The sequence below is a fragment of the Abramis brama genome (genome assembly GCF_963993115.1).
Source record: "Abramis brama genome assembly, chromosome: 4".
Lineage (NCBI taxonomy): Eukaryota > Metazoa > Chordata > Actinopteri > Cypriniformes > Leuciscidae > Abramis > Abramis brama.
The window spans coordinates 29661419-29733507 of record NC_139966.1 but is presented as its reverse complement, the minus strand read 5'-3'; the positions used below and the strand labels follow the sequence as shown (position 1 = coordinate 29733507).

General features: G+C 39.5%; 2 protein-coding genes across 7 annotated transcripts in view; both read right to left on the bottom strand.

Moving 5' to 3' along the window:
• LOC311080557 (uncharacterized protein) overlaps nt 1–1116 on the bottom strand; it is a 17711-nt gene extending 16595 nt beyond the window's left edge. Inside the window, exons 1-2 of the mRNA XM_084110550.1 lie at nt 1043–1116; nt 24–243 (exon numbers count right to left, since the gene is read on the bottom strand). Of these exons, the coding sequence (XP_083966676.1) occupies nt 24–195 (172 nt within the window). The 5' untranslated portion in view covers nt 196–243; nt 1043–1116. The remainder of the gene's footprint in view (nt 1–23; nt 244–1042) is intronic.
• Nucleotides 1117–37121: 36005 nt separating this feature from the next.
• On the bottom strand, nt 37122–71277 carry LOC311080558 (uncharacterized protein). 6 transcript variants are annotated; one of them, XR_014605637.1, is made up of 6 exons: nt 71231–71277; nt 70513–70663; nt 38023–38098; nt 37803–37853; nt 37396–37457; nt 37122–37263 (listed from the first exon to the last, which is right to left on the bottom strand). XR_014605637.1 is itself a non-coding variant. In XM_084110551.1 (3 exons), the coding sequence occupies exons 2-3, from the start codon at nt 70595–70597 to the stop codon at nt 58206–58208; spliced, it is 1080 nt and encodes a 359-aa protein (XP_083966677.1). In that variant the 5' UTR covers nt 70598–70663; nt 71231–71277; the 3' UTR covers nt 57941–58205. The 6 variants fall into 6 exon arrangements, 2 of the variants coding, with proteins under 2 accessions (XP_083966677.1, XP_083966678.1); XR_014605638.1 differs by lacking the exon at nt 38023–38098; XR_014605639.1 differs by lacking the exons at nt 37396–37457; nt 37803–37853; nt 38023–38098.
• Nucleotides 71278–72089: the final 812 nt, after the last annotated feature.

Genomic DNA, 72089 nt, shown 5'->3' with positions numbered 1-72089 from the left:
TCAGCTTTGAGAATGAAACCAACCTGTTTGTTCCTCAGTTTCTTCTTGTTTCACTCTGAATGTTTCCTCAATCTTCATGTCTTCACTCTCCTCTTTAATAATCGCCATCTTTGTTTGTTCCTCAGTAACTTCTTGTTTCACACTGCTCGCTTCTTCAATCTTCATTTCTTCAGTCTCCTCTTTAATAAACGCCATCTTTATAGTGAGTCACGTGAATCTCAGTCGCTTCACCAGGGGTTTTTCCTGTGTGTTTAGACAATATTGTCATGATTAAGATGAGAATAATTAACAGAAAGAAAAATAAATCCAAACTAAATCTGTCTCTCAATCAGCTCCCTAGTTCAAACAACTACCATAGCTCTCTAATTACTACAAATAAAACAACAAAAAACATGGTTATTGTAGTTAAACCATGGTAATCACAAATTAACCATGGTTTTGCTACACTGTTATAGTTTAAACATTGTATTTGTAGTAAAACTGTGGTTATGCAAATGGTAATCAATCCAAAAATCAATCAATCCAAAAAAAACATGGTTTTAACACTTTTCCAGACTAAAAAGAACATAAATTATACTGTTAATTTTATTAGTTTGAAGCTGGTATTTAATGATTTGTATATTATATTTAATGTATTCCATTTTCAAGAAACATTTACAGTTGGTTTGTTTTCTCGTTGCATTTAAAAATTGCATTTTGACCAGCATGTCTCGTCAACGAGTGGCGATTCGAGCGCTTCAAATTACTGAATCATTTGATTCAATTGACTCGGAGTATCAAAAACCTCATCATAACTTTCTTTAGTGACCAAATTCGTTTTCACGATAAACTGATTCACGACATACAACGCAAAATGAGATGCACCTTTTCTGTTACTCATGTGTGCTTTACTCACAGAAAATAACGTTCAATAAAGTTAGATAAAGCAATACAATTGTACATTTAATGCAGACTAATTCCTTTAAGATCGCCTCTAATAATTACAAAATCGACTGAATTATTTTTATCTATTCAAACACATTAAATCCCTAAAAACACAAACCTTTCTTCAGCGGAATCACAACTGACAGGGGCTCGCGGCGCCGGCTTGTGACGTCACATCGTCAGACTAAAATAAAAGTCCCGTTCACACGCTGCTATCTAAAGTCACAAAAGTACATAGAAATTTAAATGCAAAACACACACATAGTAAAAACAATAAGAAACAAATAAGGTATTCATATTTGAATCCTTGGAGAAATGCATGTTGTCTAATAATGCGCTAAAAGAGTTTGTAGCACATCTTGTGTTTGGGTGCAGAAACATACCAGGGATTGGTAACTTATTTTTCTGTAACAAGACATTTTTAAATTTATGTTTGGATGTAATTTTCTAATGTAATAGTAAATCAATAATTATTATACAATAAACAATGTTTGTCAATAAAATCAAACCTTTATTTGGGCCACAGACAAACACAGAAACAATATATAGGTAAATTGTTGTAATATGTTTTAGTAATTGTGCAAAATTAATAGTGACTGTGTGTTTTTCCTCTCTGAATAATTTTCCATGGCTTTGTAAATTAGTCGTATAAGCAGTTGATGACCAGGATGAGGAGCGGCAGAGAGAAAGAGAGACAAAAGCTGTGTCCCAATGTGAAGGCTGCATCCTTCGAAGGACTGAAGATTTCAAGGATGCAGCCTATGCGTCCTCCGAAGGACGCACCATTTAACGGCGCCAAGCAACGGTGCGAGAGTATGCTGCCATCCTGACAATTCATTTGATATGCTATGGAGCCAGAATTGGCTATTGTCATTTTTATGTTTTATATTTTACTGGAGGACATGGTATTAAGGATGTTTCAGGTCATACTTTCGGCTTAGCCGAAGATTCAAATGTTCATTTATATCTTACCTTGATGCGATTTTGTAGGCTAGTGTATTCTTTTTATTATGCACATAAATGGACCATGGTAAATATATTTACACAGGTTTTTAACCCCATTTGAATATAAAACCCAGTTGAATATAAAAAGTCCAGTGCGAATGTTACTCCCGCTCTTCATCGGCAGCTGTCAGTCACTGTTGCTAGGCGACAAGAACAATCCTCTGTAGGCTAGACCGGTCCGAGCGCTTCAGATGCGCCCTTTGAAATGGGACGGAGATGTAGTTAACAACAATTTGTTAATATTGTGACAATAGGCCTACATTTTGTTAATTTAATTTTCAAAATAACCAGTGGTGGTATGTAAGGAACTATATACTTTAATACTCAAAGTAATTTTCCCACACGGGACAGCAACACTACAAAATTGTTATTTTACAATATGATGCATTGTTTTACATTAAACAACACAAAAGTATGTAGTTTAAATGTATCAACCTTGAAAATATTCAGAAGTAAAATGCAACATGCAGTAATAGAAATGCAAAACATCATAAAAACCCTGACAAGGTTTTTTTTTCCTGCAGAATTCCTTTACTTTTACTCTTGATACCTTAAGCACATTAGAGTATGCAAGATAATGAAAAAAAAATAATACAAAAATTGCTTAACTAAGGTTTAAAATATATGACTAGTAGTTTTTCGCCAATGCGGTATTAGTGGTTATTAAAAGTACTTTAGTGTAATAAAGTATCTCAATATTTATTCCATAAGTCAGCACTGCAAACCTGTTGGTAGACAACTTAGTGGATAGTGAAAATATGCAGTCAAACACTCTGGAGAGCATCCCAGATCATGTCCCACCAGCAGGAGGCCTTACCAGGATCTCTATTGTGGAGCCCATCCCGGTCCAGCAGCACACCAGGGTCTCCCGCTCAGCTGAATAAAAGTCTACATTATTTTTTCTTATTTTATGTACTGTAAATTTAAATGTTTATGTTGATTTTGATATGTTTAACGTATGTTGTAAATAGTTGGGGGAAAAAAAGGTATAGAAGAATTTGTTTCATGTAGAAATTATGATTATCATTACAAAAATAAACAATGTCCAGAGCAATGAATTCTCTTTTATTTACACATTTAAAGTTGCATAAAAATAAATAAATGTACAGATTTTTTTTCCTTTTAAAAAATATAGGTGAAAAAAAGTTAAACAAGAATATATATATATATTTCTCAATAATTATTTCAAGAAGAGAAAACAGCCTGTCCATCCTCTCCCTACTCTCCAGTGCTCTCCTCGCCTCTGCAGTCCCATGTCTTCTCTAATCAAGTCCAAAAACTCGTCCTCTCTGTCTCGCCTTCTTCGTGGTGCTGGTGCTGGTGCTGGTACTGGTGCTGGTCCTGCCTCCTCCTCTTCTTGGTCACACACTGCTGAACTCGGCCCTGGTCTGTCCTTGGGGATTGAGGCCATGAGGACAGCAGGGTTGGTGCAATGCCTCTGTCCCAACACCTCATCCATGAGGACAAACAAGGGCCAAGTTTCAGCAGTGGGTTTCCCACTCACACCCTCTCCTGTCCCAGGACATGTGCAATCCTAAGGCAGAGCAAATTAACCATGGCTTGTTAACAACAACAGCACAATACATTTCAGCAAAGATGTGTGTATTCATTTTCTTATATATATATATATATATATATATATATATATATATATATATATAAAATATATATATATAAAATATATAAAAATGGGTCTGGGGAATGTAACTCCCATATATATATTATTTTGTGCCTGTATGGGAGTTACGTTCCCCAGACCCATTTTTCCCTGAATTGTTCTAAAAAAGCAGAAAAGGGTACTTAACACGGGGTGCAATCTTAAGTGCATTGTTAACACTGCAAAATATGACACATCAAGACATGCAAAATATACTTAATATTTCTGTATACTCAAATTTGGTTAAAAACACATAGCTTGCATGACAGCACTACAAAAACACATAAAAGTGAAACCCCATTGCATTATCTACTGCTTTTCTTATTGTTTTAGGCTTTATAGGGTGAGCGATATTTCTTATAATACACAAGTGAGATAGACTAGTGCAAATATTACAAACAGGTCGTTAAACTAATAACGTTATTACCACAAGTTTTGCCTAAAACTACCTGACAAATGAAGCCATGCAATGATGACGAAGGAGTTAAGATGAAGTTTATAATAAACTTTAACTCTGGTTTCGCTAGCTATTTGAGTAAATGAAAACATAATACTTACATTTAAATGTGAATTTGCTGTCCACCACCGATCTCTAGTCTCGGCCGCCTTTAAAAATAAATAAATAAATGTTGTCATCAACGGCGCGCAATGACTTATGGGGTAGAATAGGGTAGGATAGGCCGCTAAGTGTTCATTTATGTATCCTTCCTTTCACGGGGAAACGAAGGGCGCATTTGGCGTCGCTTTTGAGTCAGGGTAGCCTTCGTCGCGTCGCGATGACGCAACCGTCCTTCGAATACGGCCTTCGGAGGATGCAGAATTGAATTGGGACAGCCTTCATCGAGCCGCGTGACGCAATCGGCCTTCAAATGCGACCTTCCAAGGATGCAGCCTTTGAATTGGGACGTCCTTCGTCGCGCCGCTGTGACACAATCGGCCTTCAAATACGACCTTCGGAGGATGCAGCTGTGGGATTCCAAATTTATTAAAATGTTTAATTTAGGTTTACATTGAATTTAGCATGTTAAGGTTAGGTATAAATTATTATTAGCAGAGTTTTCTAGCAAAAGACTCAGTCCTGTTTTACTGAAACTCTTAATGGCTCTCGGATTTTGTGTTTTAACAAGAGAGTCCTGCCAGTCCTGTACTCGGGTCTCAGCATTTGAATAGATATGCTGAGTGAATTAGGGTGGGCAGCACTCTCAGTCTAGAACCGGTTCCTAAACCTGTCTTTTTGGTTCCGGCCCCTAAATGTATATAAACTGTAAGAGAACATTTCACTTATTCAGACTTGGTGACTGCAGCTACCGACAGCTCGTGTTTTCAATAAACAATCCTGCTGAAGAAACAACCAAGTCTCCTGGTCTTCGATTCTGAGTTTACAACAATTTGGTGCCGTGAACCCGGATGGAGAAAAAGGAAACTCAAAGAACTTCAAGCTCAAAGACCTGAATTCAGATTGAAACAGCAAGCTCAACAAAAGATCTGCTTTCCAGACTGCATCTTTTGGAATCCAGAGCGAAACTTCCAGCTAAACAAAGATTACCAGACTGAATCTTTCCAGCTTCCTCCAGATTGAAACTTCAAGCTCAAAGATCTCAAAGCCTGACTGAGTTCCAGACTGAATATTCCTTTAAAACCAAGGGTTGGTGAGTTTCACTCCATTCAAAGAACCGCTACAGACCAGTATATGTGTTTATCCTCTGTGCCGTTCAGAGAAGAGTTAACAGACAGCTGCAGGGTTTTGTTAAATAAGTTATCCTCTAAAAAAGTTTTTTTTTAGAGATGAAAGATATCCTCTGCCAGTCAGGGAAGATTAACATTACAGGTTAATATTGGAGAAGGTCTCAGGGAATTGAGGGAATTGGTCTCAGGGAATTGAGGGAACTGAAAGTTTTCCTCTCAACTCTTCTGTTGTCCAAATACACACTGTTGCCAAAGCGCTAGGACCCAAAGATATCGAGAGACTATCCCAGAGTTTACCCTCAGCACGCACAGAATTTTCTGAATTTAGAAGAGCATTGATCAGTAAAATGCGTCTTTACGACATGTCGTTGCCAGAAGTTACACAGCTGATGTCACAAATTCTAACTGAATCTGAATTCAACAATTTTGAGTCTGCTGTTACTTCCGAACTGCTACATGCCAGTAAAGGCGATTTGAGAGAAGGTGTTTTGAAAATCCTAAAGAATCTCTTAGGACCCAAAATAGATTGGTCGAAAGTTACTAGATGTGTACAAAAGAAAGGAGAGACTATAAGTGAATACACTGAAAGATTTTGTCAGTCAGCTGCAACGTACAGTGGAATAGTGGAGGATTCTGAAAGTGTACTAGATGATAGAGGAGCTCTAATCCGTATTTGGGCAGATGGTCTTATAGCTGAGTACAGATCAGCCTTGCCATTCCTACAGGTTACGTGGGCTAACGGAACTCTCAGAAGTAACCTAGACAGGTTAGCTACATGGGAAAGAGATGCTGATGTTAAAGGGGTGGTTTACTGCTTTTTTTCTTTGCATGATTGTGTTTATGGGGTGCAATATAACATGTCTTCGTTTTTTTTTTTTTTTTTTAAGTCTTATTTTTCATAAATTTCACCTTTATTGTAAGCCGCTTTCTCCTCTGTCATTTGAACGACCGGTTGACTTCCTGATTCTATGAAAACACTCCCTCGGAAACAGGCAATGGGCTCAGATTGGTTAGTTGGGCCGATGTGTTGTAATTGGCTAAACTGCGTAGTGCATGTTGTCCGGAAACTTCACGCCCATTACCTTTACGGGCGAAAGTTGCATGTGCTCCGGTCAAATGTAAATATCAGACCCAGAAAGCGGCAATGAAGAGAGTCAAGCAACCTCCGCAAACACGGCTCTTACAAAACGTTTCTGAATGGTACATTTTTTATTATTATTATTATATTCTAATCTACTATTATTATATATGTATTTCGATATGCTGTTACTTGAAAATGCTACTGCTGCTTGTTAGCTTTTGAGATACGGTTTTCTCCTGATTAAACATTTAATATAACTGAATAAATGACTGAGTAATACCGTTTTTTAAAGTTATTGTTTTAACTTCAGCAGCTGAAGTTTGCTGTTGCGATTAGGCTACATATATATTTTTTTTAACTTTATACACGTTTGTCTTATACACACAAAATAGCATCGAACTAACTGGCTATAAACAAACAGCGTTGGCACTGGTTTACGTTCTTGATCAAATCGATCGTCATAAAATATACATGGAAAATACATTTACAAAATTAGTGCATAATTACAAATTCAGGTTCAAAATGTTTGTACGCGTTTGTACGTGTAAGTGGCTACTAAAGCCAGCGCTGGCATTTGTTTACGTCCTTGATAAAACTAAAACATTACGTCTGAAATTATACATGCAAATACATTTCAAATTATTAAGTCTTACTTACAGGTTGTGGCCCAACAACTGCTGCCTCTGGTTTTAAAGTTGGAACTGCTTCATGTTTTAGTAACAGTTTCTTGTTGAATCCGGCATTGAATTCGTGGAGATTCTGGAAGCTGTCTTCCGTAAAATGCGCAGCACAGAGAGCTATTACGATTGAAATTTTCAGGAACATAATCAAACATAAATTTTAGCCATTGTTGACGAGCTACAGCGTCCGTATGAAGCCCGAACACAGAAGACCTGGCAGCTGGGTGAAAATAACACACTTTCAACAGCATGGCTACAGCTCTCCACTATAACTCCTCCTCTTCGACAAAGCCGCAGAAATATGGCCGTGCCTGCTTTTTTGCATGGGTTAGTTACGTATAAAACCCGGGAAGTACCTCGTTGTAGTCCCATTCGAGTCGTTTTTGTAGGCATTAAACTTCCTGATTTTTAAAAGTCGATATCTCTGCTTACATTGAACTTTCAGCACAGCAACTTTGCAGATAATGTTCATGCACCAACAGCAACATTACACACTATTTAAAATGAAAAAAGTGAAATCACAATCAACCACCCCTTTAAAACCCAAGTGAGAATAGCAGCAGCTACGTTTAACCCAACGAAACAAGACAATAGATGGACTAAAAAAGAAAGTACATGCCACTACTGTGGAAAATTAGGGCATTGGGAGAAAGAGTGTAGGAAGAAGTTGCACGATAATAAAAGAAATAGAATGCATAATTCTGCTCCTTCTCAGCCTGCCTACAACCCGGACGTAGTTCCGCCAATGTCCACTGAAACTTTAGGACAGCTCGCTCAGGCTCTTCTAAGAGCACAAAAAGAACAGGAAAAAAAATAATTGTTGGGGCTGTGAGTAGCTACCTTTCCCCTGTAATCCATCATAATGACAAAAGAATTTTTGTGAAAGGTAGCATAAAAGAGAAAGAGATTGATTTTTTGCTTGATACAGGTGCAGAGATTACAATAATTCCTACAAAATTGGCTAAAGGTTTAGACATCCCGTACAAGAAAACCAAACTTTCTTTAACTGGCGTAATAGGTGAAGATTCTGTTTTGTATGAAACCCCACCCATAGAGGTACAATCTGGCCCGAAAACTCTGACTACAAAATTGCTATGTGCTCCATTGAATACAGGTGCAATTTTAGGCATGGATCTTCTGAGACAAGTACATCTAACTTTAGACATGTCCTCAGAATCTGCTAGCATTAAAATTTCCTCAGCACACGTTTCTACCAATAATGCAATCCCTCCAGAGTATGCTTTCTTACTGAATCATCCAATTTGGGCTAATGACAAGGATGATTGTGGTTTATTGACAGGTGTAGAACCAGTCAAATTGACAGGAAAACCCACATTTCTGGGTCAAACAATTGGTGCAGGAAATAGATCTATTACACAGGATCGAACGGCTTCAGTCAAAGCCATACCTCCGCCTACTACCATTACAACACTACGCTCATTTTTAGGAACAGCAGGTTACTGTAGACCGTGGATTGAAGAATATGCCTCGATTGCTCAGCCTCTCTATGACTTGTTGAAAGGCCATGGTAAAGATTCAGATATTGTTTGTATGGAAGAACTTCACCTCAAAGCATTCAATGATTTGAAGAGAGCACTATGTCAAGCCCCAGCATTAGGAATTGCCCAATCTGATAGACCCTTTGTGCTTTATGTCCATGAACACTTGGGCTTTATGACTGCATGTCTAATGCAAGATCATGGGGGCAGTTTACGTCCAATTCATTACTATTCTGGTAAACTTGACATAGTAGCTCAAGGTATGGGACCATGCCTCAGAGCAGTACAGGCAGTTCATCTAGCGCTTCAGGCTTCATCAGTAATGGTGTTAGGTCAGACGGTAAATGTAAAATGCCCTCATGCAGTATCCACACTAATGAATCAAGCAAAAGTCACTTCTGTCACTTCCTCTCGTTGGGGAAATTGGTTAACTACTCTCACAGCCCCGAACATTGTTTTACAGCGTGCACCGGTCACGAACCCCTCATCATGTATGATGTCTGCAATGACTGAAGTTGTGTTAGAGGATGAAGGTGAAATGACTCATGATTGTGTTACGCTTACATACGCAGCGACAAGTGAAATAGCAGAAACTCCCATAGAAAATTCAGAATTTGAGTTGTTTGTTGATGGTTCAGCTCAAGTAATTGAAGGGAACAGACGAGCAGGTTATGCAGTAACGTCCACCACTGAGGTGGTAGCTTCAGGTCGTCTTCCAGATCATTTTTCAGCTCAGGCTGCAGAACTGGTAGCTTTAACTAGAGCATGCACACTAGCTTCAGGATCAGTTGCAAATATCTACACAGATTCCAGATATGCTTTTGGGGTTATTCATGATTTTGGTGTCATTTGGCAAAGCAGACAGTTTCTAATGGATCCCCCATTAAGCATGCTGAATTAGTGAAAGATCTTATGTTTGCCATGAAACTTCCAAAGGAATTAGCGGTGATCAAAGTGAAAGCACATCTCACAACTAACACTACAGAAGCTAAAGGTAATGCTCTTGCAGATGTAGCAGCTAAACAGGCTTGTTTCTATGTAACTGTACAAGTGTGTTCAGGTTGTACAGCACAGAAGACAATTCTGCCTCCTGAATCTATCATTGATTTGTACAAAGATGTTCCTCTATATGAAGCATGGACATGGTTAGACAAAGGAGCCACCGTTGATTCATCTGGCTTCTGGACCAAAGGGGGGAAGTATGTTGCTCCCGAATCACTGCTGCCATATTTGGCTCAACAAATACACAATTTGGGTCACAGTGGTCCAGCAACGATGAATCACAGGTTCTCAAATCAATGGTGGAATCCAAAATTCAGAAATGTAGCCACAGAAACAGCCAAAAGGTGTTACATGTCAGAAAAATAATGATGTACCAGCAGCCATTACACCAGCAGCACATACCCCAGCTCCACCAGGACCATTTTGTCATTTGCAAGTTGATTACATATTGTTGCCTCGTTGTAAGGGAAAAACTGACGTTTTGGTAGTAATAGACAAGTTCTCAAGATGGATAGAAACTTATCCAACAGGGCGTGCTACAGCTGCACATACTGCTAAATGTCTTGTTACTGATTTCATTCCCAGATGGGATTACCAGATTGCATTGACTCAGATCAAGGTACACACTTCACAGGACAGGTTGTCAAGGAGGTGTCTAGAATGTTGAAGGTTAAGTGGAATCTGCACTGTCCTTATAGGCCACAAGCATCAGGACAGGTTGAACGATCAAACAGAACAATCAAAATCAGGTTAAGCAAAATGCATCAGGAAGGAGTACCATGGGTTGAAGCACTGCCAGCAGTACTGTGTAGTATGAGAGCGTCACCTAACAGAACAGTAGGACTGAGTCCTCATGAGATTATTACTGGACGCCCAATGCAAATGCCAGGGGTGATTGATCTTAGAAATGCTGATGTACACATTGCCTCAGATGCCCTGATCGCTTACTGTGAAAACCTCACAAAGGCAGTACAGAGTGCCAAAGAGAGAGTTGAGTCTTGTTGGCAGACTCCACCAGAAGGTAGACACACAATCGTCCCAGGTCAGTGGGTCATGATAAAGTCATTCAAAAATAAACCATTAGAGCCTAAGTGGCAAGGACCATCAAGTTATGTTGATTACAGCAGCTGCAGTATTGTGTCAGGGAAGAAAAACCTGGACTCATATTTCACACTGTAAAGTTGTTCCTCCACCTACAGGGATAGGATAGTACACATGGACCAGTGAGGAGCCCAGGGAAGAACTGGAAGCAACAGGCTTTCGGGGGCCAACCCTGCGGTGAAGATTCCCTTATAGGCCCTTCCCAACCATAGTCCATCCTCACCTCACTGTTCCTTTTAGGTGTCTCATGAATTAAGAAATAGGGAAAGAAGGAACCACAATTAGCAGATACAGATTGAACAGAGGATACAACCCTAATGTTTGTAGTCTTTACAATGAATACTGGTCTGTTGCAGTTGTTCTTTGTTTGTTTGTTTTTAACCATATGAAATGACCTACACACCTGCATATGAAGACCCAACCTCCAGAAAACAACTAGACCAACTGCAGAGACTACAACCAACACAGAAGAAAAAAATACACAACGCAGACTCACCTACGGGAACTTCAGTCATCCCTCATCATGATCAAGATTGTCGTACTACTACTAACCATCATGGACATCGCACAAAGTGTGGACCCCAGAAACAACATCTTCTTAGAGCTGATGAATATGTCAAGAAATGCCTTGTTTGCTGGAAAGAACGTTTGCATGCCACATGCACCTTCAGTAGGAGCCGGAATCCCATGGGTTGCACACCCTATCTCTGTCTACAGCATCCTACCCAGCCAATTCAACGGCAGGTGCACCCTGGTTTATGTTCTACCAGCTATCAGAGAAAATACACACTCCACCCCAAGCTCTCCACAGCTACAAAATTCAGCTCCTTCTATCAACAAAGATGGCTGCATTCCAGGACTCACTTGTGTTCAAACGTGGTGGTCAAGAACTCTTGGAGCATTAATCCCATTGTATGGTGTACCTGAGTGCTGCACCGGGTTAATGGATCCAACAGAGAACTTGAACAAAATCCAACAAGACATTCTTGATCTTTCAACAAAATTACACCAGATGACTGAAGACATTTCTTCATGGTTCGGAAACTTGATTGGTAAACCCTGGCTGTGGATTAAAGAAATAGCAATGCTGCTGTTATTTCTCCTACTGGCGTTCTACGTATGCTTCCACAGTATCAAGTGTTTCATTCAACAAATGACTCACGCCTCTCACGAAAAAATGACTGGTCCAACCATAAAAGAATATTACCCGTAAGAACTTCACAGACCCTAATTGCATGTTTTGTTTCTGTGTCAGCATGCAATTACAGATGAACAACACAGATCATGCTATGTGCCTGTAACTATCACACGTTACAAGAATGAACTTGCTTTGTGCCTGTAACTTACACAAGTTACAAGATTGAATTTGCTATGTGCCTGTAACTTACTCAAGTTACAAGAATTAACTTTTAAGTGTCTAAATTTGTATTTTGTGAGAGTTTTTAAGACTCTCAAAGGGGCAAATGTGGGATTCCAAATTTATTAAAATGTTTAATTTAGGTTTACATTGAATTTAGCATGTTAAGGTTAGGTATAAATTATTATTAGCAGAGTTTTCTAGCAAAAGACTCCTGTTTTACTGTTTTACTTTTACGGTCAGTCCTGTTTTACTGAAACTCTTAATGGCTCTCGGATTTTGTGTTTTAACAAGAGAGTCCTGCCAGTCCTGTACTCGGGTCTCAGCATTTGAATAGATATGCTGAGTGAATTAGGGTGGGCAGCACTCTCAGTCTAGAACCGGTTCCTAAACCTGTCTTTTTGGTTCCGGCCCCTAAATGTATATAAACTGTAAGAGAACATTTCACTTATTCAGACTTGGTGACTGCAGCTACCGACAGCTCGTGTTTTCAATAAACAATCCTGCTGAAGAAACAACCAAGTCTCCTGGTCTTCGATTCTGAATTTACAACACAGCCTTCACATTGGGACACAGCTAAAGAGTAAGAACTGATGGAGTTAATCAGAGAAGAAGACACAAGGTTTCAGAGAGAGACAGGGAAGAAGAGGAGAGCAGGAAGAGGATGGACAGACTCTTCTCTCTACTAGAGAGATTGATTAAAAAATAGACAGAGCAATTCCAAGAGGGACCATCGGTGTTTGGGCTCCAAATATATATTTTTTAATATATTAAATGAAAGAAAATAAAATGCATTGTTTTATTTACAGTGTTTTTTTTATTTATCATTTGATGGGTCCAGACCACATTGCTTGCAAAGGCGCCGCACCACATCCACCTGCACATACAAGGTTTCAATACAAAAGTATCCAATATATTTGATTTGCTTTCAATAAATAAAGCAGAATATTTGATTAAAAGAACTAAAGCCACATACTACAAACATGGGGATAGAGCAGGCCGTCTTCTTGCTTCCCAGCTTAAACATCAGTCAGCTTCACGCTATATCGCACAGATTTATGATAACAATTCTAATAAGCTTGTTACTGACCCTCAAAAAATGAACTCTGTCTTTTCCTCCTTTTATTCCAGTCTTTATTCTTCTCAACCTCCTTCTGATGCTTCTTTAATGGAGTCTTTCCTACAAAATGTAAATATACCCACTATTAATACATTAACAGAGGAGACTTTAGATTTACCTCTCAGGCTAGATGAAATCACCACCTGCATTGGTCTCATGCAGTGTAAAAAGGCTCCAGGGCCGGATGGCTTCCCCTTAGACTTTTATAAAAAATTCTCAGCGCAGTTAGCCCCCTTATTGTTTGATATGTATGTGGAGTCATTTGAGCAAGGTTTTCTTCCAGCTTCATTAAATCAAGCATCTATCTCCCTTTTATTAAAAAAAAATAAAGACCCAACTTTATGTAGTAGCTATAGACCTATTAGTTTATTGAATGCTGACATAAAAATTCTAGCGAAGGTGCTGGCAAAGCGCATCGATGCATGTCTTCCTGATATTATTTCTGAGGATCAGACCGGCTTTATTAGGGGACATCAGATGTCATCTAATATCTGGCGATTGCTAAATATACTTTGTAGTCCATCTATGTCTAAGACTTCTGAAATGATAATCTCTCTTGATGCTGAAAAAGCATTTGACCGTGTGGAATGGAATTATTTATTTACTGTATTAGAAAAGTTTGGCTTTGGGCACAATATTATCTCTTGGATTCGACTCCTATATTCGGCTTCCTCTGCAAGTGTTAAAACTAATGCTGATAGTTCGTCATTCTTTCCTCTTTCCCGTGGGACACGGCAGGGTTGCCCTCTGTCCCCTCTGCTCTTCGCTTTAGCTATTGAGCCACTTTCGATCGCCTTAAAAGTATCTTCGTCTATACGCGGGATCCAAAGGGGAGGCACAGAACATCGTGTTTCTCTCTATGCTGACGACTTGTTGCTGTATGTACAGGATCCAGTTGGCTGCGCTAACAAGATTATGCACTTGCTCGACACCTTTGGCTCTTTTTCAGGTTACAAATTAAACTTTACCAAAAGTGAATGTTTCCCCATAAATGACGTGGCTAAAAAAATTCAGAAAAGCACTCTACCTTTTAATTTTTCACCTTCAGGGTTTCATTATTTAGGTGTAAACATTTCACACTCTTTCGGTTCTCTCCTTAAGAATAACTTTACGAATTTGGTTGATTTAAAGCGTTGGGACAGCCTACCCCTTTCTCTTGTTGGGAGAGTGGAGACCATTAAAATGAATGTTTTGCCGTAACTTTTATTTCTCTTCCAGTCTCTCCCTCTTTTTCTACCTAAATCTTTTTTTATGTGTCTAGATAAAATCATCTCCTCTTTTATCTGGGCTGGTAAAACTCCTAAAGTGAATAAAATTATCCTGCAACGAAATAAACTTGAGTGTAAGGTGTAATGATATGACGCAGCGCCTGAAAATAGTCCCCAGCTCGGTAACTTCCAATGTGAACGGGACTAAGTTTGTCTAACCTATTAGACCTATTTTCAGGCGCTGCGTCATATCATTTAGTGTTGTCACGATACCAAAATTATTGTTTCGATACCGATACCAAGTCAAGTATTGCGATTTCGATACTTTTTCGATACTTTTCCTGAAAAGGGAGAAACACTCTCAAATATCATTGCTGTGCTTTATTTTAAAACCGGGACAACATTCTAATCATATAACACACTAATAAATGAACATATGAACAGCAGATATATTAAACATTTGAACAAAATATGAAATATCAAAATATAAAAAATAAATTAGAGCAATGACATTCAAGGTAAAAAAAAATATAAATTTAGCAGCATTATCTCATTTATCATAAGAAACATAAGAGCTTTATCTTGATTCTGAACTTTGAATAAAAATATGAACAGCGATTATATTAATGTTTAATATTGGTAACATATGATAAGCCTCATTGGTGATATATTTGACATGGGGAGAGAGTTGTGGAAGGCCTATACTTCATGTTAAACATAAATATATAGCAGCAAAGACAACGTCGGCAGTGTTGACGGCAAAATAGGGTACAGAATAATTCGTTCTGTATTGAGAGGTGCAATATTTGAAAATCGATAATATTTTTTTAAATTACATTTATATTGTATTTATGTCAAAACTTTCAAACATCAAAATGTCATTTATTAATATGTATTCATGTCAAAATGACATAGAAACATCTTTTCCTATTCTATTTTGCCTGGAAACGCTTCCAACACGCTTGCGTGTCGCGTGAAAAATAGGCGTCGGTTCTATTTCTAGCATGCACGCGTTTTCCGCGCGTCTCGAGCTGCGCCCAGACGCGTGTGTCACGCAGGCAGTTAACATGGGAGCCGAAATGAAAACGGACACGACACGCAGCCAGTGTGTCGCCGGCCTTACAAATCTGGAACGCGGTCATTCTTAGAAGTATCGATACTAATAAATTAAGGAATCATGACGTTTTCAATTTCCGGTTTACTTTTGAAGTATCGGTGCACCGTGCAACAGAGCAAGGTAGGCAACATACTTCCATATGTCACTTCTCGCGTCATCTTTTTCTACGAGTCGTGGACCACTTGTGCTCGCACATGCAGCCATCTCACTGTAGTGTTTTGTCACATGACACTGACAGCGGCAGGTTCTTTGGTGCGTGCGTCAGAAAAAAAACACAGACGTCCATAGGCAGACGTTTTTTTTTTTTTTTTTTTTTTTTAAGTATCGATACTGATAAATTTAGGTATTGTGACGTTTTTAATTTCCGAGTATCGCGATACTTTTGAAGTATCGGTACACCGTGCAACACTAATATCATTACACCTGCTGCACTCATGGTACGGCAGCAAAGTTTCTTGATTATTACGCAGGAATGAGAGTATAGTTCCTAGCCATATCAGCCTAGAAAATCGCAACTTTACATTTTCCGTCGGTCTTAGTACACGATGTAACTACAGAAGAGTCAAGTTTTAAATAGGAAAAATATCGAAACTCTTTGGTCAGTTTTTTGAGAGAGATGCTAATGGTCTTGTCCGATTCAATGATCTATGCTAAGCTATGCTAAAAGTGGTACCGCTAGACCCGGAGATCGGCTGAATGGATTCGAAAACGGTAAAACTCAACTGTTTAACTATGGGGGAGTTGTAAAATGAGCCTATTTCCAAAAAAAGTGGAGTATCCCTTTAACACAGGAGTACGCGTAGTCATGGTCTGTTAGTGCTTCGAAGTGCATGTATGCATGAAGGATTTTGTCTTTACGTGGAAATTTCTGTTGTGTTGTGGTCTCCAAAACCTCAACAGCTCTGCTAATGGCATGATGAGTTTGTTTTGACAAGATTAGTTATTGGCATATAGATAATTTAAAAGAACACCATATAATTAAATCCTTTAATAACAGCAAACCTGGAGTGAATGGCGCAGGACAACACACATGTGTAATGACATCAGCAAATGGTCATCAAAATTGTAAAGACCATCAGTCCACTCTTGAAAGCGGTATTTTAGACCACAGTTGCTGCACATGCGGTAGTAGGTAGAAAATCCTGATTTTTTTATTTAAATCACAAAAAAAGTATTCATTCAGACAGCTTAACATAGTGATGTTACATTAATTAGGTAGATTTTACTCATACTTACCCTCAACAATGCCAGTGTATGTTATACACTTTCCTTTGAAAGTAATCAACACTTAGGACCACATTGCCTGTACATTCTGAGCAAACATTCTCCTTTGGCACAAGGTGTTTGGGAATGTCATTGTTTGTCATTGAGCCTGTGATGTACTTCTGGGGGAGTTCGGCTGGCAGAGTTTTGTTTTTCATCAAGTAATACACCATCTGTTTGAGACCTTCACCACTGGGGGGATATTCCAATCTGGTACGTTCCTGAAAGGCATATTCTTGTGCTAGGCCCTGAGCAGGTCTGTCGATGGGTGATGATGTAAACAACTGCCTGTGTACCTGGAAGAGATGCCACCTAGCTATGTTTTTGTGCAAATAAGATCTTCTTGGCTTTGCACAGGGACAATGCCACGTGTTGCGAGTGCTGTCATAGGAAGCAATGATTCTACCAAGTCTACTGTAGTATGAGACTTTGTTTTCATACACAGAAATGTATTTTTTTGTAGATGGACCTCCAATAGTCACCTCAACAGACAGTGGAACACCAGCTGCACTTGCTGCTGCCTTGGCGTCCATGCAGGTTGTTTTTGTCGGTTCCCCAAACACATTTGCAGGACATCTTCCTCAAGGACAACAAGTGTCCTGTTAGGCCATGGACAGAACTGCAACGACTTCAAATCTATACACTCGAAGTGCTGAAAGCTACTTCGAGTGGCTAATTCTGCATTGGTACTGCATTCATCTGTTTCACATATTACAACTAGATGTGGACCTGAGGTTTTTGCAATTCACTTCCGGTTCCGGGATGGCGCCTGTGTTTGGCTTTGCCTCTGAGGCTGGATGTTCGTCCCGACTCGTTTTTTTTGGTTTCTGCACTATATTGCTACTAAGTCTGTCAACAAATGTCGTGTCTACTGCATGGGTGTACGATCGCCAAACAATGCTGTTGATCCGATCTTCCATGGCGGAGCGCGGTGACGGATGTATCTGGAGTGGTATAGGCGAGTTTGCAGCCCCGTTCGCACGTCCGACTGCAACTGCTGTCTGTATGCGGCATGGAGAGGGCCTAATATGACCTACAAATAGACGGCGGAGAAAGTGAGGAAAAGGGCAGTGAGGCAGATTCATCTGAAAAAACTCTTCAAACTGGGGATTTTGGACTGCAACTCCAGACCTTCATGTCTTCTTTCTGTCTTCCCTGATGTCCCCAGGGCTCTGGTTCCGGTGCACCGGAGAAACTCTACCGCTGGTCGCGGTGTGTGTTTGGTGCATCTGAGGTCACTGCCACAAGCCTCTTTCTCTGCAGTGGGTGTTCCTGCACCGCTTGGGATGGGTCTGATAAATGCCCGTTCAATTGCAAACAAGTCTCTTCTGCTCAGCGGTTTATTTACTTCTAAAAGCATGGACTTCATGTTGCTTACGGAAACTTGGCAACGGGATATGGAATACTATCACTTGAATGAGCTCTGTCCTATGGACTGTAATTTTATTAGCATGCCAAGACTCACAGGTCGGGGTGGAGGTCTTGCTGTGGTTTTTAAAAAAAACGTTTTATCTGCCAGTCAATGAGCGCTGACATATACTCTTCTTTCGAACTACAGGTGACTAAGGTTGGTCGCTCGAATTCATTTTATTGTATTCTAGTTTACCGGCCACCTGGGCCAGCGTCCTCTATTCTTATTGAGTTTTCTGACTTCCTATCATCTATTATTAAGCTGGATAGAGTGATTATTGTTGGCGATTTTAATATCCATGTGGATGATGATACTTGTAAAAATGCTTCTGAATTTTTAAATATTACTGAATCTTTTAATTTCACTCAGCATGTCTTTGGCCCTACGCACAGTAAAGGACATACGCTCAATCTTGTTTTTTCTCATGGTGTAAATATTAACACTAGAACTACCGGAATTCCATAACTACTAGAACGACCATAGCGGTCATTCTGACCGTTCATACTTTGACGTTCATATGGCCGTACTGAACGTCATTTTCGTCATGTCATACCTATTGTACATGTTAACCTTCTCTTTTCCAATGAAGCTTTTAATTCCTGTCGTCATAGCCCTTAAAACAAGCACAAAAGAAAGATTGCCCCGACAGGTGCTGCCTCTATTTGAGGAACGTTTTGCATCAAAATAATATTTTTTTCACCACACTCACCACGTGAATAGACATGCACAAAAGTTAGGAAACGTCAAAGCTTCATACTGTTTAGTACAGCCCTGTTTGTAAATAAGTTCAATAATCAATACAAAATCTAAAAATAAATGGATCTACAATGATAGGTAATAATAAACAGGACACAAAATTTTAATTCAAATGAATGTGAAAATGTATACAAACAGGCTAAGAAAAACCATGAACATTAGCTAAACAAGAAAACGAACTGCTTTAGAACGATTAGTTTCAGTAAACAAAAAATATTAACGAACAAAATCAGGTTAACTGCCCATTTGAACGGTGCAAACACCCCGCATCATTGAAGCTTACGCACATTCCACACAGGTAAACACCGCCTTTCGTGTGCAGCTCCCACACACTTTGTGACATTTGGCACATGTCTCCTTGGTTTTATTTTGTTTGCAGTTCCTCCAGTTGTATGGCTTTTGATTCCATGTGGTCGGAGCGAAGATCGCTCGCCAGTTGTGTGATGAGGTCCCTCCGCGAAACTTGCAATGTAGCAGACTTATGATATTTATAATGCGTGCGGTCAAAATGACCGTTATGGTCATTCTAGGTAGAAATAGTCAGAACTGTTGTGTGTTTTGTGATTTTAATAAAATAACAGTGTCAGAATAAAATATACACATATTTAGGAAAAGTCAGAGTCCTACAGCGACATTTATTTTATTTTAACAAAGTTATTACACTGTAAAATTTAAAAACGGTCAAAATGACCGCCTTGGGAGTTCTAGTGTTAATAATGTCTGTATCGAATATGTACTTGTTAGTGATCACAATTGCATCTTATTTGATCTTGTTTGCGATGAGGATCCTCTCCCTGCTAAACGAGAGTCCTGCTCACGTTTGATTAACCAGCGTACTGTTGAGAAATTTTCAGCCGCATTCGACTCAAGCTTGGTTCTTATTTCGAATGATGTGGACGCTTGTGCACAGGCTTTTAATGATCACTGTACTCTACTGTTGGACAAAGTGGCGCCTTTTAAAACTAGAGAAATTTCATCTGTCAATACATCACCGTGGATGAATGACGCCATTCGCAGCTTAAGGCGTGTCTGTCGGAGAACTGAGCGCTTATGGAAAGCGACTCAGCTACAAGTCCATCGCTTGTATCTTAAAGAGCTCTATATGGATTTATATGAAATGATTAAAGAGGCTAGAGCCTCTTATTTTACTAATCTGATATCTGCCTGTAAAAAAAATCCTAAAGCTCTCTTTGAAACTATTAACACCATTGTTTCTCCTGCTGCATGTATTGTGCCTGTGTTTTCAAATGTTGACTGTAACAACTTTTTGTTTCATTTTGTGGACAAGGTTAGAACTGTCAGGGCTGGCTTGGTTCCATCAGCAAACCCCCATATAGTTGAATATCACAGATCTTCAATACTGGACTCCTTTTGCCCCATTACCCTGAATGACATCATTAAATTAGTAGGCACAATGATACCTTCTCAAAGCCCTGTGGATATTTTACCTACAACTTTGCTTTTAAAATCCATAAATCATCTTGGCCCATGTTTGATTTCAATTTTAAATTGATCTCTTCAGCTGGGCCAGGTTCCTAACTGTTTTAAGCATGCTGTTGTTCAGCCTATCCTGAAAAAGAACAATCTTGATGTAGCTTCATTTAAAAACTATAGGCCTATCTCTAAATTGTCTTTTCTTTCTAAAATTATAGAAAAGGTTGTTGTGAACCAGCTAATTAATGCTTTGGATTCACATAATATCTTTGATAAGTTTCAATATGGTTTTCGTAAAAAACATTCAACTGAGACTGCCCTCCTTATGGTCTCAAATTATATTTTGATGGCTGCTGATGGGGGTAAATGCTCTGTGCTGGTTCTATTAGATCTCAGTGCAGCTTTTGATACTGTGGATCACTGCACTCTGATTGATTGACTGAAAACAACTGTGGGCATTACTGGATCAGCTCTGGATTGGCTTTCCTCCTATCTTTCAGACAGGAGTTTCTCTGTGTCCGTAGGAAAATATATGTCAGACTCTGCTCCTTTGATATCTTATCATTGTTATGCTGATAATATTCAATTATATTTATATTTTAGCCCTGATAGGCTGGACAAACTGTCCTTGTTGCACAGTTGCTCAGCCTCCATTAACAATTGGATGGCAGACAACTTTTTGCAACTAAATCCAGACAAAACTGAGGTGCTGATTTTTGCCCAAGACAAAATTACTCCTAAGATTAGGCAGGCCATGGGGGCTCTATCATCCTCGGACTGTAATGTTGTGCGAAATCTGGGTGTCATTTTTGATAAATCTATGTGTTTTAGCAGTCATGTTAAATCTGTAGTGGGTTCCTGTTTTTTCCATCTCAGGAACATCGCCAATATTAGATCTGTGGTTTCTAAAAAAGAGATGGAGATGCTTGTCCATGCTTTTATTTCTTCTCGTCTGGATTATTGTAATGTACTGTACACTTGTTTAAACAAATCCTCTATGGATAAACTGCAAGTGGTACAGAATGCAGCTGCAAGACTTTTGTGTAAGACCAACAGGAGATCACATATTACACCTATGCTTAAGGCTCTTCATTGGCTTCCAATTAGTTTTAGAGTACAGTTTAAAATCTTAACCATTACTTATAGAGCTTTGCATGGTCAAGCTCCCTTTTACATCCAGGATTTATTGCACGGATACACTTCTGGTCGCTCATTGAGGTCTTCAGGCCAAGACCTTTTAACTGTTCCTAGAACACGTTTTAAAACAAGAGGTGATCGAGCCTTCTGTGTGGTGGCTCCAAGGCTCTGGAACTCTCTTCCATTAGCCTTGAGAGCCTTGGACTCTGTGGAAACTTTTAGAAAACACCTTAAGACACATCTTTTTAGACAAGCATGTGAAGGTAGGTGATGATTTTCTGTAACATCACAGATCTTTTTAGTGTGTTTTCTTTTAACATGAACATCTAGATTTTTCTTGTTGACAGTTACTCCACAGTGCACCTTTTTCTGAATACGAACATTTCTGAGAACAGGCAGGAATTTTACAGACAAGGAGACTCCTTCAGCCACAGCTGGTTCTTTGAAGGAAACTTCTCCTTCTTCATTTGAAGGAATAATTGGTTCACTGGTGGCAACTGATTCAATGATTGCAGCTGTCTCAACAGTTTCTGTAGGTGGAACTTGTCTTTTTGTGCATACTGCTAGATGTTTTATAATCTGGACTTTCCTTATAACTGTTTTTGAACAGTAACAACAGTGAAAATGTGCCTGTTCTCTGCACTGCAAGTTGCACTTGACAATTAGGAATTCTGAAAAATATATATAAAAAATAATAATAAATATAGCTGCAAGCAGCAATACAGGGGCGAAGCCCTTAAACGCACCGCAAGCAGAACAAGTATGGCGCACAGCAAACACATCAAGCACAGCCAGCACATCATGTACAGCAACACAGCAAGTACTGTAAGCACTGCAGCGCAGCAAGCATTTAAGCACCAACAGCAGTGCAGAGCCGGAAGAACAAAACATCAGAAATTAAATGTACATGTAAATGTACATCAAGCACAGCAAGTAATGTAAGCGCAGCAAGCATTTAAGCACCAACAGCAGTGCGGAGCCAGAAGAACAAAAAGATCAGAAATTGAATATACTATTGAATTGAATATATAATTGAATATAATAAATGTACATCAAGCACAGCAGCGCAGCGAGCATTTAAGCACCAACAGCAGTGCAGAGCCGGAAGGAATTGAAATGACAACTTTATACAAAATTTTAAAGTTGACCCACACAGGACTCGAACCCACGACCAGAATGGTTCGGGATTCATGACATGTTGTTTAGCAACTTGCGCCACTCAGAGGACAGAAACTGCAGAGGAGAGGCTTCAGAGTAAGATTAAGCACACAAAATCAAGTAAACGAGATTAGCATGCTAAGATAGCTTAATGCTAATGTAGCTTATGGTTATCCTGATAGCTGAAGAGCCACATTAGAAAGAATGGCATCTGGTTAGCATGCTAACCAATTATTATGCTAAGCTAACTAGCATAAGGCAACAAACACAGGCTAGGTCAAATTTGGAGACAAATATCTCGAGAACTGTAGTGAATATCAAAAATCTGTTCACTCACTTCTGTGCGGCTCAGTCCAAAGAACATCTGATCAAATTTTGGGCAAAATTGAGCAAAATTTGAAGGAGGAGAAGACCTTATATCTCTGGAACACTATAGTTTAAAAGATATTGCAATTTATGACAAAATTCAAAATGGCGGACACATGGTTCATCCAATCTCGGATAATTCAGTATCCACGGATTCGGCATGACCCAAGGAATCCATAGATACCACATTTATGATTTTCTGACAAACTGTTCAAATGTTATTGGCCAAAATAGTAATTTTCCAGATCTCATGACCTGTAGGTGGCGCTGTTCCCAACTTTGGCATGGACCCTCAGGTCATGGCTCCGATGAAGCGTACCAATTTTCGTTTCGATTGATCAATTTTTGGCCGAGATACAGCCTCTGAACCAATTTTGGGTCAACCTCGTTAAATTTGCGACATCATAACTTTTTTTTCTTCCAGTATAGCAAAAAATTCTGTTCAGTCATGTCTGTGCGGCTCAGTCCAAAGATCATTTGAGCAAATTTTGGAGAAAATTGGACAAATTTTGAAGGAGGAGTAGCGAAAAAACTGAATACTGTACTTTTCAAAATGGCCACTACTGTAATGGGCGGAGTCTTAATGTAAGGTATTGGTTGTGATCAGCATGATGAGTGGAATCAGGTGTACTAAGTTTCATGTCTCTAGATCAAAGGGTTCAAAAGTTAAGATAACCATTCCAATGTTGAATTTTTGAACTGGTGGTGGCGCTATAGAGTTGGTCCTAGAGGGTCAAAAATTGGTCCAATTACTATTCATTACCATCACTAGAAGTGTACCAAATTTCATCATTTTCCTATGTTCCGTTGATAGGGCTGCCATTGACTCCCATCCGGGAAAAATAATAACTAGAAAAATGCATTTCCGGAGGAACTGCAAAGTGTGCTTGCTCGGGTGCAGTGCACTAACGTTACCAGGTAGTGGATAGATGCGAGAAAAAAGATGTAAAACTGTCTTTTATTTTCGAATTTAATTCCTCAATCAGCGCTGGACCGGCATTTTCTGTCTTCCGCTGAGCCCTGGCCGTAGACAGATCATATGTTTTACGCTGTCAATGCAGTGGTCTGCGTTGCGCTGATCTTATTCACACTATCGAGTGTAGGTGCAGCATTCTAACATTGAGTCATAATGAGCTGTTTGTGAAGAAATTATCCGCTTCCAAATTATGTCATTTTAATCATGAAATTGAAACATTAAAAAACAATTTGCTCTTTATGGTGTGCGAGTGATAGAGCGCGGCAGCAACGAACCATCAGCTTGCAGCGTAACAACATTGAATGCTCGGCCGAACAGCTGATCATAGCTGTACAGGGCGCCTTATTATTTTTCATCTCCATAAATATATCTAGTAGTAAAGCTAATGCAAGGGCTAGAAATCTATTAATCTTTTGCTGATACTTCCTTAGCTGTGTCTGAAACCGCTCACTCATTCACTAATCCCTACATAGTGAATGGCAGTTGAGTGCACTACATCAGCAAAGAATTCGGACGCTGACATAATTATCATGCGCCAGAGAGCTCGGACAATTTGTCATAAACATTACCTACCCATCTTTAATATTTCCTTTTTTTGGCTGTATGAATTATATGTAACAATTTTATGTATGTATTTTTCACGTTTATTGCGTTATTTGATTTAAAAAAAAGATAATAAAAACAACACATTTGTTTATTCAAATATAGATATAACGGTATATATAAATAAATAACCAGGCGTCTGGTCTTATAAATGATTGTTTTCTAACTCGCGTGCACCGTTGCCATGGTGACATTTTTGTTTATTTTTCATTCGCGCTCTATCGCCTTATCGTGTTGGATTGTGGGAAATAGTGTCTCAGCAAGTGTACATCGTATGTACACTCGAATTCAGAGAGGATTGTGGGTAAAAGTAGTGAAGAATGTAGGGAATGATGTCGTTCACTCAGAATTCGGACACCACTACAAAATGGCCGACACCCTAAATAGTGCACTATATAGTGGATAGGGAGCGATTTCAGACACAGCTCTTGTCATCATGGAGAGTGCAGTTCACGGTTGCATAGCAACGACAGACGCCACAGGAGAACAAGCGCTTGTGGAATGGAGACAGCGGCGCGCTCGCGCTTTCCACTTGTTTTTACACATCTAATGTGCGTTCCATTCGACAGGGTCCATACGCAGTGTTCACTGCTCCCCTACTCCCTGAGCACGGTATATCAGTTGAAGTGGACTTCACTGACAATAACCGCTCATTTGAAACGCCCTGCAAATGTCATCAAAGAAAGTCAACGACGGAGTCGCGCAGATTATGATATAACATAAATATATATAGGACTACATTCATATTTTAATTTTTATTATTATATTATATATTTACAATTATATTGCACTATTTTACAACTACCTAAAATAAAATCACTTTACTTCACAAACTAGTTAAGCTGGCTGCATTCACTGAGGTAAATTATAATCATCAAAAATAGTATATGTAATATTCACAACAATAACCGTTAAAATACTGTCATTTGTATAACAATGGCGAAATGTATTAATACTTACACACATACGTAAACTCCTCCATCGTTAGTTATGACCGTTCTGACTGGTGATGACGTGGTGCGTGAAATGACAGTTGAGTGATCATCGCTCTCCACTTCCTGTGAAGTGATGTATCGATGTTCCCTTATTCCCTATGCCGTGCGCAGTGCCCTTCGAACTGAACATGTTCGCTCCCTTCGGATTAGAATCTAACTTAAGATGGCGGAAAACCCTGTGAAGTCCACTTCGCAGTCCACTTACGGTCAAATGGAACGCACTGTTTGAGCATGTGACTGCGCGTTTCTCCTTGTTTTCTATTGTTATGCGCAGCATATTTCCCGTGTGCACAAACACAGCCACAGACAATTAATTGTTTGTTCGGTTAGCGAAGAAGAGCATGATGTATTTTGTATAAAGTGTTTTTTTTTTGTTTTGTTATTAACTGCTTTGAGAACTGGAAATGCACAATTCATGCATACAAATCTGTATATATTAATAAATGAAGATAATTAAATTAGACCAATGCAAAAAACGAAATTCATGCCTGCATTTATTAAGACAAACCTAGTAAAAACGAATGCAGTATATACACTGACTTGGCAGCTCTGTGAAATGTAATACAACAGTGCCACCTACTGTCTAAATGCATTAACATTAAAAGTGTGAGGTGAAACTCTTGCATAGACATAGGTAAATGGGTTTGTCTATTAGCCAGAAATAAAAAAAATAATAATAAAAAAAAACAGATATTGTGCTTCCTCACATTGGAGTCCCGAGTTCATGTACAAAGTTTGGTTTCGATACGTGACATAGTTCCTGAGATATGGACGACTTCCTGTTTGGCGACTACGCCGATGATTTTGTTTGGCTGTGACGGGCAAACGCTTCCGAAAATCAAAAATCCTTCTAGTAACTTTTGTGAGGCTTAGTCCAAGGATCATGGACGTCTAGTTTCGTGAAGTTCGGACCAAATTTGTGACCTGTGAAACTTTAGATTCGCTTTCTGTTCAATCCAATATGGCGGACAAACGACATGGACTCGTGATGTCATCTTCGCGAGCAACTTACACCGGTACTGACCGGACGTTTTAAAGTTGGAACGGTGTCTCTATCTCAAAGGGCCTAGGCGCAGGAGCTGGCCAAATAGCTGGGGGGGGGGGTTGCCAAATAATGAAAAATTTTGTAAGTTTTTTTTTATTTTTTTATCTTGTACATCCTCACATTGGAGTCTCGAGTTAATGTACAAAGTTTGGTTTCGATACGTGACAGCGTTCCTGAAATATGAACTACTTCCTGTTTTGGCGACTACGCCGCTGATTTCGTTTGGCTGTGACGGGCAAACGCTTCCGAAAATCAAAAATCCTTCTAGTAACTTTTGTGAGGCTTAGTCCAAGGATCATGGACGTCTAGTTTCGTGAAGTTAGTACTTTTTTCAAGATTGTGCAAGCGCTTGTGGAAAGGAGACAGCGGCGCGCTCGCACTTTCCACTTGTTTTTACACATCTAATGTGCATTCCATTCGACAGGGTCCATACGCAGTGTTCACTGCTCCCCTACTCCCCCTGAGCACGGTATATCAGTTGAAGTGGACTTCACTGACAATAACCGCTCATTTGAAACGCCCTGCAAACGTTATTAAAAGAAAGTCAACGACGGGGTCGCGCAGATTATGATATAACATAAATATATATAGGACTACATTCATATTTTAATTTTTATTATTATATTATATATTTACAATTATATTGCACTATTTTCAACTACCTAAAATAAAATCACTTTACTTCACAAACTAGCTAAGCTGGCTGCATTCACTGAGGTAAATTATTATCATCAAAAGTAGTATATGTAATATTCACAACAATAACCGTTAAAATACTGTAATTTGTATAACAATGGCGAAATGTATGAATACTTACACACATACGTAAACTCCTCCATCGTTAGTTATGACCGTTCTGACTGGTGATGACGTGGTGCGCGAAATGACAGTTGTGTGGTCATTGCTCTCCACTTCCTGTGAAGTGATGTATCGATGTTCCCTTATTCCCTATGCCGTGCGCAGTGCCCTTCGAACTGAACATGTTCGCTCCCTTCGGATTGGAATCTCACTTAAGATGGCGGAATACCCTGTGAAGTCCACTTCGCAGTCCACAACACACCTCTAGAGCGACGTTGTTGATTGTTTGAGCATGTGACTGCGCGTTTCTCCTTGTTTTCTATTGTTATGCGCAGCATATTTCCCGTGCGCACAAACACAGCCACAGACAATGAATTGTTTGTTCTGTTAGCGAAGAAGAGCATTATGTATTTTGTATAAAGTTTTTTTATTATTTTTTATTAACTGCTTTGAGAACTGGAAATGCACAATTCATACATACAAATCTGTATAAATGAAGATGATTAAATTAGACCGATGCAAAAAACGAAATTCAGGCCTTGCATTTATTAAGACAAACCTAGTAAAAATGAATGCAGTCTATACACTGACTTGGCAGCTCTGTGAAATGTAATACAACAGTGCCACCTACTGTCTAAATGCATTAACATTAAAAGTGTGAGGTGAAACTCTTGCATAGACATAGGTAAATGGGTTTGTCAATTAGCCTGAAATAAAAAATAAAATAAAAAAAATCACATCTTGTGCTTCCTCACATTGGAGTCCCGAGTTCATGTACAAAGTTTGGTTTCGATACGTGACAGCGTTCCTGAAATATGAACTACTTCCTGTGTTGGCGACTACGCCGCCGTTTTCGTTTGGCTGTGACGGGCAAACGCTTCCGAAAATCAAAAATCCTTCTAGTAACTTTTGTGAGGCTTGGTCCAAGGATCATGGACGTCTAGTTTCGTGAAGTTCGGACCAAATTTGTGACCTGTGAAACTTTAGATTCGCTTTCTGTTCAATCCAATATGGCGGACAAACGACATGGACTCGTGATGTCATCTTCGCGAGCAACTTACACCGGTACTGACCGGACGTTTTAAAGTTGGAACGGTGTCTCTGTCTCAAAGGGCCTAGGCGCAGGAGCTGGCCAAATAGCTGGGGGGGGTTGCCAAATAATGAAAAATTTTGTAAGGTTTTTTTTTTTTATCTTGTACATCCTCACATTGGAGTCTCGAGTTAATGTACAAAGTTTGGTTTCGATACGTGACAGCGTTCCTGAAATATGAACTACTTCCTGTTTTGGCGACTACGCCGCTGATTTCGTTTGGCTGTGACGGGCAAACGCTTCCGAAAATCAAAAATCCTTCTAGTAACTTTTGTGAGGCTTGGTCCAAGGATCATGGACGTCTAGTTTCGTGAAGTTCGGACCAAATTTGTGACCTGTGAAACTTTTGTTTCGCTTTCTGTTCAATCCACTATGGCGGACAAACGACATGGACTCGTGACGTCATCTTCGCGAGCAACTTACACCGGTACTGACCGTACGTTTTAAAGTTGGAACGGTGTCTCTGTCTCAAAGGGCCTAGGCACAGGAGCTGGCCAAAATTTTTCTCCCGGGAATAATAATAATAATAAGAAGAAGAAGAAGAAAACTTAAGAAGAACAATAAGTGTGCTGCTTTCAGCAAGCACACTTAATTAATAAGAAAACTTAAGAAGAACATGCTTTCAGCAAGCACACTTAATTAGAGCAACAGCTCTGGCATCTCTGAAGGACAATCTGCCCATGTCGCAACACTGTTCTGTACATCTATGAAGAACGTTAAATGCATTTCAAAGGTTATTTCTTGCCAAGTTAGCGATGCCTAACCTGGCTAGTGGGTAGTGTGTTAGCTAGCTAACACTAGATAGCTACCTGACTGACAACACCACATGTTAGCTTACCCTAGCTATAAACATAATGAACATACCAGCAGTATTATCCAAAGCTAATTAGTTTAGCTAAATAGATAGGCCACCTCTACACGTGCATGCTAACGTTAGCGCTATTAAACGACCTAACTTACCATTAGGGATGTCCCGATCAGGTTTTTTTGCCCTCGAGTCCGAGTCCGAGTCATTTGATTTTGAGTATCTACCGATACCGAGTCCCGATCCGATACTTCTATAATACATAAAAAAAGAATAAAGAAGAGCGAAAAAACAGATCCAGGATGTTCCTTATTTTTTATTTAATTCACCTTATTTTAACATTCAACAACTCTGTTAACAAACAGAGCACTTCTGTGAGGTAGCTTGAACAATCAAGTAATAAATAACATAAATTCTTCACTTTTGGACTTTAGTGCAACAGTAAATATAAAAAAAGTCTAATATATAAACAAATAGCACCTCAACTTAAAATACCCGGCAGGCATGTAAACAAATAAAAAAATAAAGTGCCACAGTGTTTGCAAAGCCAGTAATGTGCTTTTAGGAACTGCACTCCTAACTCTTACGCCGGTTTCACACTGCACGCGTCAGCAGAGCGTGCAGTGCGTATTTTTTTCGCTGCCCATGTTAACAGAGCAGAGCAGAGCAGCAGTGCCGCGATCGTTTCGGCGCCGAGTCTACTTTTGCTCCGCCGCTTACGCTGAATTAAAGTGACAATGCATTGATCATGGCCAAAAATACACCGCAGTTTTATCCAAAAAGTGCATTGATGATATCTATTGTGTTTTAAACAGTCAATCAAATGACCAACAGCAATTTAAAAAGAAAACAAATGTCCAAAAACAAACTTGTTGCCAGAACAATAAAAACAAAGATGAACCAAAAGTTATATAAATGAAATTATTAATAAAATAAGCTTCTTGACAAGTCTTTTCTCTTAAATGTATTTGAAAACGAAATAAAGCAATGCCAACTTATCCATTATAGAGTACTCTGTCTGTACACAACGGTTCAGTCGTGCGTGACAAACGCTGCCAGTGTGAAAGCAAAACGCACGTGTCCTGCTCACCATACGCACTGCTCCTGCGCTGCTTATGCTCTGCTAACGCGTGCAGTGTGAAACCGGCGTAACTCTGTGGCACCGCATAACTATAGATGTGTTAAAAAATAATGAGAATATATATATACATATATATCCGAGTCCTGATCGGGAGGTAACGTCCGATTCCGATCGAGTCTGAAAACACGTGATCGGGCCCCATTTCCGATCACGTGATCGGATCGGGACATCCCTACTTACCATTAATGGATGGCAGTTTGGCGGACTAGTTAAACCTGTCTTGGCGTTATCAAAAAGTATGGACACTGTCAAAACTTTAACATATATTTAAGTGTGATCATTACTTAAAGACGCACACTAAATTATTAATCTATCTCGACTATATTATTAATCAAAATGTAGACTTACATTGATGAGAGCAAACAATGGCGACCACCAGAGTGGGAATTATGTAATTTTAGGGGCAAGGCCATTTGGCCTCCACCTTTTCTTTTTTTTTAGGGGCACCAAGGCCATATGACAGGGCACAAAGGCCATTGAGTACAATTCGATGGTTTTCCCATTCAGATTGATACCATAACATCCTAATTTGGAATAAGACATGGATTATGACTTTTTTAATAAAAAAAACCAACATTTTTTAATGAGAGAGAGAGAGAGCGCCATTACATCCAGAAGGTATACACCCTCACACAACAATAGAAACAACATAAATGCCAATAAAAGCATTCAGAAACACCACAAATGCCAATAAAAGCATTCAGAAACAACACAAATGCCAATAAAAGCATTCAAAATATTCATTCAGTCCTCTATATCATGTGAGTGTGAGAGAGAGAACCATTTCATCCAGAAGGTATACACCCTCACAATCATTATCGCTCAGCGCTCAACGCAGTTTGCTTCGCGCTCCACTCAAATCGCCCCCCGCTCGCTCCAAAAAAGGAAAAAAAATCTACATGTATATCACTTGTAGCGGTCCCCAAGCTTTTTTGCGCCACAGATCGGTTTAATATCAGACAATATTTTCACGGACCGGCCTTCAAGGTGTGGCGGATAAATACAACAAAATAAAATGATACGAACAGCATAAAAACTGGGGTATTTTTTTTAGCCTATATAATAAACGTGAATCCAATGTGTAGGCCTACTAGCAACTTTATTAGCAGCGTCCTCTAACATCGCGCCTAAAAACAACTGAGAAAGTCTGAACACAAACAAAATGCCCCCAAAAGAAAAAAATCTCTATGTTTTCGGTGCTGATGCGATGTAAGGGTGGCGCTGCTGCCAATAAAGCACCTAAAAGCTGTCACAACGAACCGGCAAAATGAATAATTATGAATATGTAAAATATAGCAAGAGACATTTTAATTGTTTACTAATAAACCAGTTTTTTTTTAATGTCCGTGTCGGCTGGAAAGATGCTGACTCGCGATCTTCGCAGTAGTAAACGCGCCAGAGAGAAATGCACATTTCATACGGATTACATAAGAGAGAAGTCTGTTTTCTTTCGTTTTGAATTGTTCTGTTTAAAAGTAGACATTTCAAGCTTTATATATATGTCTCAGGTCTGTGAGGCAAGTAGGCTATACGCTGAGTTTCGGTTCATTTATGAGACAAGCTCCAGTTTTGCCGGCGCCTTCATGTCGTGATTATCTATTTTCTAATATATTCACTTCTAATTTATTAAATCCAGACAATTGGTTGATGAAACATTGATTAAAATTAAGATACAATTAATACAAAACGAAATTAAATTTAAAGACAGGCTTTGTGCTTTCTGCTTGAGGTCTCTGTGAAAGTTTTATAAAGCAGTCTTTTAGTGCCGCTTTCAGAGCGCTCACGTCCGTAACGGAGAACTGTCCAGTCTGTAACATTGTTTTTGTTTTTTGTTAAATTTCTAAATAAATGCGACTTAGGCTAGGCATATGTGTTTTTTCTTCTTCATGGCGCATTTTTTGACTGTTGCGATTTATACTCCGGAGCGACTTATTAATAGTAGGCTACACCTGTATGACTTCTCATTTTCCTTTTTGAAGTACTTTTTGAACTCCATTATTGAGCTGAGTTTTGACTGAAAATAGTCTACTGTTGATGACTGTGCAAGACAGATGGATTCAGGGTCAGGCTTGACTGAGCATGCTTCAGACTCGTGGTGTGAGCGGAGCGAAACTGGAGCGGGAAATAGGGCGCCGCTCCGTCCTTTTGAAATTGCCGCTCTGCGCTCTGTCCAAGATCCGCCCGCTCGCGCTCCCCGCTCGCTCACGCTCCACTCCGCTCACATGCTCTGCTTTATACATGGAACTTAGACAGGACCAGGGCACACAGGCCACTGTGGCCGTACGATGATTTTTTTTTCACGGGGCATGAAGGCCAAAGTGTAGGGCAACGGCGGCCATGGCTGCGTGGCCGCGGTATAATTCCCACCCTGGCGACCACGGGCTGCAACTTCACCAATATGCTGGTTCCTCTGGTGGTGGGGGCGAAGTATATATAGTGGATTCCCCCTGGATTTCGTGTTCTGCAGTGAGGACCATCTCAAACTGCCAGCAGAAGTGCTTGGCTAAGTAAAGCTAATATAACCAATGCATTTAAAATCATGCCCCTCCACCGTCCCAGTGGCACCTTTTTGGCATTAGGTGGTGCAACAAGACGTTTTTTCGCTGTTAGGCTCCCTTTTGGTTGCAAAAGTAGCCCACACATTTTCAACACTTTATCTGAAGCCTTGTGTTGGATTTTATCCAATAATTGTAAACTGTCTTTCGTGCTCCACCTGCTGGACGATTTCTTAGTTATTGATTACCCACATTCTCAACTAAATTACTCCATACTCGCACTTAAAGAAACATTTGTTAAACTCAGAGTTCCTTTGTCGGAAGAGAAAACCCTAGATCCTTTGCGCAAATTAGATTTTTTAGGTATCTCACTGGATTCTACCAAAATGCAAGCCTCTTTACCTCTGGATAAATTAAAGCATATCAATTAACAAACATATGTAGCTCTGCTGTGAGCAGGGCATCCAAAAATACCAGAAACTCGCAAATGTTCCCCTCCACGGAAATATTTAGTAAAAGGCGAAAGATTTATGCGTGAATGAAGAGAAACTCGAGCTGTACCTATGAGACGTTGGGACCATGTGCTCCCACGCACATGCCACCATGCTCAGCAAGGGTAATGTCTGGTGCAGGCTCCTCCCACCCAGCTCTTTTTCTTTTCTTTTTTTGCAGAGAACCGTGAGGTTTCTGTAGTGTAGTGGTCATCACGTTCGCCTAACACGCGACAGGCCCTCGGTTCGAAACCGAGCAGAAACAGTGGTTGTGTTTAGACAGAAACTTTAAACTTTTGGACATGCTAGGAGGGTTCAGCTCTCTTTTCCTTTATACGCTTTTTAACAAGCGTGCACCAGAAGATTTCTGTCTGCAACCTGAACACAGGTTTCCGTAGTGTAGTGGTTATGTAGTGGAATGTACAGACTGTCACACTGCTTGCAGGGCAGGTTATGGGACGGAGCCATCTTCGAAAAAGCACACGCAACGGACCATGAGGTTTCTGTAGTGTAGCGGTCATCACGTTCGCCTAACACGCGAAAGGTCCTCGGTTCGAAACCGAGCAGAAACAGTGGTTGTGTTTAGACAGAAACTTTAAACTTTTGGCCATGCTAGGAGGGGTCAGCTCTCTTTTCCTTTATACGCTTTTTAACAAGCGTGCACCAGAAGATTTCTGTCTGCAACCTGAACACAGGTTTCCGTAGTGTAGTGGTTATCACGTTCGCCTCACACGCGAAAGGTCCCCAGTTCGAAACTGGGCGGAAACTGTGGGTGGTGTTTGCAAAAATATCATATGTGGTTTTCTGTTGAGCAGGTCAGTACACTTGCAGGGCGATTTGAGGTGTAAACTCTTTAGAAAAGGACAAAAATAAAACAAATGACCATTGAAGTTTCCTGTAGAGTAATAAAAAATGTTTGGTCTGCCACCAAAAAGAGCAGCTTTTTGCAATTTTAAGAACACTGGGCAGTCTATCGTTTCAGTTGCTTTTGAGCAAGTGTACAACTGTACAAAGTCCTTACCTGCTGGCCCAACCTGCTGCGGTTCTTCGGAGCAAGCCGCAAAAAAGTCCTCTGTTTTTTAACAAACGCGTGTAGCTCTGCTGTGAGCAGGGCATCCAAAAATACCAGAAACTCGCAAATGTTCCCCTCCACGGAAATCTTTAGTAAAAGGCGAAAGATTTATGCGTGAATGAAGAGAAACTCGAGCTGTACCTATGAGACGTTGGGACCATGTGCTCCCACGCACATGCCACCATGCTCAGCAAGGGTAATGTCTGGTGCAGGCTCCTCCCACCCAGCTCTTTTTCTTTTCTTTTTTTGCAAAGAACTATGAGGTTTCCGTAGTGTAGCGGTTATCACGTTCGCTTTACACGCGAAAGGTCCCCAGTTCGAAACTGGGCGGAAACTGTGGGTGGTGTTTGCAAAAATATCTTATGTGGTTTTCTGTTGAGCAGGTCAGTACACTTGCAGGGCGATTTGAGGTGTAAACTCTTTAGAAAAGGACAAAAATAAAACAAATGACCATTGAGGTTTCCTGTAGAGTAATAAAAAATGTTTGGTCTGCCACCAAAAAGAGCAGCTTTTTGCAATTTTAAGAACACTGGGCAGTCTATCGTTTCAGTTGCTTTTGAACAAGTGTACAACTGTACAAAGTCCTTACCTGCTGGCCCAACCTGCTGCGGTTCTTCGGAGCAAGCCGCAAAAAAGTCCTCTGTTTTTTAACAAACGCGTGTAGCTCAGCTGTGAGCAGGGCATCCAAAAATACCAGAAACTCGCAAATGTTCCCCTCCACGGAAATCTTTAGTAAAAGGCGAAAGATTTATGCGTGAATGAAGAGAAACTCGAGCTGTACCTATGAGACGTTGGGACCATGTGCTCCCACGCACACGCCACCATGCTCAGCAAGGGTAATGTCTGGTGCAGGCTCCTCCCACCCAGCTCTTTTTCTTTTCTTTTTTTGCAAAGAACTATGAGGTTTCCGTAGTGTAGCGGTTATCACGTTCGCTTTACACGCGAAAGGTCCCCAGTTCGAAACTGGGCGGAAACTGTGGGTGGTGTTTGCAAAAATATCTTATGTGGTTGTCTGTTGAGCAGGTCAGTACACTTGCAGGGCGATTTGAGGTGTAAACTCTTTAGAAAAGGACAAAAATAAAACAAATGACCATTGAGGTTTCCTGTAGAGTAATAAAAAATGTTTGGTCTGCCACCAAAAAGAGCAGCTTTTTGCAATTTTAAGAACACTGGGCAGTCTATCGTTTCAGTTGCTTTTGAACAAGTGTACAACTGTACAAAGTCCTTACCTGCTGGCCCAACCTGCTGCGGTTCTTCGGAGCAAGCCGCAAAAAAGTCCTCTGTTTTTTAACAAACGCGTGTAGCTCTGCTGTGAGCAGGGCATCCAAAAATACCAGAAACTCGCAAATATTCCCCTCCACGGAAATCTTTAGTAAAAGGCGAAAGATTTATGCGTGAATGAAGAGAAACTCGAGCTGTACCTATGAGACGTTGGGACCATGTGCTCCCACGCACATGCCACCATGCTCAGCAAGGGCCCTCGGTTCGAAACCGAGCAGAAACAGCGGTCGGATTGTGATAGAAACTTTAAACTGTTTGCCACGCCAGGAGGGTTTAGCTCTCTTTACCTTTATACGCTTTTTAACAAGAGTGCACCAGAAGATTTATGCCTGAAGACAGGTTTCCGTAGTGTAGCGGTTATCACGTTCGCTTTACACGCGAAAGGTCCCCAGTTCGAAACTGGGTGGAAACAAATGGAGGGGTTTTTAATCTTATGATAGGATTCCCAAGTCATTGCAACATGTATGCAGTCTATTGCTCCAATCTCCACTGCTCTAGGGAACATGAGGCAGATTATGTTAATAGGAAGTCCTATCACAGCCATAATGTTCAGGTAGAGATGATGTGAATATGTGAGATGATTATTTTCTGTGAGATGAATCTTTAAATTAATAATAACTTTAACAGATATAACAATGATCTACTAAACATTTCATCTGCAGACGACTTGTGGTCATGAACATATGATGAAGTTTGGATGCCTCATTTTCCATGAGTCTGTGTTGTGTCAGCAGTTTGAGGAAAGCAAGTTAAATTTGGTACAGTACAAAACACTGTTAATTTGAACTGAGCTAGAAAAACCTACACAATAACCCCATCATGACCCTCAGATAGGGCCACAGCACCGCTTCAATGTGGCCCTCAGTAAAACCAGAGTGAAGATAGAGATGACCTTTGGCATCCTAAAGGCACATTTCAACTGTGTTCGGCGCTTCAGAGTCACCAGAGCAGGCATCACAGATAGTGGCTGCATGGGCCATTCTGCACAATATAGCCACCAGTAGAAAGGAGCGAGAAACACCACAAAACCAGCTTCTCCCCGATGAAACTGACCCGATCACACTTGACCACCCAGCTGGTGCAGATGTAGATGCAATCACCATACAATATTACACTTAATAAAAGCACATTGAAACTGCAGATAGGTCTCAAACTGTTTTATTGGTTTTGTGGGATGGGAGGGAGAAAGAGAGCAAGAGAAAGTTGCATTAATAAATATTCATACTAAAGTGTTACTTGGTTAAATAAGATATATATATATATATATATATATATATATATATATATATATATATATATATATATATATATATATATATATATATATATATTATATTATATATTATATAACTATATACATACTGAGATCAGTTTTATCCAGCTGTTTGATTTTGTTTGGAGCCTCCTCAGCTCACAGTCAGCTCCTTTAGTGTGCAGTCTAGTTCAAGTCTCCTTTAGTGTGCAGTCTAGACTCCTTTTGTACAGGGCCCTGACTGAGTCTGTTTCCACCTGAAACATAATTCCACCACAAACATGATCATTACAAGTTTTCTGGAGGCTCATCAAAATCACAAAAAGTTCCTTGACTTCCTACAAACACAGAACTGACTGTAATTTATGTCAAGGGTTTTAAATCCTTACACATTTCTTCTGAAGCCCATTGAGGTAGAGGCCTCAGTTTCTGGGGCAGGTTGTGAAAAATCCTACAATAAAAGAGATGTGTAAGGGCCAGTCCCTTTTTTATGCCACACATTCAAATGTTTGCCATAATAAAAAGCCCAGTGCATTCACATCAGCAACTGTCTGAGAACACACAGACAGAGTGTCTTCATTTCCTCCACCCTAATAAATAAAAATAGGCCAATGTAAAGCATAACTGTTGTAAAGCAGGTTAGTTTGGTGTTCTGTCTGCTGCATACTGACCTCTGTGTGGGAGACTGTGTGTGTGTGTGCTGGCTTCAACATGGACACTGTATTTCCCTCTACTGCAGAACATACAGTCAGACATATTTAAAACTTAAAAAAGTAGTAATGTATTGCACACGTACCCAGTGTTACTTGCTTAGAGGAGCCAGCACCAGGGTCAGATTGTACAGCACCTGTAATCACATCCATAATCGTCCATCCCTTATTGCCTACTCAGAGCCAACTCCTCCGCCACAGTGTATTCTGGTTTTCTGAATTTAATTCTTTATTTCTGTTTGCTGCAAACAAGTGTTTGTGATAAAATGTTCACAAATGTAATAAAAGGTTGTGGTAAATACTCACCACTTTGAATTATATTTTTATATTTTGTCTTTATCTGCTGCCAAGAACATTTGGAGTTGGGGTTGCATCTAAAAATCTAAAAATCAATGAATATTAATCTTTCTTAGTACACACATGCACATTTTTTATATATTATAAAAATAGGCTATAGGCTATATTACACATAGGCTACACATACATATATACATACATAATTTTACATAAATATAGAATGTATTTGTTTAACTTACGCATTAACAATTAGCAATCTTTCTCCAACAGTCTTCTCTTGCTTTGGCAGCAGAGAACGTATTGTTTCAAGCTTGAAATACATATTTAAATTCATCGTAATTCTGAATGATTATCTCTTGCTCCTCCGCGGAAAAATAGGCCTAAATCGCTCTTGCTCTACCCGCGATTGGTTGTTCAGTGTCGACGTCACTCTTTTATGTGCACGCGCGCGTGGAGTAATCATAGCTTAAGGATCAAAGCCTGAGTTGACAGAGAAAGTTGATGAGCTGCATCATGGTACCAATAAAGCCTGATTGCATCGGTTTGGTTTTGTCAACTCAAAACTAATCCTGTAACCCCGAGTTTGTTCAGCTACCTTCATGGTACAGGCCCCTGAAGTCTGTCGGTTATTACTGCTGCGCAGCAAGTTAGGGGACTCGGCCGACGTCGATGAGGAGACGCGCTAGAGCAGGGTTCCTCAAACTTGGTCCTGGAGGGCCACTGTCCTGTACAGTTTAGCTCCAACCCTGATCAAACACACCTAGCTGTGAGTTTCTAGTGATCCTGAAGACATTGATTAGCTTGCTCAGGTGTGTTTGATCAGTGTTGGAGCTAAACTCTGCAGGACAGCGGCCCTGCAGGACAGCGGCCCTCCAGGACCGAGTTTGAGGAACCCTGCGCTAGAGTAAATATTATTGAACGGGGATGTCGATTGTAGACGAGACCCAGATAAACTAACGTCGACTGTAGACGTTCGGGGATGTTGATTGTAGACGAGACCCAGAGAAACTAACGTTGACTGTAGACGAGACCCAGGTAGACTTAGGTCAGGTGCGTTTAAAATAAATCTATCACGCTATCAAGTAAGGGTACTGTTGGTGGTGGAAACGCAAGCCTGACCAGGGTTTACAGTAATCATACTGTACTGTGCTGTACTGCTCGGTGGAAACGGGCCATTAATGTCCCTTGTATCATGGGCCAGAGAATCAAAACTTAAGGCGTTTTTACACTGTGCACGTTTGTTCGATTGTTCCCGGCACCCCTTGCAGCGTTGGTCTGGTTTCACACTCAACTTGATCCTTGGTGCATTTGTGTTCATCTTATGTCCTCACAAACGTGCACAGCGCATGATAGAAAACAGAACGCGGGTCAATATATTGTGTTTTTTATTAATTTGGTGCAATTATGCGCAGCTGAGTAAATGACATTTGGGTTTACTGTATGTGCGTCGCATGAAGGTGGCTTTCTGTTGCTTGCAAACAGACTCTTTTGAGGAAACAGTGGATTGCAATTAATTTGTTGCCCTGATTGCAGTCGCTATGCGCTAATACACTGCAGGCTCGTATTCAAGGTAAATTATCAACACTATCACGTCTTAACGTGTGTTTTATTGAACTAAATACTTTGTAATTGGCTAAAACGCATGCGCAGGTTACATTACTTCCTGAACAAGTGCGCACCTGAGTCGAGTTGCTTTCACATTCACATGAATCGCGGCACAGTTCGAGTGCAACCAAACTCAGACCACCTCCTTCAGGTAGTCTCAGGTTCGGTACCTCGGTGTGCACCCGGGTCCACATGACAGCTTTCACATACCAAGTTTTCATGCAAACTCTGCCCCATTCCAAACTAAACTGCCAGTGTAGAAACTCTCTTAGTTGTATTTAACTTTCCCCCCACTATTGATGAGATTTTCCTGATGAAGTGTTTGACAAAAACATACATTTTCTCAGATTGTTCGAAATGTTTGAAACTTGCCCACATTGGGTGCTCACAGAGTTCTTTTGTTTGATGTATTGTTTGTTTACATATTGATGCAACAAAATATTCTGGGAGCCATGAAAGTTGACTTGGCGCTGACTGGCAGAAAATGCTGGTGGGAAAAGGGATAACGTCTCACCCCTTACAGGCCTGAGACTCACAAAAAGGAGTGTCTCTTAAAAGGGAAAGTATCTGCTTAAATTAAAGACAGTGGACTCAAAAGTGACCCTTACAACTTACCAAAGAACCAGTGATCTATGGACATTGACATGGCCAGTCAAGTCAAGTCAAGTCAAGTTTATTTATATAGCGCTTTTCACAATACAGATTGTATCAAAGCAGCTTCACAGTATTAAATTAAAATAATACATCAATGTTTGTTTCTAGTGGAAAACGTCCACGTTTGGTAATGCTGATCAATAGTATTGTTGATTGATTAATTAAATTAAATATCCCCAAATATCCCCAACTGAGCAAGCCAAAGGCAACAGTGGCAAGGAACCGAAAAACTCCATCAGGTGACCTAATGGAGAAAAAAAAAAAAACCTTGGGAGAACCCAGGCTTAGTCGGGGGCCAGTTCTCCTCTGGCGTTTATGAACTAGAGGTCGGATTTCACTGTAAGATTAAAAGTATTATATGAATGCCTGGCTGAAGAGATGCGTCTTTAATCTAGTTTTAAACTGGGAGAGCGAGTCTGAGCAACGAACAGTATCAGGAAGACTATTCCAGAGTTTTGGAGCTAAATGTGAAAATGCTCTCCCTCCTTTGGTGGACCTAGATATCCTAGGTATGACCAAAAGCCTCGAATTTAGTGATCTTAAAGAGCGCGATGGATTATAGGGCGATAGAAGATCCGTTAAATAGACTGGAGCTAAGCCGTTTAGGGCTTTATAAGTCAGTAGCAATACCTTGTAATTAATACGGAACTTTATAGGTAACCAATGTAGTGATGATAAAATTGGTGTTATATGATCATATTTTCTTGATCTAGTAAGAACTCTAGCGGCGGCATTTTGGACTAACTGTAGCTTGTTTATTGAGGATGCAGGACAACCGGCTAATAAAGCATTACAGTAATCTAGTCTCGAGGTCATGAATGCATGAACTAACTTTTCTGCATCAGAAACTGATAGCATGTTACGTAGCTTAGCAATGTTTCTAATGTGGAAAAAGGCTGTTCTTGTAACATATGAAATATGATTTTCAAAAGACTTTCAAAATTTTCTAGTATAACACCCAGGTCTTTTACTGTAGAGGATAAAGTAACAGGACATCCTACTATGTTAAAGTTGTAGTGTGAGAGGTTTTGTGGGCGGTTTTTTGAACCGATGATTAGTACCTCTGTCTTGTCTGGATTTAATAAAAGAAAATTGCGCGTCATCCAATCTTTTATATCTTTAACACACTCTGTCAATTTGGATAATTTAGCGTTTTCATCTGGCCGTGATGAAATATAGATTTGAGTGTCATCAGCATAACAATGGAAACTAATTCCATGTTTCCTTATAATATTTCCAAGTGGCAGCATATATATTGAGAATAACAGAGGGCCCAGTTGGGCGGACACAACTTTTTCTAGTATTTTAGACATAAAAGGAAGATTTGAAATGGGTCTATAATTTGCTAGATTATGTGGGTCTAATTGTGGTTTCTTAATGAGAGGTTTTATAACTGCCAATTTAAATGTTCTTGGAACATGACCTAAAGATAAAGATGAGTTAATAATATTGAGGAGAGGCTCTTCCACTATAGGTTTTTTGTTCTATAGTTGTAAAGCACTGTAATTGTTCTTGCGGGGTGATAATTGAGGCTGAATTATAAGGCGCGATTGAGGATTGAACGTTTACAATTGTGGTTCTGATGTTTTCTATTTTCTCAGTGAAGAACTTCATGAAATCATTACTACTAAACTGTAACGGAATATTTTGAGAAGCACGGTGCTAGAAAACTCAGTAACACTTTATTTTGATGTTCCACTTTAGACGTTCTACTAGGACATCCTCATTCAGAACAGCTGGCGCTGATCAGCTCATCAGCCGTGATAATAAGCCGTGCTGATGAGCCTCGCTTGTAATTTTACAACACGCACACACACAGCGAGGGCGAGTCAATGAATCCATGAACCGTGACAGGTAATTATGTAATAATTGTATCTCTAATTAAACCAAATATGAAGTTGAACATGCAATCCTGTTAATAAACAATGTTACATAAACACAAAATTAAAAAACTGAACAAATTAACATTTAAAACAAAAGGGAAGAAAAAAACCTCACTACAAACAACTACATTACACCGAACAAATTCAACACAGTCTACTCAGTTGTACTTAACTGTTCGATGGTGAACACTTGATTATTCCAAACAGATTACCAGTATAATTTTGTAGTCGATCTAGGAGTATTTTATGATCTATATTGTCGAACGCAGCACTATGATCAAGTAAAACTAGTACTGAGATACAGCCTTTGTCAGAAGCTAAAAGTAAGTTATTTGTAATTTTAACGAGCGCAGTTTCTGTGCTATGATGGGGCCTGAATCCGGACTGAAATTTTTCATAGATATAATTTTCTTGCAAGAAAGAGCACAGTTGAGTGGTCTGGTAGATTTTTTTCTTTCTGCTAAGTAACTTGTTCTAACTAACTTGCTGCGCAGCAATAATAACCGACAGACTTCAGACAATGCCTTCGAATATGCTTTAATCATGGCCGGAGGATCTCAGAGAGAATCAAATTTCAGAGAGAATCCTGTCAGTTTTTATAGAATAGGAGCATGGCAAAAATGAGAGAAACATTACATAATTTCCCTACAATTTGATTGGTTCTTCATATGCAAACCCTTCTGTTACTAGGTAGAAGCAACAAAATATGTCATGAGACTATATGAGACTATTATATTTTTGATATTGTCTAGCCAGCCTCTCAGGATTTTCCACTGGTTTCAACACAAACTTCAGAGTACATTTTGTTCAAGTGGTAGAGTGTTAGGCCTAAAGAAGAAGTAAGGTTAGATGTTAGAATTATGATTAGTTTGATATAAAGTTCACTATTTTATTTATTAAAAAAATCCATCACAGCAGACACAACTTTTTTTTTCTTTTTTTTTTTGACATAAATGGAAGATATGAAATGGGTCTGTAACCCAGCAAACACAGAACGCTGGCAAAACATACCCAACCTTGTAACAACGTTTTAACAACATGGCCAAAAGGTTGCTATAACTATGTTGTGCGGTGAAGGTTGTTGCAGTGTTGTCACAATGTTGACATTGAACCACTGTTCAGGGCCATTGCTTAAGGTTGTGCCTAGGGTGTCTGGACAACCACTGGATGACATATGTACTCGTCACTGCCCTGAAGCGGGAATCAGCCTTTTAAATTTCAAACGACCGTTGGGCCACCTCATTCTTCATCGAGCAAGGATACTTGAGTATTACGTTTAATTTACCTCAGATAAATAAGATACGTATTTATTCAAACACAAATCATGTTCACAAATTTAAATCTAGACTAAAAACACATCTCTTGGGGAGTCATGTGGCCAGGACCGGGATGGCAGCTTAGCGGAGAGGCTCCGAGAAACTGTGCACAATTTAATATAAAAACCTCTTATAAATACGGCCAATATTCAAGTAAAGTATCGGTGTTGATATGTCAAAACCTCTAGCAACTAAACAGTGTGACATCTTTACTTGAGCACGCAAGAGCAGCGTAAAAATAACTTCATCGAGTTCACCAGGTGAAGTGGAAGCTAACCACATGGATAGCTTAGCCAAAGTTTTAAACAAACTGAAATCACTTCGAGCAGAGATCGGAAAGAAATTGGACAACATAGATTACCCGTCTGACTGATATGGCAAACTCAATGGCCGCGTTGGAAAGCAAAGTGTCGGATGTAAAACGAGATGTTTCTTCTAATGCAGCGTGTATTGAGGAGGCTGAAGGCCGCATACACGATGCAGAAAAGACACTTGAGAAAACAGAAGCCGCACTCGACTCAGCCATCAAACAAATCGTTTACCTCGAATCAAAGACTGTACTTTATGGTATTCGAGAAGGCGCTGAGGGTCAGAAAACTGTCCTCGAATTTATAAGCGAGAGGTTGACACAATGGCTGGGACCAGACAAGTCATTCACCCTAGAGCGGGTTCATCGCACACTCGCATCTGGGAAGCCCAACCAAAGCAGAGCAATACTCATCCGCTTCTTAAAGTTTCAGGAGAAGGAAATTTGTCTACCGTGAATCAAGGTGGCGAGACATGACGCATGACGGGGTCAAGATATCCTTTGCACAGGATCTCTCAGCGGAGACGGTACGGATTCGATGGGGATTTAATCCAGTCACGAAATTGTTTGTTGATATCAATGCTTTCCGTGGATTTCAGCATAACCCTTGCAAGCTTTGAGTGCTACACAACGGCAAGATCCATCTCTTCTCAACGCTGCAAGAAGCTGAAAAGTTCTACAAAAGCATCCCACAGTCAACGTAGAATCTACAGTTGGGTGATCTATGGTATTAAACCAACATGTAAAAATGTTTAAGCTGCTGTGGATAACGGCGGACAATCAATATGTACAGCAGGAGTGAGTTTAAATAACTTGATGTGCATGGTTGACAGGTACTGACTGTTTTGTTGGGATCTTGGGCTAAGGTACGCTGGCTAGTTGCTCCTCAAATATTGTGGATCAGTGTCCCTCAGATTCTCATTTAAGGGCAGGGGGGGTAGGCACTTCAGTTGGAAGTGCCGGGGTTAAAACTCGAACAGTTCGATGTTCTGAGTGTGGGTGTGTGCCTGTAGGGTGGGGGGAGGTTCGTGTGCACTTGCATCCTTTTTTTCCTTTCTCTTTTTTCTTTTACATTTTTTCTTTTCAAAATATGCTATGATAATTAATGGAGAAAACAAAACTAACAAACAGTCTGGATATTAAAATTACAAGTTGGAATGTCCGTGGAATGAGAAAATTGGCCAAACTGAAACAAATATTGAATAGGGTAAAATATCTCAAATCTAAAATAGTCTTTCTATAAGAATCACACTTGGTTGCAACAGATCGTTGCAGATAGTCATGCAAGGGGCGTAGTTATCCTCATTCATAGATCATTGCCATTTCAAGTTACAAAAACTATACAGGACCATTCAGGAAGATATATTATTGTTCAGGGGAGTATTCTGACACAAAAGCTAAATCTTATTAATATTTACGGTCCAAACGATGACAGCCCATTATTTTTTGAGAAATTATGTTTAACTGTATCTGCTTTGGAGGAATTTAATATTATCAGCGGAGATTTTAACTGTACCCTCGACCCTGTTTTGGACAGATCTACCCAAATTGATACAACTCATATACAAACTAGAAAAACATTGATTAATTGATTATATGTGTTACGCTGTGGGTTGAATCAAAGGACAAAGCAGGATCCACATGCAGCAGCTTTAATTAAACAGACTCAGAACTTGACAGACATAGACTATGGAACAGGACTCAGGAACAGAACAAACAACATTACAAAGTCAAGAACCCACAAACACTGAAACAAGACACAGGGTTTAAATACAGAGACTAACAAGCTAAACAAGATAACAAGGGGGCGTGGCCAATTGAGAAACACCTGGGGAGACCAATAAACAAGAAAAACAAGGGACTACAAAACATGGCACAGGACAGGAAATGACAAAAGTCCACACAAGACAAGGAGAAGGGTCTGGTTGCAGACTGTGGGCGACTGGAGCGCCACTCTCAAACAGGAAATACGTCACCTCCACTTGGAAAATTTGCGGGGTTTTTACATTCCACATATACTTCACTGTGGGGAAACGTCAGCGATTTTCTCCCCTTCTATTCAGGTATTAATTGTAATGATTTTTTAAATATAATGTTTGTAGAGTGTGCAGATGTGAGTATTATATTGCTTGTATAAGTAGCATGTATAAATGTGCAGCTGTTTCTTAAACAATCTGTTTTTCTATGTTTTACTTTTTGAAGGTACCTACACTCCCAGCAAAGATTAAAAGGGTTTCACAGGATGGTGCAGTGGCCACTGACATTTTGCAGGCATGTGTTCATATTCGCTTTAATGTTGATGAAATGGCTTGCAATGACTCCATATTAAATCATGTTTCATATCTACAGTTGCCCGATGACATTCTCCAGAGGATCCTTGTCTTCGTAGTTCTAGAAGACGGCTGCTCTGCAATCCTGAGGCTGGCTCTGGCATGCCAGACATTTAACAACATTGTCAGCCAGGAGCATTTTCAGCAGGAGGCACATTTCAGATGGCTTGATGGTGAGTTCAATAAGTGTGGTTACCCCATCTTGTTTTTTGTCTAAACAATTAGGCTAGGTTAATCTCACTCTCTTCCATTTCCCTAACTTGAAACATTTGACAGTTAAAGATTTGTTCATTTATTGTCTGAATTGTGTGACTGTCATTGTAATTTTGATATTGAACAGGTGTAGTGAATTGGAAAAGACTTTCAAAGAGACACTGTCAAAGCTACAGAAAGCTGTACACCATCTCTAGATGCAGCCAGCTTTACAAAGACTGTGGGTCTGACTACCAGGGAAATGGACAACAGGGAGTGCTTGTGGGGCTTTACTCCTCAGATGACAACCCTGGCTACTGTAGCTGGGATTGCTTTTTGGACGATTGAGGTCTTGAACAGTGAAGTGTGTGTGTGCGCAATGTGTCTTTGTAACAATTTTGGTCACTTTTTTTTTTTTTTTTTTTTTTTTAGTTCAAGTGTGTTGTCTAAATAAATAAATAAATAAATAAATAAATGTAAAAAAAATATATATATATATATATATATATATATATAAAAAAAAATATATATATAATATATTAAAAAATATATTGTTTTTTTAAACAATTAAATTAACTGGAAATTATTCTTCATTATTTTACTGTGGTTGATTTGTACGTTATTTTGCTTTAAATACAAAATTCTGATTAATAATTTTTTTCATATTTATTAATATACATTTTTTTTTACAGTATGGTCCCTTGCAGTTATTGTGTGTTAAAATAATTTAAGATTATTTGGGTTTTTTTTGTTTTTTTTTACATAAAAACAATTAACTTAAATTGTGGAAATTATTTTACATTGGTTGATTTTATTTAGCTTTAAATAGAAAATTCAGAAATTATTTTTACTATAATATTATATTTATAGTATATTTAGAGTCATAAAATGTAAAAGCTTAGTATACCGCGTCGATATTTTGCGTGAAGATTAGGTCCGGTGACGTTTATATATCCGCTCGGTGCAGTGGAGGTGACGCATTTCCGCTATTGAGTGGAGCTCCACTCACCCCGTAAGTCTGCAGCCAGACCCTATTGAAGATAAGGGGAACACAAGAAAGGAACCATAACAATATGAAGGATCTAAGATTAATCGAAGTTACTCAAGTTCCTATAAAACTTACTCACGCATAGATTATTTTATAATCTCAATGGAATTATTGTCTAATGTGAAATTAGACAATAATTAAACTAAATAACTGAAAAACTGGTATAGTAACTAGTGATCATGCAGCAGTATCTATGGAGATACATTTGGGTAGATTTCATCATTGTCCTAGATGGAGGTTGCAGACGTATTTGTTACAAGACCCAGCGTTTATTACATTTGTGGAGAATTGTATTGATAAATATTTTGAACTAAATACGAATGAAACTACGGCAAGTATTAGATGAGAAGCGTTTAAGGCTTACATAAGAGGATAAATTATTAGTTATACAAGTGCTAAAGCCAAACAACATAATCATTAATTACAAAAATTAGAGGATCAAATTAAAAAAGTTGAAATTGAAATAAGTATTGATAATAATCCTGAAAAATTACATAACCAACATAACTGTCATGAGAGCTAACTATGATAGCTAACTATGATAAATTAACAACCGACAAAGTCGCTAAAAGCTTAATGTGGACTAGGCAAACGTACTATGATCAGGGGGAAAAAGCAGGTAAGCTATTGGCCTGGAGGATAAAAAAAAATGCAATCTGAAAGAACAAATAACTCTATAAAGCTGAAATCTGGGCCCGTATCCCTAAAGATTCTGAGAATCCTCTCAGAGAGCTCCTAACTTAACCTAAAAATTCCTTGCCAGGAGTTTTAGCTTAGAAGTGATTCCAGAACATTTTCAGTGAACTCTGAGCAAGGAATGGATGGAAAATCCTATCTTAGTGAGGAGGTGTGGTTGACCCCGTTGCTAGGTATGAGTCATCATTTCAAAAGCCGTGATTGGTTGATCCTACAAGTTTGATGAAAATGAACTTTTGGTGATAATGAGCAAAGGATGTACCCTCAAATCAATAAACATAATTATACACTCTAATCTTATGCAGACTGTAATTGTAAATAATATTTCACATTCAAGAAAATATCTGGAAAATGAATAGTAAGCTGTAGGGGTTATAGCCTAACATTAGAATCTAAAATATGTGAAAACTTAAGCTAATTACACCCTGTTCAAATAATGATTCGTGTCATATTTGCTCATATTAATATCCTAGCTGGCATATTTTGTACTTTCACTCCCATATGGACCCCATTGAAAACAAGATGGCCTATCTCAAGGGGCTGTCCTTAATGAAGTAGAAATTGCAACGTTACAACTCAGTGTGGTCTTAACGAGGGTAACACGGCTCAGTCCAATCTGTAGCGTCTCAATAATTCCCTGTCATCCAGTGTTTGCAGGACATCTCTCCTGCCTCCTCTGTTGGCCATTTTGTGCAGCTGCTTAGGGGAACTCCTAAGCCACTAAAAGTCCTCTTCCCTGCTCTTAGCAGATCTCGCCTTAGGAGCCCTTTTAAGCGCTAGGAATCTTGAGGAATAGCTTTTATATTAACTGGGATTTTCGTGTCACTTTTAGGGGAAATTCTAAGAAAACGTCATGACTCTGATAATTTTCTTAGAATTTGGCCGCTAGGAGCCACTTTTTGCACAAAAATTCTTTAGGGATACGGGCCCTGGTAATTTAACTATGGACTCAATAGAGATAAATAGTCATTTTAGAGACTTTTATCAGCAGTTATACAAATCAGAATATAAAGCAAATAAAAAAAAACAGTTCAGAAATCATTTCTTGATCAGCTGCAATTTGAGACTATATCAGAAGATGAGAAAACAGCATTAGATAGTCCATTAACAATAGCAGATCTTAGTGAAGCTATATAGGGGATATTAACAGTGGTAAAGCGCCAGGGCCAGATGGGATTCCAATAGAATTCTACAAAATAGTTAAAAGACAGCTTATAAGACCATTACTTGACATGTATGAGGAATCATTTATTACTGGAAGGCTCCCAGATTCATTAAGACTAGCTATAATAACTATAATATTAAAACCAAATAAACCCCCAACTGAATGCTCATCATACAGACCAATTAGTTTAATGGGATGTGATACAAAAATACTTTGTAAAGCACTTGCTAGAAAATTAGACAAATATCTTCCCCAATTAATTATTGACGATCAACAAGGCTCTGTACAAAAAAGACAAGGTTATCATAATATCAGAAGAATCTTGAATGTCCTACATGAGAGACACAATGAAAAAGACACTGCAATGTTATCAGTAGATGCATGCCAAGCATTCGACAGAATAGAATGGAACTATCTTTTTGATATTCTTCCAAGATTTGGAGTAGGTGAAACTTTTCTGTTGTGGATTTGGCTGTTATATACGGACCCAGCTGTTGAGATGCTAACTAATAACACCATCTCAAGATCATTCAATCTACAGCGATCCACTCGTCAGGGGTGCTTTGTCCCCGCTGTTGTTCGTGTTGGCAGTCGAACCCCTAGCTATGGCAGTGAGAGCACATACAGGAATATCAGGCATTACAATTGGGGAGAAGGATCATCGTATTTCTTTATTTGCAGATTATATTATATTTTTTCTCACTAATGTGAAAAGTAGTATTTCCAATTTGATGAGATTAATCGAAAACTTTGGAGTTTTCTGGATATAAAATTAACAACTCTAAATCAGTGTTATTTCTTAATAAGAAAGAAAGACATAGACCCATAATAAATACCCCCTTTAAGGAGGGCTGGGATGATCGAATTCTGGATGCTTGGGCTCTGTGTAGAGAAACACACGGAGTAGAAGAGAGAAGACTTGTGAGCATCAGCCCGTGGTGTTTCTAGCACTGATCGCAATTTCCTGTAACTCGGCCTGCTTCTCTAGAAGACCACGGATCTGCTTCTCCAAGGCCTCCAGCTTCAACTGCACTGCGTGTAGCTCAAACGTGTCCTTGCCTGCACTCATAGGTAGACACACATCCGATACATTTGCCATAGAACAGATAAACAGTAATTTCTTGAGTGATAAGCGTGTAAACAAGACGAGCAATAGGCGGGACCACATTAGTGATGCTAGCGGGCTAACACTAGTAGCAGATGGTCGGATAAAAGTAGAGATATCATAGCAATCCGATTGTTTTCAATATAGAATATTAGAAAATATTAGTTTATAAAAAGTTTATAAAACTGATATAAAGAAGAAAACCGAGGATTAAGAATCAACTTGACTGAGCTCCAAACTTAAACCATGCGGCAGCAACAAACACAAAGTGACGTAATGAAACTTTTTGTGACGTTGGTTCAACTTTGCTTTTCAAACCAAAAGATAGCTCAAGAAAAATATAAAATATATCCCATTTTCACTAAATAATAAATGTAATGAGTGCCATCGCTGTTTTCAGTGATGTGCAACCTGTACATATCAGTTACCATCTCAAAAAAAAGAATGTGTTTTAGGGTTTCATGACCCTTTAAGGTCTCTTTCCTCACAGATTGGAGGCTCAGAACATGGTCGTTTCTGTGGCTGCCTCACAAGCTGTAGATTCAGATCATGTTGTCTTTGGTTCAGTCTTAGAACGGTGTATCTGTTATGTCTCACCTGGTGGGAGACTTATAATTATCTGTTGCTGTAACAGGCCTGTAACGGGCCGCAGGCTCAGAATGTAGTTGAATCGGTTACGGTCTCAGCCTTACAGGCCGGGACTCAGAACTTGGTTGATCTTTTTCTGTCTATACCCTTACAGCAGTGGTTCTCAACTCCAGTCCTCGGGACCCGCTGCTCTGCACATTTTGTATGTCTCCCTTATTTAACACACCTGAATCAGATCATCAGCTCGTTAGGAGAGACTCCATGAACTGAACTGAGTGTGTCAGATAAGAGAGACATACAAAATGTGCAGAGCAGCGGGTCCCGAGGACTGGAGTTGAGAACCACTGCCCTTACAGGACATACTCAGAACAAGAAGTGTGTAGTGTTGAGACTCGTAATGAAAAGAAATCAAACAGACGAGAGGAACAGTTGTTTTCAACATTCAACCTTTTTCTTTTTCTTTTACTTCACTCTTCTTCTCCTTACTTTTTCCACACCATACAATAATGTCTCACAGCCCCTAGCGGACTGGTTCAGTATTGCAGTCCATGAACATAAATCACAGAACATAACATTCCCCTCTTTCTTTTAGGAAAGACTCTTAACAAGTGGAATTATTCAGCCCCAATTTCCAACCACTTATGAATTATGCCCTTAAACTATAAATTTACTTCTGTATCTTAGAAATTTCCAACCACTTATGAATTATGCCCTTAAACTATAAATTTACTTCTGTATCTTAGAACCTAACAATTAACTAACATATGAATAAACACATGATTACATTCACCATATATTTTCAGTTACTTCCCTACCACAACACTAGTGTTCTTTCATTTACTTTTCCTTTCGGTTTTTCTTTACTCTGTAGCATAGTCCTTTAACCATACCGGAGGCTGTCTAGCCCGTGTGCTCTTAACTGGCTCATACACAACATCCTCTGTTCCAGGGTTAACCTGAGCATTTTCTAATGTCATTTGAGTTTTTTCTGGAACCAAAGACAAGTGAGCCGCGTTCCATTTCTTCCCATCACTCAAGACATAAGTGCTCGGTCCCAGTTTCTTATTCACTAACACTGAATCAGTGAATTTCCTTCCAGCCTTTGGTACATGCATAGGTTTTCTTACACATACCCGATCTCCACACTTGAAGGGTGGTGGTTTTGCTCCACGTTTCTTATCGGTGTACAGTTTCATCTTTTGCTGAACCCGCTGTACACGGTCACGTATGCCCATTGTCACTTTCTCACCCTGAGCTGTTGTGGTTGACAGAGTGTTTAGCTTTGTGCGCATCTTCCTCCCTCTTAACAGCTCAAAAGGTGATACGCCTGTGGTTGCGTGCGGTGTAGCTCTGTAGTTCAGGAGGAAATCTGTGACCGCTTGCTTCCATGGAAGTTGTTGCATTTCAGCTACTTGGATGCAGTTCTTTAAAACTCGATTCCATCTCTCCACAGCACCGTTCGCTTGGGGCCAGTAAACACTGCAACGAATGTGTTTTATTCCTCTTTCAGCCAGGAAATCAGCGAATGCAGAAGAAATAAACTGCGGACCATTATCACTGACTAAGGTGAGTGGGTTACCTTCTCTCGCAAACACAGATGCTAGAAACTTTGTAACGGTGTTGGTTGTAACATTTGAGGTAAATGCAACCTCCGGCCACTTACTATAATAATCCACCATCGTAATAACAAACCGACAGTCCTGTGTGGCTCTCTCAAAAGGTCCTACAATATCTATTGCAACTTTCTGAAATGGACCATCTGGCAGGTCCACTGGCTGCAATGGAGCTGGACACGTCCGGGCGGTTTTGTCACAGGACTGACAGGCGGAACAAGAAGCAATGGTCGAATGCACCTCATAGTCCATACGAGACCACCAGTACAAGTCTCTTAGCCGTTGCTTAGTTCGTACCACTCCCTGGTGCCCCTCGTGTGCTAAGTTAATTAATTTAGAGCGCAGTGCAACTGGCACAACTAATCTCTGCCCTCTCAAGATATACTTATCATCCACAGCTAGCTCATGCCTGATCTGAAAGTACGCCATGATCGTTGGATCCATTTGTTTCTGTGATTTAGGCCAGCCTTGTGTGATTTGGGCATGCAGCTTGGACAGCTCTGGACAAGATTCGCAGGCTTCCAGGAGATCCTTCATAGGAATGGTTTTTGAAAGGTCCTTTGAAATCTCTGCCACAAGGCCTAATTCCTCTTCCTGACGAGCATCTGAATCAGGTAATGGTAAACGCGACAAACAATCAGCAACACAATTTGTTTTACCTGGTCTGTATTCCAGATTGTAGTTGAAACACAGGAGTCTGGCTGACCAGCGCGCTATCCTCATTCCTGCTCTGTTCATTCCTCTGGTGGCCAGTAATGTGGTCAGTGCTTGGTGGTCCGTCTTCAGTGTAAACTTCCTGCCCCAAAGGTAAGTCCTCCAACGTTCTACTGTCCAGACACACGCTAATGCTTCCTTTTCAACTGTACTGTATTTTCTTTTGGCTGGCGTCAATGTACGAGAAGCGAATGCTATTGGACGCTCTGTCTGATCTGGGTGCCGTTGAGAGATGACACCTCCAATGCCGTAATCGGAAGCATCGGTAGACACAAATGTTGGTAAGGAGGGGTCGAATAAAGCTAAGGCTGGGCTGTGGACTAACAGCTGCTTTAGCCCTCGAAAACTCGCCTCAGCTGCTTCCGTCCATGTAAATCCATTCTGAGATGATCTGAGTATCTCACGCAGAGGGTCTACTACCATTGCATAGTTCGGGATGAACTTGCTAAACCAAGACGTAAGACCTAAGAAGGACCGTAATGAAGGTAGGTCGGTTGGTGCAGGTGCATTTGCAATGGCTTCAACTGAGTCAGGGTTAGGATGTAGTCCCTCTTTTGAGATGTCATGGCCTAGATACCGAATTATGCTCTGGCCGAATTTGCTTTTCTTCATGTTAAGTTTTAGACCAATGTCTGTGAGTCGAGTCATCACTGCCCGTAGATTGGCATCGTGGGTGGCTTTGTTTTGGCCATACACGATGAGGTCATCTAAGTAGTTCTGTACTCCTGGTAAACCCTCAAGTACAGTTTTCATCATTTTCTGAAAGGCGGAGGGCGCCGAAGCCAACCCGAAAGGAATCTTTGTGAATTTGAATAACCCATCGTGTGTGATGAATGCAGTCAAATTTTGACTCTCCTCATGAAGAGGAAGTTGATGGTATGCACTTTGCAAATCAATTTGGGAGAACACCGTAGCGCCTCTGAGCTCTGTGAAAAGATCCTCCATATGAGGCAGTGGGTAGCAATCAGTAATTACCGCTCGATTAGGCTCTCTCAAATCCACACACACCCGAATTTCTCCCGATTTTTTTCTGGTTACGACGATCAGTGACACCCATGGCGAAGCATCAATCTTTTCAATTATTCCATCACCCAGTAAGCGATTAATTTCCTTGGAAACCTCCTCCCGTACACTCAGTGGTAATCTGCGTAGTTTGTGCTGCACTGGTTTCACAGACTCATCAATCTGCACTTTGTGCACAAATCCTTTGACACATCCTGGTGAGCTGGCTGCTGTATTACATATTTCTAGCACTGGTGAAGCAGCGGGGCTCGATAATGTAACAATCCTATCTCCCACAATGTGACAGTTTAAGGCTTTAATGAAGTCCATGCCCAAAAGTGGTGAACCCGTTTTGACCACATAGAAATTTGCACACCGTCATGTGACACAGAAACAGTGAAACAGCCTAAGGTTGGTAGGTGTTCACGTGAGTATGTGACTAACCTCACTTGAGGTTCCTTCAGTTCACAATTTGCAAAATGTTTCATGAACAGGGTCTCTGGAAGGATGGACACACTTGATCCTGTATCAACAATCAATCAAGTGGTATTTTATTTCCTTGCGGTGCTTCCAACTGTACTTGGCAACGAATTTTGTCATGAGACTGATTTACACACAGTACAGTCAGTTCAGGCACCACCACTTCTCTGACAGCAGCAGATTTACATACCTTTGCAAAATGTCCTTTCTTTCCACACTGATGACATGTGGCAGACGCAGCAGGACAAGTGTGTGCGTTGGCCAAGTGAGTATTTGATCCACAGCGAAAACAGCGTCTTTTATTTGAAGTCTGTGGCTTCCCAGTTTGTACTGGCATTTTTTCATACTTTTGTTTACCTCTTTTGAAACTGGCCTTTGTCCTCGAGATGGCTTGAACCTGGGCAGGAGATGAACCAGTAGTTGAAAGAAGTGTAGCATTTTGTACTGCCGATTCGACTTGCAACGCTAACGCAGAAGCGCGTTCCAATGTAAGTTCGGGCTCAAGTAACAATCTGTCTCTCACCGCGGCCAGAAAAACCCGTTCAATCAGTTGGTCCCTTAGCATTTCGTCCTCCATTCCTCCGAACTGACAATCCACCGCCAGATGACGTAACTCCGCTATAAACTGACTTACTGTTTCATCAATGCGCTGTGCGCGTTGTCTGAATTTATGCCGTGCAGCGACAACATTCACTCTTGGCGTGAAATGAGCATCAAGTGCCGCCATGGCCTCATCATACGTTGTACCACCATTTGGCAGCGTATAGAAAAGTCTCTGGCCTTCCGTACCGAGACAATGTAAAAGAACTGCACGAAGTCTAGCATCAGGCCATGCGTCACCTCGCGCTCCGATGACAAGTAAGTAGTTTTGGAAAATTTTCTTCCATGTAGAAAACGGTATAGCGGGCTCTCCTACCATCGGAAGAAAACATGCAGGCATGGGTACGGATGCAGACATCCTCGTCGCCAAAATTTGTAGTGTTGAGACTCGTAATGAAAAGAAATCAAACAGACGAGAGGAACAGTTGTTTTCAACATTCAACCTTTTTCTTTTACTTCACTCTTCTTCTCCTTACTTTTTCCACACCATACAATAATGTCTCACAGCCCCTAGCGGACTGGTTCAGTATTGCAGTCCATGAACATAAATCACAGAACATAACAAAGTGTATGTTGAAAGGATACCATTATCCCTTTCTGATGAGGAGTAGATTGCAATTTGGCCCTTCTTCATTCCAGTGCTGCAATTGGCTGTGAGCATCAGAGGGTGCACCTTTCTTTCCCCTGTGGAACTCATTTGCATAAAACAAACATTTGGACATCTTTAAGTGTCTTTAAAGTTTACCAATACATTCATTTATTTGTACATTAATAGCTGAATTTGTGTAAGCTGTTGCGCTCCAAATAGCTGTCACTGAGAATACTTATTTCTCTGTACAAGTATGAAATGGATGTGTGTAGTTTACATCAGTTTTAAGGTTTTGAATGGATTTGGATGGATAATTGTGGTCTCTCTTTGTTTCACCTACTCGGTTGACACCTACTTCACCTACACACCTACCCAGTAGGGCTGGGTATTGACACAAATTTCACAATTCGATTCGATTCAATATTGATTATTTTGGATATCAGGTACAATACATTGCAAATGTTCTCAAGGAAAACAAATCTCTTAACTATTATTGTAAACTATGAGAGTCAGTTGTAGCCTATAGGCTTCATTAGCCTACTATAATATCGAAGGTAAAAAATAACTGATTTGTATACAAACACTTAAAATACACATTTATTTTTATAATAATAAAGTTATATGAAATTATATAAAAGTTTTAATGGTGGCTGTCATAAACATTTTCCAGATTTATTCAAACATGCATTTAAATATTGAAGAACATTAAAAATTATAATGAATATGTAATATGGTGCATATATTTAACAAAATACTCCTCTCTAGAGTTAATTGTTCTAGCTGACTAACGAGTTTATGGTCACTGGATATGTTTTTTCTGAGGTAAATGTGACGTTACATGACATTGTTTACTAACGTCTTTCCACGGTTGAAACACTGATTGAGCGATTCCATGTGACATGATATGGACTTCGATAAGTTGTACTCTATCTTTTAACACATTTTAAGATGCTCATTCATGTTTATTTCGCGCTGTAACTGATATTATTAAAGCGGAAGAGAAGATCACGTGCGCTCCGCGCTGCTACTTCTAGCTGAGCTTAGAGCTGAGCCAGAGCGATCTCACACCACAGCGCCAAAACGGTAGGCTAATTATGTTTTTGAAATTCGTAAGAAAATGGACATAATTTGAAATCTGAGACTTTGTTTCATATCAATAATAACAAAGCACAAAGATTATTGCGATTTATTGGATGGGATGCACGCATCAATGTTCCATTCATTCATCAACTGAAAACAGAATGACTAATCGATTCTTGGGATTTAAGAATCGATATCGTTTCGTAAAAATGAGAATCGATTAAAATCGAGAAATCAATATTTTTTACCCAGCCCTAGTCGTGAGGAATTTTTATGGCGTTCATGTCTAAACTTTGAGGATTAGTCTCAAGGTGGGTGAAGGGCAAAAACTGTGTGTGAAACAAGGAGAAGTCCTGTCCTTCCTGGGCTTGGTACCGGAGGTCTTCTTTCCCTCTAAGACAGGGTTCACCAATCTCGGTCCTGGAGGGCCGTTGTCCTGCAGAGTTTAGCTCCAACCCCAATTAAACACACCTGAACCAGCTAATCAAGGTCTCACTAGGCATACTAGAAACTTTCAAACAGGTGTGTTGGAGCTGGTTGGAGCTAAACTCTGCAGGACAGCGGCCCTCCAGGACCGAGATTGGTGAACTCTGCTCTAAGAGGTATCTGGTTGCAGTCCTTGCATCTTTTTTCTGATGGCGTCAGACAGTTTGTTTGTGTTAGTCCACCAAGATCCAATTAAAATGTTGCAAACCTTTGTCCACTGTTAAGGACAGAGAGGGGCCCAGCCATAAACTGGGCCCTAGAACATGCTGTTCACATTTGTCACCTTAGTTCTGACATTTTAGTTCTTCAGAATGATCCTTTGGTTTTAATGGTGACATTTTTACATATATGCTTGCTTTAAAGTAGTCTATTGTTTAAAGTGTTATTTAAATAAATGTGATGTGACTTGACCAGAGGGCCAAATTGCAGAGCTGGTGCAAACATATCACAGATCTATAATAAGATGCCTTCACAACTGCTTCACAATGTTTATTTAGTCATTCAAAGGAAAATGTGCATCACATATTTATATATTCATCTAAACGGGTGTTAGCAAAGTCTGTTACTCAGGTATTTAAACTTCTTTTTACACCAAAGAAAAAAACTTCACGGTTATATCAGGGCCTTAAGGGCAGGCAAAAAGCCTCAAGGTTTCCTTTGTTTCTGTTCCTTTGTTCACCTTTCCACAGTGAAAATCCTTTCACACTGATGAAATATAAAACAGTAATAAACAGTTCTCTCATAAGTGAATCCTCATGTGGTACTTTAGGGTTACTTTATATTGGAAACACATTCCACAGTGCCCACATATAAACGGCTTCTCTCCAGTGTGGATTCTCAGGTGCCTATTAAGGATTCCTTTTCGGTTGAAACCTTTCCCACATTGTTGGCAGGTGAAAGGCCTCTCTCCAGTGTGAATTCTTATGTGGTCTTCAAAGTGTCCTTTTTGAGTGAAACTTTTTTCACACTGAGGGCATGTGTAAATCTTCTCTTCAGAGTGAGCTCTCATGTGGACTTCAAAGTGTCCTTTTTGATTGAAACTCTTTTCACACTGAGGGCATGTGTAAAGCTTATCTTCAGAGTGAACTCTCATCGTGTGGACTTTAAGGTTTTCATGTTGATCAAAACTCTTTCCACATTGAAGGCATGTGTAAGGCTTTTCTCCAGTGTGAATTTTCATGTGGCTGTTAAGGCTTCCTTTTACAGTGAAACTCATTCCACACTGTTGGCAGGTGAAAAGGCTCTTTTTAGTGTGAATTCTCATGTGGCAATTAAGGTTTCCTTTTCGATTGAAACTTTTTCCACACTGTTGGCAGGTGTAAGGCTTCTCTCCAGAGTGAACTTTCATGTGGTCTGCAAGGTTTCCATGTTGACTGAAACTCTTTCCACACTGTTGGCAGGTGTAAGGCTTCTCTCCAGTGTGAATTCTCACGTGCCTGTTAAGGCTTCCTTTTTGAGTAAATTTGTTTCCACACTGTTGACAGGTGTAAGGGCTCTCTCCAGTATGAATTCTCATGTGTTCTTCAAAGTGTCCTTTTAGATTAAAACTCTTTCCACACTGTGAGCATGTGTAATGTTTTTCTCCATTGTGAATTGTCATGTGAACTTTAAGTTTCCCATGTTTATCAAAACAAAAAGATTTTACTCCAGTTATGAAATCATGATGATCCTCATATTTATATTTTTCTTCATTTTTATTCAGTTCTTGACTCTCTTCTTTCAGTGCCATCATGTCTAAGGTGAAAAAGACCCAAGTTAATCCTGGTATAATGGCACAAAGAAACAGACATAAACATTTAGACATGTAAAGCATCAAAACCAACATATAACTAGATCCTATACCCATTAAGCTCCTGAAATATGATACATGTATTCTGACAACTCCTTCTCAATATTACTAACTTTTCATTTTCTTCAGGACAAATCCCAAAAACTTTCAAGCTGGCAGTTAAACCCTTAAAAAAGTTTGACCCAGGAGAGCTGATTAATTTTAGACTCATCTCAAACTCCCATTTACTACATCTTCTAGGGTTTAAACGCAATAACTTTAAAAGGAAAAGAAAAGAGACCAAACTCCCTGCTCAACCATCAGACCAAAAACTCATCACACAGTAGTTCCATGTAATGATTTATTAAAAGATAACAACATTTTTGTCAGAGAAGCAGCAGCAAATGTTTGTTATAACTTCTGAATGACCCATCATGTTGGTCCAAACATCGCTGGAGTTACAATTCCCCAATCGACTGAACCTAAAAGCAAAACACTCACCCCAAATTCTGAATTCTATTTCAACAGCACCTCAGACAGGCAGAAAATATTCACAACATTCTCCTCTCTATTCTGTCCCCCTCCACTTCTTCTCTGACTGCTGATGACTTTGCCAGCTAATTCACCAATAATGTGGCAACCATCACTTTACCCACAGCCAACCATCACCCACTCTCATTCCACTCTTCTCTTCCTTTTCTCCCCTCACAGAAAACAAGTTCTCAACAAGTTTCACTGACATTACTAACTGCTCTGACTCTTATCATTAAAGGGTTAGTTCACCCATTTTTGGTTCAGGTAACCCCATTTCCTAAAAAACCTACACTCAACACTAAGGCCCCGTCCACACTACTGCGTTTTCGTTTTAAAACGGAGAATTAAAACGAATACGATCTCCGTCCACACCAGCGTTTTAGCTGCGTATTAGAATTGATCTCCGTCCACATTAAAACGACTGAAAACGCGGATCACGTGACCATTCACCAACACTGGGCATGCGCGTGCCTTTGTAAACAGGAAATGGATTGACTATTCCTCAGATTTGATGAAGAAGTAGCTAATGTTACCTCTGAAAAAAAATGTCGAAGACCAGAGATTTCTTTTCAAGGACCGATGACGAGGTGGAACTTTTACTTAAAGTTACAAGGGAATACAAAACAGCCATGGCGGCAGAAAACAGACTGGGAGTCGTCACAAACCAAATACGGCGACATATTGGAAAGGTACCGGGAGCATTATCCATCGCCAGAGGAAGCCACAACAATGGGAAAGCTGTACCCCCACAATAAGGACGAAATCACTAAAGGTATGTATGGTAGGCACAACTTTAACTATAACGTATAACATGTAACGCTCGATTTCTAACGCTAGTTGTACAAAAACATTACCGTTAAACTGTTTCGTGTTTTGTGTTAACAGGGCAGTTGACTACAAAACTCAAGGCAGTACGAATCGGCTACAGGCGAGCTGTCGATGCTGGTCATCGAAGTGGCCATGGGCGAGTAGTTTTGCTCTATTTTGAGCTATGCGAGTCGATTTGGGGAAGCTCTCCTGCAACGCATGCGATTCATGGGGGTATCGAGACCGGCGACGTGGCGGTAGAGGCCCCGGAGGAGGTCTCCAGCCCAACAGGCGCTGGATCATCTGCGGACCAGTTTCAAGAGAGTGCTGTGTCTCCCGAGATGACGGAGAATCGACGCCAGAGACTCACCGCTACCCTGTGTGGACACAGGAGAGAACGACTGAAGAGAAAACTCTCCGCAGATTCCGTTGCACAGGAAGACCTGGACATAAAAAGACAGCTCCTTAACAGACTACAGGCAACAGATGACGACTTTGTGCAGACAATGGGCCGGTGGTCATCTACAATGGACCGTCTGAACTCAAACATTGAACTGCTAGTACAGCATATTGTGGGTCCAGGCAGGCCTACCCCTCAGTATATGCCTCCACAGTCACCACACACCATTCACGATAACCCATATAACTATGGACATATGCCAATAAGAAGGCCACTCCAGGAATACAATTCCCCTGAACATAGCCACCACAGCAGTCCACCTGCAAAGCACAGAGACTACACACATTTGTAAATGTTTTTTTTTAGTACAGCCAACTTAAAAAGCAGTGCTCTTGTATATAGTTTGTATTTGCATGGTGTGTTTATTTGGGTGTTGTAAATTTTTTAAATAAAGACAATAAAAAAAAACTTATTCATTGTGTATTTGCTGTCTTTTGCATCTATAAATATCTGTATCTCTAGGTATATAGATATACCTACAGAGATATTTAGATACAGTACAGGTCAAAAGTTTGGAAACATTAAGATTTTTTTATATTTTTGAAAGAAGTCTCTAATGCTTATCAAGGCTGCGTTTATTTGATCAAAAATACGGGGAAAAACAATAATATTGTGAAGTATTATTACAACTTAAAATAATAGTTTTCTATTTGAATATACTTTAAAAAATAATTTATTCCTGTGATGCAAAGCTGAATTTTCAGCATCATTACTCCAGTCTTCAGTGTCACATGTGACATCCAGTCTATCACATACATGTGACATCCAGTCTATCTATTCTGATTTGTTATGAGTGTTGGAAACAGTTCTGCTGCCTAATATATTTGATGAATAAAATGTTAAATTATTAGAATGATTCCTAAAGGATCATGTGATAGACTGGAGTAATGATCCTGAAAATTCAGCTTTGCATCACAAAAATAAATGATAATTTAAAGATAAATTATAATAAATTGAAAACCAATTATTTTAAATTGTAGTACTATCACAATATTACATATTTTTCTGTATTTTTGATCAAATAAATGCAGGCTTGATGAGCAGAAGAAACTTTTCAAAAACATCAAAAATAGTAATGTTTACAAACTTTTGACCTGTGCTGTACATGTATACACACCAGAGAGAGAGGATGACAACATCTATTCCATCAGTGTACAAACTCACATACACAATTTTAGAGTCAAAAATTGTACTTTTTATTCGGTCACATCTTTTTTTAGGTTGCATTTAATAATAACCATATACACATTAAAAAACACGACAGTCAGAGCAAAGGGCAAAGGAATACTTTTACTGTACTGGGAAACCTGTTTTTTATAAATGTTAAAAATAAACCTTTTAGTTAAGGGTCAAGAAATGTCTTCAACACACGTCTCGCTCGTTTCCCTTTATTTTCATTGCTATCTGCTCTCACACTACAATCTCTATACACAATTTTAGAGTAAAAAATTTTACTTTTTATTCGGTCACATCTTTTTTTAGGTTGCATTTAATAATAACCATATACACATTTAAAAAACACACGACAGTCAGAGCAAAGGGCAAAGGAATACTTTAACTGTACTGGGAAACCTGTTTTTTATAAATGTTAAAAATAAACCTTTTAGTTAAGTGTCAAGAAATGTCTTCAACACACGTCTTACTCGTTTCCCTTCATTTTCATTGCTATCTGCTCTCACATTACAATCTCTCACGTGTGGCTGGAAATCCCTGTCGTACTGGTGAGCAGCATTTATGCATTGCTCGTTTACAGGCTAAACAAGCATATATCACAAAAGGAAGGTCCTTCATGTTTATGTCCATCAGCCTTCTCAAAGCCGCAAACCGTGCCTTCAAATGTCCGAATGAACATTCAATCACCATGCGCGCCTTGCAAAGAGATAGGCCGTAATACTGCTCCTGTGGAGTAACTCCACCGTTGGGGTACTCCTTCATGAGGTACGGCATAAAGGGATAAGCTGGATCCCCCAGAAGAAACACGGGGACAGCATCTTCACCTTCCACTAACTCTCTAGGGCAGGAGGGTATTGTCCCATTTTTTAGGTCCGCACAGTTTTGAGTTGGCAAATATGCGCGCGTCGTGCACACTCCCCGGCCATTTTACAACAACATCCATGAAACGATACTGGTGGTCACACAAAGCTTGTACATTCAAAGAATGTTTTCCCTTTCTGTTGATATAGTCTGTTGAGTTGGATAAGGGTTGTTTGATCTCAATGTGTGTACAGTCAATTGCCCCCAGGCATTGTGGCATCCCGTGTGTCCGATAGAAGTTCACAACAAGATCCTTCACCTCGGCCTCTGTGCTCGGTGTTTTAATGTAGTCTGGACCCATGAAAATGACGATGGCCTTACAGACCTGTCGGATGATTAATGAAACAACTTGTCGGGATAGTCCAAACGCATTTGCGGTTTTCCGAAGTCTCCCCTCGACACTCAGGTAATATAACGTGCACGCTACCTTTGTTAGTACATCCACGGGGGCCCTCATTTTTGTTGTTGCTCCTTCCAAGTGCGGACGTAGTCTTTCGCTGAGGTTGATATGTGCCAATCTGGACATTCAAAAGTTTTGGCACCATTCCTCAGGAACCACAACTTCATTAATAAAATGATCCCACCATGCGCTGGTTCTTCCCGGCTTAACCCAAAACCGACGCTGCACACGAGAATTGTCAAAGATCGATCGAACAATAGCTTGCCTCCGGCGCATGTAGGCAGTTATAGCATTGTAAAATGCAGAATTTACTTGAACAACAGCTGCTAACAAAGACATAAAAGTCAGTAACGCTTGTAATTCGTTATCCATGTTGCAGTCTCTAACGTAACGTTCTCCGTTTTGGGTCTCCGTTTTTGCCGTTTTAGTGTGGACGGGAGGTGCAAACGTAGCAAAAGGTCTCCGTTTTAAAACGAAAACGCAGTAGTGTGGACGGGGCCTAAAGCAGTTGAATCCTACCGACCAGACACAACTTTTGTGTCAGAAAGACCATAGATGAAAAGACCATAGATGAAACTCTTCGGGCTTGCAAAAGCCAACTCCAAATCATCTGTCCTTATACTAATTGGACCTGTCTGCTGCTGTTGACATGGTAAACCACCAGATCCTGTGTTTTACAACATCAGGAAAATCAGACCCTTCCTGCCAGAATAGAGTGGTGCAGGTATGATGTCACTTTGTAGGCCAACCGGCAGTTAGTATCACACTGGTTCCCTCGACAAAATTCCCTCAGATTTTTCCATAGGCTTTTGGATTATGCAAAAAACAAGCTCTATGATCAACAAAACTTTATGATACTTCCGACAGCTCTTTCAGTTTTATCTAAAAACATTTTCTCAGAACGTTTGAGTTAGAATAGTTTATAAGAGCACAATTATAAGCGTAATGAGGCCATAAAAGCGGACTGAGCTTACCTTTTCAGCGTGATGATGTTTAATCTCCTTGACAGCCTCTGTTAGTCCCATTTACCACTTGTTAGCAACCGCCTTTTTCAAGACACGTAACAGATTTTTTAAAAATCACGACTGGGGTAATACTGATGTATTTTATGTCGTAGAATAAAACGTGAAAGTGACTTATTTCAGCCATTTAACCAAAATCCTATTTAAAAACCCCATTGACTTTTGGGATGCTGGAACCGGAAGTGCTAAAATGCTAACTCGCTTCTGCGTTTTGGCCTACAAAGTGATGTCATACCTGCACCACTCTAATCAAGGCACAGCTCATCATTCAAGCTGTTGTCATTTAAAGACTGGACTATTGCAATGCTTTACTGGTAAGCCTTCCAACCAGTGTGACTAAGCCTTTGCAAATGCAGATGAACCAGAACACAGCAGCACATCTGGTCTTCAATCAGCCAAAGAGAACCCACATCAGTCCCCTCCTGATCTCACCCCGCTGGCTCCCAGTTGCAGCCGAAATTAAATTTAAGGTTTTGACGCTGGCTTTCAGGACTGCCACTGCAACTCAATTCATTCCTACAAGTATATAGTACCAGCTAATAACCTTGTGGTGTTGACAGCAATCGTTCCTCTGATAATCACATTTGCAGTGTTTATAGACGAGCCTGCATCTATGTGGATAATAATACTACCTGTAAAGCTGCTTTAAAACTGTAGTGTAATGTGTGCTCTATATTTTTTTACTGATTTGATATCAAACAACTATTTAGGGGTTCAAGCATGAAATGCTGAAACCCTATTGTAATTGTAAGGATTCGTAAAACGCATCGTGCAGGACAAACCGTAAGGCCTAGAGACTTGAAACCTGGCCAGATGGTAGGCCTCAATTTGGGGACAACCTATCAGAGTATGACCCCGATTGGCCCATAGGTGGCGCTACAGCAACCAAAAGTTGAAAATCGCTCATAACTCTTAGACCGTTTGTCCCAGGTTCAAGTGTCTTATACCGTTGGAATCCTTGGCTCAAGACGGACAAAATGGCTATCTCCTATTTGGATGTAGGCAGGGAAAATTTTCTGCTATGTCGAATTTTGTCCAAAACCTACTTTTGCGAACTAGTCCCTGGTTTTTCGCCCGATCGGAACCAAACCAGTCTAGGACAATTCTCTGGACTCTCTAGATCAATAATTATCAAAAAAAAAGTTGAACTTTGGCATTTGGGTGGCTGTAACAGGGTCATTTAGGGAAAATTTCGAGTAAATTGCATTTTTTTTTTTTAACTATTTTTGCAAACTTCTCCTAGGTTTTTGGCCCGATCGGAACCAAACCACTGCAAGAATATTCTCTAGAGTCTGACAATCAATAATCATCCAAAAAATTCAAAATTTCAATTAACGGTCGATAAGGGGAACCAAAATATTTGATGGCACCAGGGCCACTTTTACTAAAACGGTTATAAATTGTGAACGGAAAGAGATTTTTTTGCTAAACTTGGGATACATCTTCCTGAGCTCAACCTGAGATCACTTGAAAACAATCGCAACAATTGGCCACTTGGTGGCACTATAAAACGGTTATAACTTGTGAACGGAAAGAGATATTTTTGCAAAACTTGGGACACATGTTCATGAGCTCATTCTGAGGTCACGTGAAAAAAAAATCATGACAATTGGCCACTTGGTGGCACTATAAAATGGTTATAACTTGTGAGCGGAAAGATATATTTTCGCTAAACTTGGCACACGTTCATAAGCTCAATCTGAGTTGACATGAAAAAAATCGTGACAATTGGCCACTTGGTGGCGCTATAACAGTGAAAAAAATCATGAAAATAGCTATAAGCACACCCAACTGTTAGTCTACTGAAAATTGGCACGCAGTGTCTTTGTCCAGGGTGCCATGATAGTCTATGAGAACATTGGTGTATCTCAAAAAACTCAGTATACGTCATTGGCACAATGCCTTGAAGGAGCCTTAGAAGTTTCAAGCCAGTGTTTTTTCACAGGAGTGACCTCCTAAGACTCCTGAATCCTTGCAGAGTCCAACAATACCAAACATGCCAGGTTTCGCCTTATGGTTTTTGTAAGTGTCATTTAGAGCTTTAAAAAATTGTGTTTATCTTCAAAGCCGTTAGTCCGATCGAGACAACAACAAAAAAACACAGGAAATTTGAAAACATAGGTAAATAGCTAAACAATAACGCCAAAATGTTAAAATTATGATAGGAACTGACAAAAAAATGTCAATTTCACCCATGGATCATTTTGATGCTCTCACATGTTTGAAACAAACAATGATGGATTGTCATGAAATTTGTTTTGAATTGGGACTGGCGAATCCCCGTCCATACTGTCAATGACCATTCGCAAAGACCCGCCCACTTTAGTTACTGTTGCTATGTCTGACAAGCGACGCCACTCTCACACCACACCAAGTTCTCACGCAGTGAAAAATACATTGCGGATCAGAGAGGAGACTGCGCGCTGACAGACAAGTACTTTTGATATGAAACAAATGGCGCTTTTCCACTACAGCCAGCTCGGCTCGGCTCGGCTCGGTTCGGCTCGACTTGACTCGGCTTTGTTTGGTTTTCCACTGTGTAAAAGTTGTACCTGTACCTGCTTCCAGGTACTTTTTTTTGTACCACCTCCGGCGAGGTTCTAAGTGAGCTGGGGCAAGCTGAGGCGATACTAAAATGTGACGTGAAAACACGGCAGACTGCTGATTGGTCAGAGAGAATCGTCACTATTCACTGCGTCATCATTGCACGTGCCAGACGGAGTATCCTGAATAAAACAAAAACATCCAAAAACAGCATACACTCGATTTCCTCCATTGTCCATTGTGTGTGGCAGCGGATGTATCTCGCGTAGAAGATTAAGTCACGGCAGTTTCCTGCGGCGTCGCTATGACGACCAGGTACTATTGTGGAGGTACTATCTGCAATGGAAAACGGAGCGAAAAGCGAGCCGAGTCGAGTCGAGTCAAGTCGAGTTGAGCTGGTACTGGTAATGGAAAAGCGCCAAAAGTCTCACCTTTCAAATGTAGTCATTTTTTAGAGACATTTAAACAATAAATACCGCTTTGTGACTCTTTAATGTGTCTGACAGATCGCTGTAGACTCGAGGCTCAGTTAAAGCTGCTCGTGAACCGATCATCTCTTCCTTCTAGTTAATTTATAGCATTAAAATAAACATGAATGAACATAAAAGGAATGTTGTTTTAAAGTGCTAAGACATCAGTACACTTTGTTTTTCAAATTTAAATCCTCCAAAGTTAATCTACTAATTCTCCTGACTGCTTTGTGGGACAAAATATGGCGGATTATGATTAGTCAGATCACATGTCAATCAAACTCCCTGCGAAGGGTCAATTGAGAATGCCCGTGCGCACAATCCTGGCCTAACAATGTGTTATGGTGCGCTGTCACCAGTGTTTTTTTTTTTTTTTTTTTGGTGAGCGTAGGCTCCTCCTGATTTTGTTAGTCATCTCATCTCTTATATGCTGTGTATGATCATATCCTGCCCTATTCATGGTAGCCTACTCGCGGACATTGCGTCATCAATGTCATCAATTGCGTCATCAAGGGGCCCGTTACGCCACTGAATATAATTGTCTAAACTCCTTATCAAAATTACATATTTACAACAAATTTGACACATATATATAGGCACACTTTGAGTACTACTAATAAAAGTGGTGGAGATCAGGCAAGACTGTAAGAAGACTCACGCAAAAAGGTGCTATAACTGTAAAAACGCTTTAAAACCATATATTTCCTATGGCAAACTGCATGTATTGGCTGTAAATTGACTTTTTCATCTATGATGGCAGTTGTTAAATGCTTGCTAAATAAAACGTAATGTCTTTTGATGCTTGTGTGCTTAAAGGCCTTAACTGCTTGAACCCCGATAAATGCTGCTTGTTATTATTATTATTATTATTATTATTGTATATTGTAATATTACTAATATATGGGCAAAATCACACAAGAAGGCAGAGTAGCGCATGTAATCACAATCGTGCTGATATAGAGCCATATCGTGTGACTTTAATATGTTGTTGTACTGTATATCAAAATAACTCACATATGATGCATTTGCTTAAATTCCAAAATTTATCAAACACTTGATAAAGTAGAAAATACAGTGTAAGTGCAAACGGTGCTTTCGTGTAAATTTGTGATTATGTTGTAGATCTATTTAATTAACCTCATACAGGATGTGAGTTCATTAATCCTCTATCAAAGCGCTTCAGTGTTCATTCATTCTTCTGCTTTAACTTGTGCAGCTCAAACAGCAATGCATGACATGGCAATACGCTGCTTTTAAGAACGATTAAGTTACGATTGCACATTTTATTAGTACTTTAAGAATGACAGCATTCTAAACAGAGCCATATTTCTTGATATGCGTCGATGTGTGACAGCAGGACATGTGCGCAGAGCTCTGCTTCACTCCCTGCAGGGAGTAATATATATCCGTGCAGCGCATGATGGATTCAGTTTATTGACACCTCGGGGAAACACAGGAACATGCATGCATGAGAAAATAAAGCGCAGAATTTTAAAAAGAGTTAAGTGCAATAAGCCTCAAAAAAGGATTCAATGCACTGCCTGGGTTCAGACCTAAAGTGCGCACACAGATTGATAGCATAATTGATCATTTGATTGTTGCAAACAATGTTGAAACGCAATGTTCACACTGTGGTATGCAATTTTTTTATTAAATAAAAGGATGGTAAAAAAGCAGGGCAGAAACACACTGGTCATATTGGATCGACTATATTGGATCAGACAGCAATGTCTAAACGTGCAAGTATCATAAAGTTTTGTTGATCACAGAGCTTGTATTTTGCCAAAAACCCTATGGATTTTTTTTTTTGTTTGTTTTTTCTTTTTTTTTTGAGGGAACCACTCTGTTGATGGCAGCATTAGTATTTGTCTCGTCATGTGATCTCAATATGTTTGTCGACATGAGGCAACCTGCTCCATGTAGGGGTGTGCGATATCACGATTTTTGTATATCATACAATATCGTAGTATTGTGCTACAGTGCATTCTATCAGTTGCAGTTCTGGCGCCTCCGTCTCAGCATACTGTACAACTCGACGTACATTCACATCACATACTAACGCAGAGGTATAGTTGCCGTTTGTCATAATGCCGCTTGTCCATAAAGGGATAGTTCACCCAAAAATGTAAATTCTGTCATTATTTACTCACTCTAATGTTGTAACAAACCTGCATTCATTCATTTCTTTCTTTCTTTCACACAAAAAAAGGATATTTTGAAGAATGTGGGTAACCAAACAGTTGCTGGTCCCTGTTGACTTCCATAGTAGGAAAAATATACTATGGTTATTGGTTAGCCACATTCCTCAAAATAACTTTTATTTTCAACAGAAAAAAAGAAACTTATTCGGGTTTAAAACTACTTGAGAGAGTAAATTACAATTTTCATTTGGGGGGAGCTATCCCTTTAATGTTAATAAAACAGCAAAACACAAAGAGAAAATCACTCACTGCTCTTGACTGAGAACTTAAATACAGTAGCTTTGATAAGAATCAATGAATAAATGTTTTATTTTTATATTTGTTCATTTCTTTCTTGAATGCTACCGTTCAATACATTTTGTACATTTTGTCAATACAAATACATTGTTTTTTTATATTATGTTGTGTATGTAATGTGTATCTTTGTTCTTATTTTTTAATAACAAAGAAAATAATGACAAAGGTTTTTATCTTTGGCACTTTGGCTTAAATGTCTTCCATTATTTTTTATTTTGTTACATTGTAAGGCTTTGTTTTTAAAATAGGGACATTAGTTTGGCTGTAATGCCCAGTCACTTGCAAAATAGTAAAACCAACATGAAAAAGAATTGTGATAAAATCTGAATTGTGATTTTCCTAAAAAAAAAATCATGATATATTTTTGCCATATGGCCCCCACCCCTAGCTCTATGTCAAAAAAAAAAAACACTTTAATTAAGACACTCATATGACATTCTTCAAAAAAAATATTCATTTCTGTAGAGCTGGACATTTTAATAAGGATAAGCTTTGAGAATGAAACAAACCTGTTTGTTCCTCAGTATCTTCTTGTTTCACACTAAATGTTTCTTCAATCTTCATGTCTTCTCTCTCCTCTTTAATAAATGCCATCTTTATAATAATTGTGTCACGTGGATCTCAGTCGCTTCACCAGGAGTTGTTCTGTGTGCTTGGACACTGTTATGATTAAGATGAGAATAATTAACAGAAAGAAAAATACATTCAAACTAAATCTCTGTGCGATTCTCAATCAGCTCTAGTTCAGTAGTTCAGTAAGAGAGTCAGTCAGAGTGAGAGTTAATGGACTAATTAGCCATGGACAACAACAAAAAACTAGCACGACAAATAAAAGAACACAAATTTTACATACACTTTAAATTTGTTTTAATGTTTTTGAATGATCTGTATATTCTATTTAATAGATTCAACAACATTCGCAGTTGGCTTGTTAAAGTTGTCATTACACGTTTGTTTGACAGCTTACACTGTTTTGACAAGCATCGTCAGCGCGCGGCGATTCGATCAATAATAATAATTCTTTGCTGCCAAATAGTTGATGGAAGAAATGAGACGCACCTTTTCTGTTACAAATACATGGATGCACTTTACTCACAAAACGTTCATTAATGTTATTTATTACATTATCACACTGCTACATTCAGTAATAATACATTCCACAGCTCTCTGTAAACTGTCTGTACGGTTTATTGATTTTAAAAACTATAAATGGTTAAAAACACAAACCTTTCTTCAACCGAATCACAGACGCAACCGTATGACGTCACACATCCAGACCAAAATAAAAGTCCTTTTTACACGCTAAAAATAATAGAAATTCACATTAAGAAAACGTATTTAAATTATAAGATAAATGATTCATTTAAGGTTGATTCCCAAAACTTTGACAAATTTTCAAAAGCTTCTAAATGTAAGCAAGTGTGAAATGCAATTATAAACAAATGCAATTTGTGATATTCTCAATCATAGATAAATTCAAGTATGTTGTTCATTTAACAAAGAACTTTTAAATATTTTAAACTCATTAAGAATTTATTGATCAAAATTAAATATGTGGTTTCAAGGAAATCTAATTATTTAATTTATTAACTAAAACTGTATAAAAATATATCCTCATTATTCCTATTAGTTTATCCACAGAATATAAAGGCAATCAATATAATCAAATTTTAACTTTATTTGATTAAAGTGCATTACATTAAAGGTTCATGACTGCAAAGGATTACAGTGATGGTAAATCTGATTTTGTCCTAAAGGAACACTTAAAATAAAATGGTTGAAATTTGGTGATCATTTCCCCAGATTTCTTTTATTAAAATTCAGAATTCTTTTATTAACAAATCTGTCTTCTATGATGATTGGATGGAAATTAACATATGGTCTGTCTTTGATCTTATTGATAATGTTCTTTTATATGCACAATTTTGTTTAAAATATTTTTTGCACTATAAAGGAATAATGTCTGATTAAATCCTGTTCAGTTTCTTCAATTTTCAGAAAATATGATATTGCATATTCAGTTGTTTCTCCTCGTCTACCCTTATTAATAGTGAATGGTGTTCAGTTTCCAGAAGATTAAATAACC

Coding starts and splice junctions, on each gene's coding strand:
- LOC311080558 (XM_084110551.1), bottom strand. CDS start 70,597: ATGGCATTTATTAAAGAGGAGAGAGAAGACATGAAGATTGAAGAAACA. Junction 59,201..70,512: donor AGATACTGAGGAACAAACAG/GTTTGTTTCATT, acceptor TTTTCACCTTAG/ACATGATGGCACTGAAAGAA.